The sequence below is a fragment of the Lolium perenne genome, chromosome 6 (assembly GCF_019359855.2).
Source record: "Lolium perenne isolate Kyuss_39 chromosome 6, Kyuss_2.0, whole genome shotgun sequence".
In the NCBI taxonomy this organism is placed as follows: Eukaryota; Viridiplantae; Streptophyta; class Magnoliopsida; order Poales; family Poaceae; genus Lolium; species Lolium perenne.
The window spans coordinates 171,335,083-171,407,171 of record NC_067249.2 but is presented as its reverse complement, the minus strand read 5'-3'; the positions used below and the strand labels follow the sequence as shown (position 1 = coordinate 171,407,171).

The following is a 72,089-nucleotide window of genomic DNA, read 5'->3' as shown; positions in this document are numbered from 1 at the left end:
TCCTGCAATATTCATAATGTAAAACTTGCATGTTACGAAACTACATATTAAGATTAAAATCTACTGATATTAATCTGGTATTATGTATAAAGTTAGTCAAACTTAATAATATTTGAGTACAAAGGCTAATATTCAAATGGATGGCGTATGAAACAAGGATAATGTGATTGACATCAGCACGAAGTGCAAACAAAAAAACTAATACGAAAAGTACTTAATTATATTGAACGGAGGATAATGTGATACATCATGGTCTTTAGTTAAGGCTTAACTATCTAGCACAACCATAACGGTATCTCGGTTCAGCTTCAGATCTTCGAGCGAGGCACCGTCGTCGTGCAGTTCCTCAAATGTCCGGCCAGCCATCCTCATGATTCGGAAGGTTTGCTCCGTCCCTGCCTGGTCACGGACAACTGATCTGCAGTACGAGAAGAGCACGGCGACCGCCCGTGTACTCCCAAATTCCTTGGTGACGATGTTGCCTGTATGAAAGCGTACCCTGAGCTTGCAGACTGTCTCTCCATCCCTAGGCTGCCCATCATCAATCGGAGCCTCGATCTTGTCAGCCTTGGGCAATGATGCCACCGGAGCCTCCTCGATCTTGCCGACGACATTGGGAAACGGCGCCGGTGCCTCGATCTTGTCAACCTTGGGTGCCGGTGCAGGTACAGATTTAGCAACCGGTTCCTGATGCGCTGCTGCTGTTGTTATGGGTCGGACGATCCTGGGCTTCGGCATGGTGCTAGGCTTGGACTCGGTGTACTTACCGATGCTGGTGAGGAAGTCGTTGGGTTGCTGGACGATGCCGCACCACTTGGCCAGCAGCATCCCGGTGATTGGGTCCAGGACAAGCACGGCCGGGAGCTGATCATCTTGGAGCTTGTAGAAGCAGCACACTTTGCCGGCCTCGTCGCCGGGCGTCCCGGTCTTCTGCAGCAACGAGAAGACGAAGCTGTCCTTGATAACCTGGGCGACCACCTCGTTGGACCACAGGTCCCGGTTGTGCAGGTGCGAGGCGAACACATCCCTCAGCTGAATGTTGATCAGCAGCCACTGGTCCTTCCTCGCCGCGTGCACCTTGGCGTCGTGGAAGCTCCCCTGGAACATTATCTCGTACGGAGGCCGGAACAGATCGTCCAGGGTCTTGTCGGCCCGAGCTCTACGCTGCGGCTGCCCATCCAGCGCCTCCATGTGGTCAGTCTCCGCCGCGTCTAAGTAGTCGCCGTCGTCTTGGTCATCGTCGCTGTACTCGTAATCCGCCTCCGTGTCGTCGTACTCGTACTCGTACCCGTCATCTTCATCCTCCATCTCCATGCTTTCGGTGTCGTCGCATTCTTCCATCGCATCCTCTTTATCGTCGTTTCTGAGGTAATCTTCTTCGGCTTCCTTCGCTGGTTCGTCTTCCTCGGCGATGTTGTTGGTTTCTTCTTTCTCATCTGCACAGATGTCACCATCGGATTCCCACCCGGTCGCGTTCCTTTCCGGCATAGACGCGTCCTCCACGACCACGGGCACCGGATAAACGGGGAGTCGAGACAACGCCTCCGTGTTGACGCTCCATATGGATGGGGCGGCGCGGGCGGTACTGGAACCAGGACCGTAGAAGTCGTCGTGCTGGTACAGCCTGTCGGAGCGGGCGGGGATGGGATCGCGCACCTTGTCGTCGTGCGTCGTCTCGGAGCGGACCGGGATCGAATCCACCACTGGATGATCGGGGGCTGCATCGGCGGCGCCGACGGTGAAGAAGCGGTTGATGGCGGCCTCGAGGCTACGGCCGCAGGAAGCGAGGTAGCGCTCGGCGGTCGACTGGGACTCGCACGACGTGATCTCCATGAAAGTGTCGACCATGGCTTCTCTCGCGGCGCTCTCCATCTTCACGGCCGGTTTCTAGGGCTAGAGCTCCCGGGGCTTGCTCGTAAGGTATACCGTGCGAGATTATGCGGCGGCCTACGCGCGCGCTTATATTGCTCGCGATTGACCTTCCGAAACGGAGTAGGAGAAGTGACACCGGCGATATTATGCGGCGGCCTAGGCTTTTCTGGCTGGGTGGGAATCAGAATCAGATAGTGACACCGGCGCCTTGTCGGTCCGTCCGTGATTCTGTCGCGTGGGCTCTGTGTGGTGGGCAGCATACGGGAGGTTTGGTTGCAACTAGTCCGTAGACTTACTAGAGTTAAGCTTTTTCGATAAAGGGAATATATTAATATCAAAAGATACCAATTACACCCAGTCTCTGCAACAACGCCCCACCCTAATAGCAGTGCGGATGCACACAGCCAAAAAAGAGAAAAGAAAACTAAGAAATAAAAGTTCCGCTACAGCCTTCTAGACCTAGCAACAGCAATACAACCACCACCGTGACAACACCTGAAGTACAGACTCTCCAAAAACGACGCCTCCAAGAAGGAAACAGTGCACCAGCGCCGTCGTCGCCCGACCAAAGGTCTTAGGATTTCTCCCTGAAGATAGTCCCCACTCTCAAAACAATGCCTCCAACAAGAACATTGCCAGGCACAACCAGTTAAGGTCAGACCTTGGGTTTTCACCCTGAGAGGTAAGACTCCGGACTTCCCCTGTGCTGCCGCCCCCACATCCATACCACTGCTGCAAGCCCGGAACGCCAAGCAGATCCCTCAGCATCACGTTGACTCGAACCTCCTTTAGTCAGTCCACCAATCCTAAGCTATGGAACGAAGATGATAAATTTGTGTGGAACCTTAGAACCTCATGGCTTTTTTTTTTGAGTAATGCTACACATACAGACTGTTTTCCTACGGATTAGGTTTACGGACTGAGTTGGCAAGCAGGGGTGCATCCGCCTCCGGAATCAGAGAAACAACCGCATCAGAATATCCAACCGCAACCAGCCACGTATCGTCCGTAGCAGCAGTCCGTAGAAGCAGTCCGTAGATGTAGGATTATTCACGGTAAAATCTGTGTATGTTGATATGATGAACGGGCACACTTTTTTTGAGAAATATATCTAGAAATTAAAAATAGCATTAAAAATAAAGATCTTTATCTTCTTTCTTCATCACAAATTAATGCTTAAAAAATAACCTCGGAAAATGTAATTGGAATGGTTGTAAAAAGTGTGTCTTTTGTGACTTAGAGGAGTCTATTAACCGTTATTTTCGCTCGCTCGTCTAGTCTGGAGAGTAGTCCATATTTTACCATTGATATTCCTCCACCTGCTAATGTTGCTAATATGTTCGAAAATTGGATAAATTGAATTGAAAAACACACTAAAGCTCGAGTTCGTCTATGCATGTGTGCTTTAGTTTGGGCCCTTTGGAACCGTAGAAATGATATGATCTTTAGTAAAACTGAAACATGTTATCTTTATGGCTACCCAAGGGACTCGAGAGTGATCTTATCTTCTTTCGAAGATGTAGCGAGCGTCTATGGATTCTGGATGCAGCTGGCTGGAGATAGTTACTCGGGCTATATAGGACCAGGGTGGCTGGTGTCCATGACGTGTTGATCTAGTAGTGTCTGGTGGTACGTAATATAAGGTGGTGTCATGCATAAGTTACTAGTTCATGCTACTACCTTCATAGTGGAAAGTAACATAGGGGTGGTATTATTCAAAGTCTCATTTAGTAGTTTATAGACTCATTTTGTCTTTGGGTGTGTGATGTTATTGTAACATAGCTAGTTACCACCTCACTCTTTTTTCACTTATGTCATGCCATGTCACCAAAATTAATTAAGTATTATTTTTAGTATGCTTAAGTTGTGTGGGTATCTACAATCTATCTTGATTTTCATTTTCGAGCAACATGCATAATTAAGTTGGTTACTGGTCTAATTAAATTGCCTTGTCAACATGCTTAAGGTGTTTATCTGTGATATTGCTAAGTTGTACCAGGAAGCGGTGGATCCTGGACGGCGTACCTAGTACCATCTCGAGCGCGGTAGTGGAGGAGGCCATGGCGCCTAGATTGAGGAGGTGGCGACGCCCACGATGCCTAGCGCGAGCGCAATCCCTCCGTGGTTGCTGGCCAAGGTAAGTTGATTATCCATTTTATTAACTTACTTCTCCCTTATAAGTTGATTTCTAATAATGTTTAACTTTTCTAAACATTGATGCTAAGTTTCTTTCTAGGTAATATTGAAGTTGCCTTATCATTGATGCTAAGTTATTTTCTTGCGGGAGGAGATCATGTGTTGGTTTGTGATCCACTCGCAATTTTGAGCCAAATCGAGATATCCATGGAGTTCTGGAGGAAGAAGAAGACCTAGAATAGAAGTTTGTCTTGCAGAAAAGAAGAAGAGATGGAGTCGTTTGACAAGCACATCTCACGTCCTGCACTGTGTTGTTTTGTATCTTACTTGTAACCTCTCTTTTCTTGGTTAGGTGCTGAGTCGGTCAAACTAGCACCCGGATGCTGGGTTAGACAAACAAGCATCCGGATGTTGGGATGGACAAACCAGTACCGGATGCTGGCTATCCGGATCCATTTCTTTCTCTTTATTTTATCGGTGTGCACATAGCTAGCTAGCTAGCTACTTAAACCGTTACTAAAAAGAAGATGTGATAGATTGATTGCCGGCTGTAGCAATGGTAGCATGCATTGGATATGCATGACATATGTTTGGACATTTCATGCATACGGGAGGTTTGGCTGCAAACTATAGTTGTTAAAAAACTCGCCTAGTAGCTAGTAAAACAATTTCTGCCCCTAACTGTACAGTATACCTGGTAGTTGTTGTCTTTGGATCCACGGAGACATAGACCTCTTGACACAAAAAAAATCCTTACAACAATTCAGTGTGTGGTTTTTATATAAACTACCATGTTTATTGAAAAATTGTTTGTTAGAGTTCCAATGTGACTACGGGTGAAAATGGAGCTTAATTGGCTGGAAATGACCCCTAAAACTTTTTAATCTTGTATAGGAGCCACACATGGTGCAAAAATTCCAGATATGTATATAAATACGAATATTATTGGATGCGAAAGTATAGTATTCCTAAAAAGGATGGACTAAAGGATGTCTTTGCTACCTCAATTGCTAGTTTAGGGCTTCTCGAAGGATGAAAACATTCTCTCATGAGATGTATAACTTCTGGAAAATGGCTCGGTCATGTGATGATATTTTCGCACTAAACCAGCTTGTGTTATTTTTACTACTGACAAGTTCCATGCCGCATAAGGCAGTTGTGAGTGATTCTACGAGTGGTCAAACAGATAGTTTTACTAAATACATATGTTCCCTTAAAAATGTATCGAAGCTCTTGAAATGATGGTCCTGAATAACATAAACTTGTCGTTAGAGGGTGACCAAGGAAATTATTTTAGAGATGAAAAATTGGCCAATGGTTGTCGTTCCTGCGCTATTATTAAAAATCACTCACCAATCTGTCGTTAGAGAGATAACGATCGAAAACGTACGCAATCGTTAAACTTTTAACGATAGAGCAAATAACAATGACTAACGACCATAACTTTTAATGACCACCGGATTGTTAAAAACCTTTCCCTAGTAGTATCACTACTCAGATCCAACAAGAAACTTGATCTGAACACGCATCTCCAAAGCATGACAAACTCCCTAGCATTTGGAAAGAGACTAGATGAATGTCATTAATTAGTGATGCTAACAAATGAGTTAGAAAATAAGTTCATTTTCATGAATAAGTTTTGTAAATGATGTTTTTTTCTAAAGTTATAAGAACCCAAACTATATACTTTAAAATTTTGAAGGTATGGTAGAATTTAAAAACAAATAATAAGTTAAAATAAATATAGATTATACATTGCTGAAACAAAAGAACTGAATAAACAATTAGTGATGCTTCATAAAAGCCGAAATAACGGGAAAACATAAATATATGGTGCATCGGCTTGTAGACACTATGCCAATATTATTTTGAAAATATGTTTTTACACCAATTTAATACACATTTATGAGAAAGTTATCAAAATCTAAGAACCGTGCGTAGCTTACTTTGCTTATAAGAGTGGATGTTCAACCCTTTATGTCTTTAGATTTTATTGTTACAAGTATCACTTTGGGGGCTTACCAGCCTTTTTCCTTTTGTGAAAACAAGAACATAGATTGGAAAAAGATACAATCGTGCTAATTAATATCCAATCATAAAATAAAAATAAAAATAAGTAGAGCTATTGTCACCTAGTTACTGATACTTTGCTATAGGAGTAGCCACTAACTCATTTCTAATGTTTTCTCAATCTCGGGCGATGTAAGGTCTCGCACAACCACAATGTAGTGATGTGCATAAAGATCACCCTATTAGGATCTGCGACATACCCAAGCAATAGTACAAACTGCTATCTGTCCGCTAAAAGTATAAGTTTGAAAAACTCACCAAACCGCACCATGTACAAGTCCATCTTTTTTCTTCATAAATTTTATTTATTACTTAAAAGGTTTAAGCATTACAGTTCTCTGCATCATTAGAATGCACACAACCGCTCAAATCAAGGCGAAGAAAATAAAATAAAAAATGTAATACAAGTAATTCTTATAGAACCTGGATAGACGCCTAACGCGATTGATGGTCAATCCAAAGATTACGTTGCCATCAACGGGATAAAAATATCAATCGTCGTATCCTATTAACGTGTAGATACATTCATAAATAGGTCGGTTTTTCTCACACACTGTACAAATGACATGAACATATACACTTTTTCAAGAAACACTGCGTATTATGTATATGCACGCACAATCAGTACAAGATTATACATGTCTCGCTATCAGTAAAAATTCGTCTCTCATACCTTCGTTTCAAAAATAAAATAAAATAAAATACAAAAAGCATTCCACCTGCTGAAAGTATTGGTTTGACCTGTTGGATATGTGCCTAGAGGCAAATAAATAAAGATGTTTTTATTATGATAGTCGTAATTGTTCATAATAACTTTTACGCCATGCTATAACTGTATTAAGCAGAATCATTAATATACACTAGATGATACCCCGCGCGTTGCTGTGGGATTTCTAATCTTACCAAAAAAATAGCATCAAGATGAAATGGCTATTCACAGTAGCCACTTTGCTTAACACTTTGTAGGATTAAAGTGACTTAGTATGGGATATTTGTTCACTTACCCAAACATCCCATCTCTTGTGAAATTGAGTTTTATAAACATCCCATAAAAAAGTTTTATACGCATCACAGAAAGTATAAAATAGGGACACGTGATAGTAGAGTCGGATGATACATAACTACTTGGGAGGCAAGACTGTTGTTCATATTTAAAACTTGATAGTGGTCACGACATGGAAACAACGATAACAACGGTTATGCTTAATTGCTAGTAGTTTTTTTTTTTACATTAAAAAAAGCTAGAGGTGATATTGTTGCATGGTGAGCCGACCAGGACGCAGCCATGGCAAAGGTTGGGAAAATATAAAAATCCTCCAGAGGACTTCAAGGCAGCTACACCTGCAGCTTAACAATCCACTGTCATAGCTTTGTTTACAGATTTGAAGATAGCTTGATGTCTTCACCGATCAGCCAGAGAAGTTGTCTTCGCATGAGTCTGTTAAAGCCAATTGCTGATTCTTTTACCCCCAGTGCTAGATCTACTGATCACACTACCAAGTGTATACGATTTCCTTCCTGTAAATATATATTTTGTACAATTCATATTCTGTCCATTTAACAGTAACATAGTTGATCCTCAGATTGTTGCAAACAAAAAAGGATGCATACGGAGGTATCTCCCAAGTATGCAGTATTATTTATGCCTTCCAGACCAACAAAAAGTCAAATGGTTCTATTTATTTTATAAGTCGTATACCTTTGGACTTTTAGACCATATCTGACGGCCCCTATGTCTTGCTTGGTGGCTTCATTGAATGTAGATTTGCTTCTCCTAGCAATTTCCACTTTTATATAATTTACTATAATCCTCCTTCTGACTGAAAATAAACCATGTTCATGTCTCTTTTACTAGTGGCAATTACTTGGTCGATATGCCTCGCTGCAGGCATGCTGAACCTCTGGATGATGAGAAATTACCAAATTTTCAATGATTAAAATGCTAACCATAGGCGTGAAATGCAAGGAACATCTGAAGAAATGCAAGAGGGCCAACAATGATGTGATAAATAAAATATTCCTTGCAGATGCAATTTAGGAATTTACCTCAATAACTCTTGCTCTTCGCCATGAAAGGGAAAACTATAGCTGGAGAAATCTTACTTCTTGTAGTCATTGTCAACCTCACAAATCCTGTAATACTTTGGCTATTCCCTGCACATGCAACATTGGAGTCTATCTAAATAGTGCTCAGTTTTCATAGAGAAAAATAGAAGAGTAAAATATGGGGAATCATAATTCTTGTACTCGTTTCCAAACCTGGTAAATCCCCAATCTTCAAAAACGATTGGGAAATAGCCACTCCATCAAGGCCACGTAAGATTGGGTAGACATGAGTGGAAAGAGCGCCCGCTGGAGTTGAGGCAGCGATGGCGACACAGCTGCAGGTTCTGCCGGATTAGAGTGGATGGGGAAGAGGTAGCGGGAGAAGAAAATGAAGGGCCGGGGAAGAGACCGTGTGATACGTCTCAAACGTATCTATAATTTCTTATGTTCCATCCTACTTTTATGATGATACTCACATGTTTTATACACACTTTATGTCATTATTATGCATTTTCCGGCACTAACCTATTAACGAGATGCCGAAGCGCCAGTTCCTGTTTTCTGCTGTTTTTGGTTTCAGAAATCCTACAAAGGAAATATTCTCGGAATTGGACGAAATCAACGCCCAGGGTCTTATTTTTCCACGGAGCTTCCAGAAAACCGAAGAGCATACGAAGTGGGGCCACGAGGGGCCGTAACCATAGGGCGGCGCGGCCTGTATGGGGCCCGCGCCAGCCTATAGTGTGGGGCCCCTGCGCCGCCTCCAACTCTGCCCTTCCGCCTACTTAAACTCTCCGTCGCGAAAATCCTATTACCGAGAACCACGATACGGAAATAGTTCCAGAGACGCCGCCGCCGCCAATCCCATCTCGGGGGATTCAGGAGATCGCCTCCGACACCCTGCCGGAGAGGGGAATCATCTCCCGGAGGACTCTTCATCACCATGATCGCCTCCGGACTGATGTGTGAGTAGTTCATCCTTGGACTATGGGTCCATAGCAGTAGCTAGATGGTTGTCTTCTCCTCATTGTGTTATCATGTTAGATCTTGTGAGCTGCCTATCATGATCAAGATCATCTATTTGTAATGCTACATGTTGTGTTTGTTGGGATCCGATGAATATGGAATACTATGTCAAGTTGATTATCAATCTATCATATATGTGTTGTTTATGATCTTGCATGCTCTCCGTTGCTAGTAGAGGCTCTGGCCAAGTTGATACTTGTAACTCCAAGAGGGAGTATTTATGCTCGATAGTGGGTTCATGCCTCCATTGAATCTGGGACAGTGACAGAAAGTTCTAAGGTTGTGGATGTGCTGTTGCCACTAGGGATAAAACATCGATGCTTTATCTAAGGATATTTGTGTTGATTACATTACGCACCATACTTAATGCAATTATCTGTTGTTTGCAACTTAATACTGGAAGGGGTGCGGATGCTAACCCGAAGGTGGACTTTTTAGGCATAGATGCATGCTGGATAGCGGTCTATGTACTTTGTCGTAATGCCCAATTAAATCTCATAGTAGTCATCATGATATGTATGTGCATTGTTATGCCCTCTCTATTTGTCAATTGCCCAACTGTAATTTGTTCACCCAACATGCTATTTCTTATTAGAGAGACACCACTAGTAAACTGTGGACCCCGGTCCATTCTTTTACATCTGAATACAATCTACTGCAATCATTGTTCTCTACTGTTCTTCGCAAACAAACATCATTTTCCACACCATACGATTAATCTTTGTTTACAGCAAGCCGGTGAGATTGACAACCTCACTGTTATGTTGGGGCAAAGTATTTTGATTGTGTTGTGCAGGTTCCACGTTGGCACCGGAATCCCTGGTGTTGCGCTGCACTACACTCGTCCGCCAACAACCTTCACGTGGCCCTTGACTCCTACTGGTTCGATAAACCTTGGTTTCTTACTGAGGGAAACTTGCTGCTGTACGCATCACACCTTCCACTTGGGGTTCCCAACGGGCGTGTGCTTTACGTGTCATCAAGCTAAATTTCTGGCGCCGTTGCCGGGGAGATCAAGACACGCTGCAAGGGGAGTCTCCCACATCCAATCTCTTTACTTTGTTTTTGTCTTGCTTTACTTTATTTTATTTACTGCTTTGTTTGTTTTCTTTATATCAAAAACACAAAAAAATTAGTTACTTGCTTTACTTTATTTACTGTCTTGTTTGCGTTCTCTACATTAAAAACACAAAAAAATTAGTTACTTGCATTTACTTTATTTAGTTTGCTTTATTTTCTATTGCTAAAATGGGTACTCCTGAGAATACTAAGTTGTGTGACTTCACAAGCACAAATAATAATGATTTCTTATGCACACCTATTGCTCCACCTGCTACTACAGCAGAATTTTATGAAATTAAACCTGCTTTACTAAATCTTGTTATGAGAGAGCAATTTTCTGGTGTTAGTTCTGATGATGCTGTTGCCCATCTTAATAATTTTGTTGAACTTTGTGAAATGCAAAAGTATAAGGATGTAGATGGTGACATTATAAAATTGAAATTGTTTCCTTTCTCCTTAAGAGGAAGAGCTAAACATTGGTTGCTATCTTTGCCTAAGAATAGTATTGATTCATGGACTAAATGTAAGGATGCTTTCATTGGTAGATATTATCCTCCTGCTAAAATTATATCTTTGAGAAGTAGCATAATGAATTTTAAGCAATTGGATAATGAGCATGTTGCCCAAGCATGGGAAAGAATGAAATCTTTGGTAAAGAATTGCCCTACCCATGGACTAACTACTTGGATGATCATCCAAACCTTTTATGCAGGATTGAATTTTTCTTCGTAGAACCTATTGGATTTAGCTGCTGGAGGTACTTTTATGTCCATCACCTTAGGCGCCGTAACAAAGCTTCTTGATGATATGATGATAAATTACTCTGAATGCCACACTGAAAGGGCTCCACAAGGTAAGAAGGTAAATTCTGTTGAAGAAACCTCCTCCTTAAGTGATAAGATTGATGCTATTATGTCTATGCTTGTTAATGGTAGATCTAATGTTGATCCTAATAATGTTCCTTTAGCTTCATTGGTTGCTCAAGAAGAGCATGTTGATGTGAACTTCATTAAAAATAATAATTTCAACAACAATGCTTATAGGAATAATTCTGGTAACAACTATAGGCCATATCCTTCTAATAATAGCAATGGTTATGGTAATTCTTATGGGAATTATTACAACAATAATAGGAGTGTACCCCCTGCTCTTGAAGCCATGCTTAAAGAATTTATTAGTACACAAACTGCTTTTAACAAATCTGTTGAAGAAAAGCTTGGTAAAATTGATATTCTTGCTTCTAAGGTTGATAGTCTTGTTGCTGATGTTGATCTTTTAAAATTGAAAGTTATGCCTAATGAAACTAAAGATATTAAGTCATTTGCTACAGCAAACGCTATCCAAGTTCGAATTGATGAGAATATTAGATTGATGGCTGAATTGCATGCTAGGTGGGAAAAAGAAGAAAAATTTGCTAAAGAGAATAATGTAGCTAAAGTTTGGACTATTACCACCACTATTAATGTTAATGCTTCACATATTGCTAAACCTCCTACTATCAATGGTAAAATAATTGGTGTTAGGAATGTTTCTACTCCTAATGCAAAGCGTGCAAAACTGCCTGAAACTGCTAAAACTGCTGAAACTGCTTGTGATAAAACTGCTGAAATTTTTCAAAATATTGGGGACAATGATCCCATTGCTGTAGATCATAATGGTTTAGATTTTGATGATTTCCACATCTCTGAAGTTATAAAGTTCTTTCAAAAACTTTCTAGAAGTCCCAATGCTAGTGCTATAAATTTGGCCTTTACAAAACATATTACAAATGCTCTCATAAAAGCTAGAGAAGAGAAATTAAAACTTGAAACTTCTATTCCTAGGAAGTTAGAAGATTGTTGGGAGCCCATCATTAAGATGAAGGTCAATGATTTTGATTTTAATGCTTTATGTGATCTTGGTGCAAGTATTTCTGTTATGCCTAAGAAAATCTATAATATGCTTGACTTGCCACCATTGAAAAACTGTTATTTGGATGTTAATCTCGCTGATAATTCTACAAAGAAACCTTTGGGGAGGATTGATAATGTTCGCATTACGGTTAACAATAACCTTGTCCCCGTTGATTTTGTTGTCTTGGATATTGAATGCAATGCATCTTGTCCCATTATTTTGGGAAGACCTTTTCTTCGAACTGTTGGTGCTATTATTGATATGAAGGAAGGTAATATTAAGTATCAATTTCCTCTAAAGAAAGGTATGGAACATTTCCCTAGAAAGAGAATGAAGTTACCTTTTGATTCTATTATTAGAACAAATTATGATGTTGATGCTTCATCTCTTGATGTTACTTGATTCACACTTTCTGCGCCTAGCTGAAAGGCGTTAAAGAAAAGCGCTTATGGGAGACAACCCATTATTTTACTTCTGCACTTTTGTTTTATATTTGAGTCTTGGAAGTTGTTACTACTATAGCAACCTCTCCTTATCTTTATTTTATTGCATTGTTGTGCCAAGTAAAAGTCTTTGATAGTAGGGTTGATACTAGATTTGGATTACTGCGCAGAAACAGATTTCTTTCTGTCACGAAATTGAGTAGCCCCGTCTGTAGGTAACTCAGAAAAATCTGCCAATTTACGTGCGTGATCCTCAGATATGTAAGCAACTTTTATTAAATTTGAGCTTTTTCATCTGAGCAAGTTAAGTGCCCCAGAAAAATTCGTCTTTACGGACTGTTCTGTTTTGACAGATTCTGCCTTTTATTTCACATTGCCTGTTTTGCTATGTTTGATGGATTTCTTTGTTCCATTAACTTTCAGTAGCTTTGTGCAATGTCCAGAAGTGTTAAGAATGATTATGTCACCTCTGAATATGTGAGTTTTTGATTATGCACTAACCCTCTAATGAGTTTGTTTTGAGTTTGGTGTGGAGGAAGTTTTCAAGGATCAAGAGAGGAGGATGATACAATATGATCAAGAAGAGTGAAAAGTCTAAGCTTGGGGATGCCCCCGTGGTTCATCCCTGCATATTGCAAGAAGACTCAAGCATCTAATCTTGGGTATGCCCAAGGCATCCCTTCTTCATCGACAACTTATCAGGTCACCTCTAGTGAAACTATATTTTTATTCCGTCACATCTTATGTGCTTTACTTGGAGCGTCTGTATGTTTTTATTTTTGTTTTTGTTTGAATAAAATTGGATCCTAGCATTCCTTGTTTGGGAGAGAGACACGCTCCGCTGTTTCATATGAACAGTGGTGTTCTTGGCTTTACTTTTAATGTTCATGGCGAAGGTTGAAACTGCTTCGTTCATTGTTATATGGTTGGAAACAGAAAATGCTTCATGTGGTAATTGGTATATTGTCTTGAATAATTTGATACTTGGCAATTGTTGTGCTCAAATAGATCATGTTTAAGCTCTTGCATCATGTACTTTGCACCTATTAATGAAGAACTACCATAGAGCTTGTTGACATTTGGTTTGCATGATTGGTCTCTCTAAAGTCTAGATATTTTCTGGTGAGGTGTTTGAACAACAAGGAAGACAGTGTAGAGTCTTATAATGCTTGCAATATGTTCTTATGTAAGTTTTGCTGTACCGGTTCATACTTGTGTTTGCTTCAAACAACCTTGCTAGCCAAAGCCTTGTATTGAGAGGGAATACTTCTCGTGCATCCAAATCCATGAGCCAAAACCTATGCCATTTGTGTCCACCATACCTACCTACTACATGGTATTTTTCTGCCATTCCAAGTAAATACTTCATGTGCTACCTTTAAACAATTAAAAAGTTTATTATCTCTTATTTGTGTCAATGTTTTATAGCTCATGAGGAAGTATGTGGTGTTTTATCTTTCAATCTTGTTGGGCAGACTTTCACCAATGGACTAGTGGCTTCATCCGCTTATCCAATAATTTTGCAAAAAGAGCTGGCAATGGGGTTCTCAGCCCCAATTAATTAACTTTCATTAATAATTCTCTTCACATGTTTTGCTCTGATTCATCAGTAAGCAACTTAATTTTGCAAATAGACACTCCTTCATGGTATGAGAATGATTGGAAGGCACCCGAGGATTCGGTTAGCCATGGCTTGTGAAAGCAAAAGGTTGGGAGGAGTGTCATCTCTAAATAAAACTAAAATACATGTGTAAACAAATAGACACTCCTTCATGGTATGTGAATGTTCGAAGGCACCCGAGGATTCGGTTAGCCATGGCTTGTGAAAGCAAAAGGTTGGGAGGAGTGTCATCCATAAATAAAAAAAAACTAAAGTACATGTGTAAATAAAAGAGAAGAGGGATGATCTACCTTGCTAGTAGAGATAACGTCCTTCATGGGAGCCGATCTTTGAAAGTCTATTTTGAGGGGGTTAGAGTGCCCACTACCATTCGTTGACAACAACAAACACCTCTCAAAACTTTACTTTTATGCTCTCTATATGATTTCAAAACTTGAAAAGCTCTAGCACATGATTTTATCCCTGCTTCCCTCTGCGAAGGGCCTTTCTTCTACTTTTATGTTGAGTCAGTTTACCTACTTCTTTCTATCTTAGAAGCAAACACTTGTGTCAACTGTGTGCATTGATTCCTACATACTTCCTTATTTGCATTCATCATATTACTTTGTGTTGACAATTATCCATGAGATAAACATGTTGAAGTTGAAAGCAACCGCTGAAACTTATATCTTCCTTTGTGTTGCTTCAAAGCTTTCTACTAAGAATCTATTGCTTTATGAGTTAACTCCTATGCAAGTCTTATTGATGCTTGTCTTGAAAGTACTATTCATGAAAAGTCTTTGCTATATGATTCAGCTGTTTAATCATTGTCTTTACCATTGCTTCGAATCACTTCATTCATCTCATATGCTTTACAATAGTATTGATCAAGATTATGATAGCATGTCACTTCAGAAATTATCCTTGTTATCATTTACCTACTCGAGGGCGAGTAGAAACTAAGCTTGGGGATGCTTGATACGTCTCAAACGTATCTATAATTTCTAATTTTCCATGTACTTTTATGATGATACTCACATGTTTTATACACACTTTATGTCATTATTATGCATTTTCCGGCACTAACCTATTAACGAGATGCCGAAGCGCCAGTTCCTGTTTTCTGCTGTTTTTGGTTTCAGAAATCCTACAAAGGAAATAAACTCGGAATTGGAAGAAATCAACGCCCAGGGTCTTATTTTTCCACGGAGCTTCCAGAAAACCAAAGAGCATACGAAGTGGGGCCACGAGGGGCCGTAACCATAGGGCGGCGCGGCCTGCATGGGGCCCGCGCCGGCCTATGGTGTGGGGCCCGTGCGCCGCCTCCAACTCTGCCCTTCCGCCTACTTAAACTCTCCGTCGCGAAAACCCTATTACCGAGAACCACGATACGGAAATAGTTCTAGAGACGCCGCCGTCACCAATGCCATCTCGGGGGATTCAGGAGATCGCCTCCGGCACCCTGCCGGAGAGGGGAATCATCTCCCGGAGGACTCTTCATCACCATGATCGCCTCCGGACTGATGTGTGAGTAGTTCATCCTTGGACTATGGGTCCATAGCAGTAGCTAGATGGTTGTCTTCTCCTCATTGTGCTATCATGTTAGATCTTGTGAGCTGCCTATCATGATCAAGATCATCTATTTGTAATGCTACATGTTGTGTTTGTTGGGATCCAATGAATATGGAATACTATGTCAAGTTGATTATCAATCTATCATATATGTGTTGTTTATGATCTTGCATGCTCTCCGTTGCTAGTAGAGGCTCTGGCCAAGTTGATACTTGTAACTCCAAGAGGGAGTATTTATGCTCGATAGTGGGTTCATGCCTCCATTGAATCTGGGACAGTGACATAATGTTCTAAGGTTGTGGATTTGCTATTGCCACTAGGGATAAAACATCGATGCTTTGTCTAAGGATATTTGTGTTGATTACATTACGCACCATACTTAATGCAATTGTCTGTTGTTTGCAACTTAATACTGGAAGGGGTGCGGATGCTAACCCGAAGGTGGAGTTTTTAGGCATAGATGCATGCTGGATAGCGGTCTATGTATGACAAGGTATTAACTTGTCAATGCCTACGGGTTGTAGACTAGGGTTTAGTTGGAAGTAGAGGGCAAGTAGATCTCGAAGGTTTCAGCCGAAAAGTACTCGACGATTATGAAACTAGGGTTTGAGGAAACAATGATTCGATCATCTCTGCGTCCCTCGACTCCCCCTTATATAGGAGGCGGAGCCGAGGGATTCGTGTCGTACAAGTTACAGAGTCCGGGAAGGTTTCTAACTCATCCCACAAGATTACAAATAATACTTCCTATTACAACTCTAGCTTTCCTTAATAATATCTTGGGCTTCCGGATCTTCTTATTCTTCGGGTAGTGGGCCTTCAGTAAACCCCGGGTACTATCTTCGGCAGGCCCATTTGGGATGCCTATGTCAGTAGCCCCCGAGATTTTGCTTGAATCGTAGAGTCAGGGAAAATCTCCACTGTTTATTTTTATTCGACAAGTTTAACTTTTCTATATTTCTTCTCATAAACTTCTATATTGTACATGGATGATGGTAGTTGGGGCTAGTTCATCTGACGGATCAGGTACTAGTTAACTGCTCTAGTGGCAATCCGCGAAAACCTACTTCAAGATCACGTCCCTGGACATGATCTCGGGATACTGGTGTAAACTTCGACAGGTGCCGCTTAAGGTCTTACCATTCTGTCGAGTCCCAGTAAAATTTATCGGGTACCTAACGCGTCCGTTAGGATTTTTCTTCGTATCTGTTGATACGGATAAAAGTAGCAAACCGACGTCAGAGACGGCGCCACGCCACACAGAACGGATCTGGGGTCTTACCTTCGCAAATTTGCGGCATTCAGAAATTGATCGCAACTTTGGCGTTCTGAGAATATATTGCCGAGTGCTTATTCGGCTGTTGGAATGGCACATTTTATTGAGTCAAAGATGACTTATATTGCTCTCCCGATGGGAGTATATGCAGAGTTATTTTTAACTCGAAAAATACTCTTTTGCTCTACTATCTTTCTTTTTCTCTTTCTTTCTTTCTCTCTCTTTTTTTTATGATTTCATCGGGCACGCGAGCAGCGTTTCCGATGGGAGTAGCCCCCGAGGCTACAGCCAAGGACTTGTACTTGGTTGTAGGCTCCACGCCTTATGCCGCTATATTTTCTTTTATCTCCCGAAGTTTTATAATTTCTCGGGTGCGCGAACAGCGCTCCCGATGGGAGTAGCCCCCGAGGCTATGAACAAATATTTGTATTTGGTCATAGGCTCACGCCATTTCTATCTTGTCTTTCTTGATTTTTCTTTTATTTTTTCAAAGTAGCCCCCGAGCATTTGATCAAAAACTTGTATTTGATCAAAAGCTCAGCATTACTTTTCCATGTCGCCTTTTATGAAGCTGTTGAGTCGAATTTTTCCTTCTGTCAAGGTGACTTTATTGCTGACGATAGCCATGATTGCGAGTTAAAAAATCGCGAGAAGTCTCCTCCCGCTGCCTTGCGGGCCCAATTGATCCACTATCTTGACACGTCGTGTAAGTGGGGGACACACGTCCTCCGCTTTTTCTGGCGCACGTACCGTAACTTCTCCAATGTTAAAATACTTTTTTACCCCTACTTCCACGTAGTTATCATCTTCCACACATTTTTTCCATCCAACGGTCTGCCGTTTCGCCGCACCTCTATATAAGATCTCCTTCTTCCTCCTCGAGCACTTCCGCTTGCGCCGCACCTCTGCTCTCCTCTACAAAACCTCCTCCTGCGCTCCTCAATCCCCTAAGCTCATCTTCTCGAAGCTGCATTCCTGCGCCATTGTTGATGCCACCGCGTCGTTTGACCAGGCACAGCACGCCGGAATCATCAATGGCCGCCGTGGATCTAGGAACCGCGGAGTGGGAAAGGTCCAAGATTTCCACCCAGGACATCAATCTGCTGAAGAAGCTGGGAATCAGCAAGAAGCCCAAGGCGCTGAGCTTCCCTAGTGAGGAAAGCTACCCAACCCCACCAATGGGGTATCGGGTAAGTTTTGTCGACCACCTCATCTGCGGTCTTTCCGCCCCCATTCATCCTTTTCTCCGCGGACTGCTCTTTATTTACGGTCTGCAACTTCACCACCTGACGCCCAATTCCATCCTCCATATTTCTATTTTCATCACCCTCTGCGAAGCCTTCCTTGGCGTCCAGCCTAACTGGGCGCTGTGGAAGCGCATTTTCTTTTGTCGCCGCAATGGCTCTCCCAATGTCGCCTATAATATAGGCGGCGTTGTAATTTCTGTTCGCCCCACCGTCGATTACTTCGACGTTAAACTCCCTGACTCAGTTCAAGGGTGGCGCAAGAAGTGGTTGTACATTCAGGAGGAGAACCATGGATGTGCTGAAGACAACATCCCTCCTTTTGATGGCGCCGAAAAAATCCTTCGCCGCCGCTCCTGGGACGCAGAGGCTACCGAAGAAGAAAAGACGTCGACAGAAGCCTTTATGACTCGCATCCATGAGTTGCAAAATACTCGAGGCAAAGAGTTGTCGGGTATCCAAATCACGGCATATTTTCTCAGGACTAGAGTGCAGCCGCTTCACGCTCGCAAATACCCTCTCTGGAAATATGCTGGCGATAAGGACGCAGATCGGTTGTCAGCGGATTTAGAGGTCAAGGACTTAGAAAAGCTTGTCCGAAAAATCTCGTCTCTCAGCAAAAAAGATCCTGTCCCTTCTTCTTGCCGTGTAAAACCATTCAACGCCTCCAATCCACTTCCCAAGGTAACCTTTGTCGATTGATTTGTTATTGCTTTGCTATCTTTTTTGTAACTCCTTTTCTGATATCTTCCCCTGTTTTTTTTTGTACAGAACCATCCAAATCTTGTCTCGCTTCCTCCTCTTCCTGAAGGTGGAGAAGTCGAGGAAAGGGCCGTTGTCACTGATGACAACCAAGAGGCCCCCTCTTTTGTGAATGAACCCGTGGATTCTCTAAAATCTGCGGGATATTCTGAAAAGGAGGCTGCCTCCGAAGGCACTGCATCGGCACTATCTCCTCCGCCTGCTGTTTCTCCAAGGAACAAAAGGAAGAGGAATGATGCCGAAGATTCCGGCACCTCCAAAGCTGAAGAAGATGGTCCTTCACGTCAGAAGGCAACTTATGATCCATATCTTGAATCCCTCATCAGCTCGTAAGTCACTTTTATTTCCCCTTATTTCTGTACTCGAAGATTTTTGTCTTATCTTGCTTTTTATGCTGTCGATTTTTAATCGCAGTGATGATGAGGAAGAAGTACCAACTCTTGATGTGGCTGCTCGAACGAGCACGTCACATACTTTAATTGTTTCGGAGACGCCAGTTGAGGGAGAAGAATCCTCGCCTCCTCAACAAAACGTTGGCGCCATCACTCCTCCTTCAAGCCCTCTTGTCCCTTCACCAAAAAGGACAAGGGTTGAAACAATCCCGGAGCCTACCCTCCAATTGGGTAGCTCCTCCAATTCTCTCTTGGATGACGTAAGTTCTTGGTTTTCTTGTCATTATCTATATTTCCTCTGTTTGCTTTTTCATGCCTTCATATTTTTCCCATACCGACGTTTTCTCTCTTTGTTCTTCTTTGATAGCCTATGATCAAAGAGCTTGTTCGCATCGGTGCCCAATTCATTGGGTACCGTGAGTATGCCATCAAGACTGAAGGTAATAACTTTTTTGCTGCCCCTTGTTTATAGCTTCTTGCTCCTATCTTGTCGCCATTTTGATGATTCTTTATTATTTTGGCAGAGAAACTTGCAGAGGCCAACAAGCTTGTCGACACGCTTGCTCAAAAACTAGAGCAAAGCGAAAAGGCTCGCAAGAAAGCTGAACTTGACGCTAGCCAAGCTAAAGAGAGGCTGAGAAGGCCAAGGCAAAAGCTGCTGTTGTCGACGATCTGCAAAAGAGACTTGATGATGCTGAAACTGCTTTGAACGAGCACAAGGCCGCACAGGCTACTCGTGAAAAGGGGATCATCAAGCGCTTGAACACGTAGAATCGGCGCTTCCTCGGTAATTTTGTCGATCCCTTCTATCTTTCTTAGACTTGCTTTTTCTTACTTGCTGTCGACCAACATATATTTTCTGTGGCAGGTCAAACAAACCAAGAATTTGATCTTGAGAATCCCAACAATGATCCTCTCCTTGACGCACTCTCTTATCTGGAGTTTCATGGAACCGAAGTTCGCGAAGGAATGGAGCATGCTAACGCAGGATTATCAAAGCTGTTCCCCTACTTCTTCCCGAAGAAAGAGGAGCCCAAGACTTTCCTTGCCCTTGCCAAGGATTTCAATCCACCGGAGGATCTTGGACTGAAGATGCGCCAGGAGAACATGAAGATTGCTGTCGAGAGCACTGTTGCCTTGGTCGCTGACAGCCAACAAACTGTTGACTGGATAAAGGTTGGCGACACCGAACAGATAGAGCAAACAAAATGGCGATCTTTGATCAAGGCAGCCAAGCCCAACACGAAGAAAATCCTGGCCTATCTCGGGATCAAGCCATCTGCAACTCCTAGCTCATCAAGGCCAGAGGTCTAGTTGAATGCCTCTTCTTTTTTCTTTCTTTGTTTTTTCTTTTTCTTTTGCTATTGTCGCCATACTAGCTTTGGCGACAATTAGTTCAGTAGTCCTTTTGGAGAACTCCTTCTGTAATATCCATGTAATTTTCCTGGAAATCAATGAAATTCTCCCTTGCACTATTATTGATCCTGAGACTTTCTTTTCCAGTTAATATTTGATAACTACTTGACCAATCCTTGCTCTGCTGATACTTCGCCTGCTTCTTCATTCTCGACGAAAGCCCTTACCGGAGATTTTTCAAGTGAACACTTGTCGCAAGATTTGCAAGAACTTCGCCAACAACTCCAATCCATGAAGAAACAAACTCTTGCGATGATGGAACAATCTCGACAAGCGTCCGAGAGAGAGAAAATTGCTCTTCAACATGCAAGAGAAGCCATTGCTGCAAAGGATGCTGCTGTTGCTGAGGCTACCGAAACTTATTCTCGCGAAAATTATATGCTTCAACTGATGACTGACGCCAGCTTGGACATGATAGGTATGTTTCATGTTCATAACCATGTTGGATGTTGTTCTTGTTGCTTTTTCTTTCCTTGATAATTTGTTTGCTGTGCCAGGCTCATTTTTGGATACTGCTGCCGAAGACCAACGTGTTGAAGCTCGAGCCAATGTTTTGCTTAGACTGGCTGCACAACATGGGTCTAACTTTTGGGTTACTCCTGAGCGCACCCGCCAAATTGTCAGATTCCAAGATCGCGCGGCTCAGGTCCGTGACTTCCTCGACTTCTGTACGAAGACTTTATTTTTAGTTTATAGAACCATGTTCCCTCGGAACAAGATGCCAGAGACCCTTCCAGTTTCTTGTGTCGCCGTATTTGGTGTTGTTCGGATGCTCCACAAAACACTTGGCAATTCCTCTGGCCAGGTATGTCGAGCTTTTTCAAGCGGTCCTAGCAGGCACTTTTTGATGCCGTTGCAGATGATACCATTGGCTTTCTCGACTTGGCCATTGGTTTGCGGGTGCCCAACTGACGCAAAGTGCAATTTAATGCCTACTTCTGTGCAGTACTCCTTGAATTCCTTGGACGTAAAGTTTGTACCGTTATCTGTGATAATACTATGAGGCACTCCAAACCGAAAGACGAGGCCTTTCACAAACTTTATTGCCGACGCTGCATCTGGTGAATTTATTGGCTTCGCTTCTACCCACTTGGTGAATTTGTCGACAGCGACCAGCAGGTACTCATATCCTCCTGGCGAAGCTTTGTGCAACTTGCCCACCATATCAAGTCCCCATTGGGCAAAGGGCCACGACAATGGTATTGGCATAAATTCTGCTGCCGGAGAGTGAGGTTTTGCGGCAAATCTTTGGCACGCGTCGCAGGTTCGTACTATTTCCTTGGCATCCTCAATTGCTGTCAACCAATAGAATCCTGCCCGAAAAACCTTGGCTGCAATAGCTCGACTACTCGCGTGGTGGCCACATATTCCTTCGTGTACATCCTTCAGAATTATTCTTCCTTCTTCGGGTGTGACGCACCTTTGCAAGACGCCTGAAATACTTCGCTTGTATAACGCCCCTTTGACCACTGTGAAAGCTTTGGAACGTCGAATAACTCATCTTGCCTCAACTGGATCGTCGGGTATTTCTTTCCTGAGGATATACGATATGTACGCTTGCATCCAAGGAACTTCTACCATCATCACAAGCTCTTGGTCCTCTTCGTCCTCCACGGCTTCCTTGAGGGGCGCCGAAGTTTTTCCTTCCTTTGCTTTTTTCTGCACCTTTTTCGGCTTCGTGGATCTCTCCGCTATTTCTTCCCAAAATACACCTGGCGGGATTGGAAGGCACTGCGATCCGATGTTTGCGAGAACGTCGGCTTCATCATTGCTCAACCTACTGAAGTGATTTACCTCGCATCCATCAAACAGCTTCTCGAGCTCATTGTACACCTCCTTATATGCTATCATGCTATCATTGACTGCATCACATTGGTTCATAACCTGCTGAGCCACCAATTGTGAGTCGCCAAAGATTTTTAATCGAGTTGCACCGCAAGCTTTCGCCATCTTCATCCCGTGTATGAGGGCTTCGTATTCTGCTTCATTGTTGGATGCGTTAGGGAACGTCATCCGTAGGACGTACTTTAACTTGTCGCCTTCAGGTGATATAAGTATTACTCCTGCGCCAGCTCCTTCTACTCTCTTGGATCCATCAAAGTTCATGGTCCAAGTTCTCGACAAATCTGGAGGTCCCGTGTTTTGCAGCTCCATCCACTCTGCTATGAAATCTGGCAAAACCTGCGATTTGATTGCCTTTCTTTTTTCATACGTGATGTCCCGAGGGGAAAGTTCTATTCCCCAAAGGGAGACACGCCCTGTAGCTTCTGGATTGTTCAGTATATTTGAAATAGGTGCTTCATTGACTACTATTATCGGGTGTGCCGAAAAATAGTGGCGCAACTTTCTTGCCATTGCAATTACTCCATATGCTAGTTTCTGGTACTGCGGGTACCGCTGTTTAGAAGGCGATAAAACTTCACTGATGAAATATACCGGCCTTTGCACTCCATGGAGTTTTCCTTCTTCTTCTCTTTCGACAACTAGCACCGTGCTAACCACTTGGGGTGTGGCTGCAATGTACAGCAGGAGAGGTTCCTTTTCCTTCGGCGCCACCAAGATTGGTGGTGTTGAGATTGTGCGTTTCAGATCCTCAAAAGCTCTATCGGCTTCTTCGTTCCACTGGAATTTCTCCCCTTGCTTTATCAAAGCGTAGAACGGTAACGCTTTTTCTCCCAGCCTGGCAACGAATCTGCTCAAAGCTACGACTCGCCCAGTTAGTTGCTGTATTTCTTTCAACTTTGTTGGCTTCCTCATTGTTACGATAGCTTGTATTTTGTCGGGATTTGCTTCAATCCCTCTTGCTGAAACTAGAAAACCAAGAAGTTCTCCTGCTGGGACGCCGAAGGAGCACTTCGTCGGGTTCAGCTTGAGGCAGAATTTGTCGAGGTTGTCAAAGGTTTCCTTGAGATCCTCGATCAATGTCGCCCCCTTTTTTGACGTTATGACGACATCATCTATGTATACTTGCACGTTTTTTCCAATCTGTGTCGCCAAACACTTATGCATCATCCTCTGATATGTTGCTCCCGCGTTTTTCAGACCAAAGGGCATTGTTCTGTAGCAAAACACGCCGTAAGGTGTGATGAACGCTGTTTTTTACTTCGTCTTCTTCTTTTAATCTGATCTGGTTATAACCAGAATATGCGTCCAGGAAGGAAAGACGTTCACATCCTGCCATGGAGTCGATAATTTGGTCGATCCTCGGGAGGGGAAAGTGATCCTTTGGACAATGTTTATTGAGACACGTAAAGTCGATGCACATGCGAAGGACCTTAGTGTTTTTCTTCGGCACCAACACTGGATTAGCTACCCATGTGGCCTCTGTATGCAGCTCCTTGATAAAACCAGCTTCTCTTAGTCGATCAATTTCTGACAGCATAGCCGTGCGGTTTGGTTCCGAAAAACGTCGCAAGGGTTGTTTGATTGGTCTCGCTAGTGGATCCAAGTTTAGGTGGTGCTCGGCAAGTTCCCTGGGTACTCCTGGCATGTCAGCTGGACACCATGCGAAGATTCCAGTTCTCACGGAGGAACTCGACGAGCGCGCTTTCCTATGCGAGGTCCATGTCATTTGCGATGGACGTCGTCTTTTTCGGGTCTGTCGGGTGAATCTGCACCTCCTTAGAATTTTTCTCAGTATTGAAAGTTGATTCTTTATTTGGCCTTCCAACGTCTGGCAGCACGTCGTAGTCAGTCATACTCCTTGACGCCAAATACTCAGCTTGCATCCCGAAAGTTTCTGATATCCGATGAAAATCCTTGTCACATTTATCGGCTAAAGCAAAGCTTCCTTTGACTGTGATTGGTCCCTTAGGTCCAGGCATCCTCCACAGCAGGTACGTGTAATGTGGTACCGCCATAAATCTAGCATATGCTGGTCGTCCCAACAGAGCGTGGTACTGTGACGGGAAATCTACGACTTCAAACTCCAACTTCTCGATTCTGTAATTTTCTCGAGTCCCAAACTGAACGTCGAGATTAATCTACCCCAGCGGATAACTTGGCTTCTCTGGTGTGATACCATGGAACCTCGTGTCCGTTGGTTTCAGGTTTGCTAGGGGTATATTCATCTTCCTTAGTGTATCTGCATACATAAGGTTTAAACTGCTGCCACCATCTATGAACACGCGAGAGACGTCGAACCCTGCGATGACTGCTGGTAGGATAAGTGCTGACTGCCCTGGTCAAGGAACTTGCTGTGGATGATCTGCTATGGTGAAGCCAATATCTTGCCCTGACCAATTAAGGTACTCAACTGTTGGTGGAGGCATTTTTTCTGCCATGAACACTTGCCGTGAAATTACTTTCTGAGTTCTATTGGATGGCCTTCCCTTCTGAATCATTGAGACCGCTCCGTTAGAGTTAGGATCAACGTAGGACGGTGGTGGAGGTGCTGCCGCTATTCTGAGCTGATGTCGATTGTCGTCCGTAGTCGCGGGAGGAGGTGGCAAGTGAATCTCACTCCTGGGTTCTCGAGGATTTCTCTGTGCTGCCTGAGCATTAGCATGCCCTGCCCACCTTAACATTGCCTGGAAATTGCGACAATCTTTCTGCAGATGTCCTGACTGTCTTTTTCCGTTGCTGTCGAGGAAAAAGTGCATCTGACACGGCCCGTTCATCATCTCTTCGGGAGACACGAAAGGCCTCTGGAACCTTGGCCCACTATTTTGCCTATTGTTTCGAGAGTCATCTCTATTGTCGCCTCGTTGCTCATTGCTTCTCTGGTAATCATCTCTATTGTTTCCTCCGGTGTTTGCTCGGAAGCCTGCCGAAATTTGGCCTGGAGCATCATAGCTCGGGTACTGCCGAGGAAATCGTCGCCTTGGTTGATAGTTTCGACCGCGGTCTTCCTCTGGCGACCTATGCCGTTTGTTGTGAACAGCATCTTCTTCATCTGCCCATCTGTTTGCTATTTCCATTAAAGCAGATACTGTCTTTGGATTAGTCCTCCCCAAATCCTCGACAAAATCTCCACGCCTAATTCCTGCAACAAACGCATCTATCGCTCTCTCGTCAGATATATTTTCTGCCGAGTTTTTGATGATGTTCCACCTTTGGATATATTTTCTCATTGGCTCGTCTGGCTTTTGCCGGCACGCTCTCAACTCCTCTAATGATGCAGGTTTCTTGCATGTGGACCGGAAGTTCTTGACGAACACGTCCTCTAAGCTTTCCCAGCTGTCGATGGATCCTGGAGATAGTTTCTTTATCCAAGATCGTGCGGCTCCACTCAAATGCACCTGGATGCTTTGCATAGCTGTTGCTCTGGTTCCTCCTATGAGCTTCACCGTCTCGAGATAATCAACTAGCCTATCCTCTGGATCTTGAAGGCCGTCGAATTTTTTGAAGTTATCGGGTAACTTGAATCCCGAAGGGACTCGAGTTTTTCGCACTCTCCTCGTGAAGCATGGCAAGCCGCACATATCCTCGTCGTTTAATTCTGGGGACTGCCGATGTTCCCTCCTGCTTTGTCGCGCTCTGTCGACCCTTGCTTGTGCTGCCGTGTCCCTTGCTCCACTTGGTCCTTCGGGAGCTGCCGCTGCTGCTGCCGCAGGTCGTGGACTATTCTGCCTTGCTGTTCCTTCGGGAGGTGTTGTCACAAACGCCGTTCCCATGGCTCCAACTCCTGCCATTGCCATGTTGTACAGTGCCTCCCTTGGATCTCCTGGGGGTGGTTTGGATGCAAGGATGAAAGCTTGTGTCGCCATATACCCAGCTTCTGGCGTCTTGGGTATGATGTTCCCTCTCGTGTCTATCTACATAAAAGACATGTCGAGGTTTTGCACCAAGTGCTCTCTTTCTCCTTCAGGTACGTTTTGTAACCTTGATCTTGCTCTGTTCCGAGCTTCTCTGTGGCTATCTCCCGAAGTTCTAGATTGTCGACTCAGCTCTGCCCTTCGCCTACTTGATGCAGAGGCTGCCTCCTTTCTTCTGTTTAGCTCGGCTGCCTGTTTTTCCAATTCCCTTGCAGCTCGTGCAAGCCTATATTGATATGCTTGTAATTCTTCCGGAGTGGCTGTGGTAGCCATTGGTTCTGAGCCATCCATAGCTCTTGCGGCTCTGTCCCATGCTGCTTGCGGAAGTCGTACTCTGTCTCGCGGCTGTGGCCCGATATATTTATTGCCTAGGCCTCGTCGCAAATCAGAGGGATCGACGTATGGATTTCCCAAATCGTCGAAAGCCTCAGATGTTTCTTCCTGATCATGACTTGGCTCTCCGATGACATAAATCTGATGATACTTTGTATTCAGATCTATGTTGGGTTTGGTGACACCATCATGAAGATTGGTGAAGACCTTGCCCACTGTAGTAGATTTGTCGATGAAGTCGTAGCTGTCGACACTGCTTGAGCCATCGCTTATATAGGAGTCCGCAGATGACTCAAACGACATGTCACTGAAGATCTTGGCAAGTTTTTCTCTCGCCCTGGCGCTGATGAAGCGTGACGACGAAGTTTCTTCCTCTCCTGATTCGGTTGACGATGTATAGCTTGAAAAATCGGAATCGACCGCCGACGATCCCGACGAAATCGGAATTTCGACACGATACGATCCCTCTTTCTCGACGCGAAAGTGAAATCTTCCGAACGTCATCTCCATAGGTTCCTCCAGCTACGCATATGCATCCAAACGGGAGGGCGGGTGAGGAACAAAATCGACAAGACCAGTTGCGATCTGTTTACCTCGATCCATTGCGTTGCTTGCGGTTGATGAAGTCGACGATCTTGAACGTGCCATCGAAATCGTATCCTTGATGCCTCTAGTTCCCACAGACGGCGCCAATTGACAAGGTATTAACTTGTCAATGCCTACGGGTTGTAGACTAGGGTTTAGTTGGAAGTAGAGGGCAAGTAGATCTCGAAGGTTTCAGCCGAAAAGTACTCGACGATTATGAAACTAGGGTTTGAGGAAACAATGATTCGATCATCTCTGCGTCCCTCGACTCCCCCTTATATAGGAGGCGGAGCCGAGGGATTCGTGTCGTACAAGTTACAGAGTCCGGGAAGGTTTCTAACTCATCCCACAAGATTACAAATAATACTTCCAATTACAACTCTAGCTTTCCTTAATAATATCTTGGGCTTCCGAATCTTCTTATTCTTCGGGTAGTGGGCCTTCAGTTAACCCCGGGTACTATCTTCGGCAGGCCCATTTGGGATGCCTATGTCAATGTACTTTGTCGTAATGCCCAATTAAATCTTATAGTAGTCATCATGATATGTATGTGCATTGTTATGCCCTCTCTATTTGTCAATTGCCCAACTGTAATTTGTTCACCCAACATGCTATTTCTTATTGGAGAGACGCCACTAGTGAACTGTGGACCCCGGTCCATTCTTTTACATCTGAATACAATCTACTGCAATCATTGTTCTCTACTGTTCTTCGCAAACAAACATCATTTCCACACCATACGATTAATCCTTTGTTTACAGCAAGCTGGTGAGATTGACAACCTCACTGTTACGTTGGGGCAAAGTATTTTGATTGTGTTGTGCAGGTTCCACGTTGGCGCCGGAATCCCTGGTGTTGCGCCGCACTACACTCCTCCGCCAACAACCTTCACGTGGCCCTTGACTCCTACTGGTTCGATAAACCTTGGTTTCTTACTGAGGGAAACTTGCTGCTGTACACATCACACCTTCCACTTGGGGTTCCCAACGGGTGTGTGCTTTACGCGTCATCACCGTGCTTGGACATAAGAATGTGGGGAGAGAACCTGATGGGGCGCGAGTATGAGGCCGACGATGCATCGATGCGAATGGCTGAGCCACATCACAGAGTTTATAGTGGGAGATCAGCACAAATCTCTCGTATGCCTTCATCAATTTCCTGTTGTTTCTCGCGAGAATCACGAAGAATATGAAGAGAGAGCGCTGCCATGGAATTGATTGAGAGAAGCAGGCGTTGATCAGTCGATCCAGATTCTTTCGGTAGAAGAAGAGAAACAGTTCTGGGCTGGTTGTTTCTATTGCAAATAGGCCATACACGGAAATAACATGTTCTCCATGCCATATCGGACCGATCCAAATCGAGGCGAAGCGAAGCAATGCAAGCCCATGTCGGTACATAGCTAGGTGAAGGAACACATGACGATGCTGTGCGTGAGAGTAGGCGTGGGAGAAAAGGAGGTGACGTGCCTTCACCACAGGTTAGGAAAATCATGTAGTGGGGAGTTCCTATTTAGAGATAAAAGATGTGGTATGTAAACAAAACCTTGTCCATGGTAAAAAAATTCCATTGATTAATATGACGATCAATGTTTCCTAGTCATGGACAACAACATCATTAATAATGGATTAATGTTGTACAACGTGATGAACACACACCCTAAGATATTGTAATGTGATCAAGTCACAAAGTTCAGCATTGCGAGACCAACATGAAATATTGTAACCTAATCATTAGACCCTGAGATCATATTTAATCACTGTCACCGGCAGCTGCTTTGACATCATCAATCGCTACACCGTAACATATCAACAGAGTAGATCTTGGCTATGAACACCGAATCCCTCTGTTACTTTGCATATCAATAGAGTATATCTTGGCTATGTTATTCTGTCATAGGAACATTATAGCTGGACATGAATCCAAACCGAAGCAGGTGGCACTTAATGTCTCTTGAGCAAGATAATCCTTCTCGTTCTTACATTTCAGACATGGACAACACATAAAACCTTGCTTCAACTTGTTGGCCTCAGGCACAAGCAGGAATGAATTCACGCCCTCTCTGAAAGCGGGAGCACATCGGTTACCGTACATCCATGGATGACTCATCTGCATCATAAGTACAATTATGTATCAGATGCAATCACCTTGCTAAAATTAGTATTGTACGAATTATGTATACGAGAAAATAGTTGCTAACCTTTTAGGATCAAAAGGAGGAGAAATCTTATCAAATGAAATCAAGTGATATCCCTCACAAACATTTCATCAAACACCTCTTGTGCACATGAAGAAAAAAAGAGGTAGCATAACCCCCACCTTTCACCACCAAGGAAAAAATATAGGGAGGTTGGGGGGGCTGGCTGTGTGTATATATAGGCATGGCCCTTTTGTCGTGGGTCGTATAACCACCCGCGTCAAAAGGGGTGCCAGCAGGATGCACCAACCCTCAGACCCCTTTTGTCGTGGATCGTAATACGGCCCGCGACAAAAGGGCGCGACAAAAGGCCCCGACCACTCCAAAGGGTTTCGGGGCGACGTGGCCAGGTCATTTGTCGCGGGTGCAGATGCGCCCGCGACAAAAGGCTTCCACGAAAGCCCTGTTCTCTACTAGTGTGTAACTCCATCACTTCAATTTAAGTTCTTCACAACTTCCTTAGGTGATACAGTATATATTATCTAACTGCCAATCTATCTGTCCTGCTATGAATTAGAAAATTATAATGAAGTTAAGACAACTCTCATCTTAAATTGGAGACATTACCATTCTTTTTTTAAGATAAAAAGAGGCATTTATTTTGTTAAGAAGCTGTGTTGGCCTATTTTTTTTTAGATAGAAGGCACTGCGTGCCCGACTTTAAATTAATAAAGCCCTCAGGTTCGATAACAACGGGTTATTACATGCTACGGCATACAGCTTCGCCAAAAAGAAACATGCTGCGACATACAGCTTAGCCAACAAGGAAACTAAACAGCCGATAGCGAAGACCTTCCCCCTTGAGGTGTTCCTGGTGATGCCTCGTCAGTCCTTCTTGACGGTGCACTTGGTGCGTGGGCGGCGTGTAGAAGTCTGAGCTGGGTGGCCACCGTCCTGAGCCCCGATCTGTCCGGAGGTTTGGCGAGCGGCGTCCAGAGCTGCAGGAATAGCATAGATTTGAAAATAATGTTAGCTGGATGTTTCATCAGCTTGGATTCAATGGTTAACTTATTTCTAAAGTGCCATAATTCCCAAGACTGGGCCAAGAACAACGACCAAACCAAGCGTCTAAAGCTACCCGAAAGACTAGACACAATGGCATAGAGCTGGTGAAAGTTTGCCCGGTACCAACTACACCCGAGTAGTTGGTGAAAGACACTCCAAGCAAACTTGGCAGGGGAGCAAGCAAAGAATATGTGGGTGGCGTCTTCCTCCGTGCCGCACAGAGAGCAACGGCCGTTCCCTGGCCCATGCCTCGCCGCAATATTGAGACTAGAGGGGAGTCTGTCCAAATTAATTGCCAGGAAAAGATCCTAATTTGAGCGGGATTTTCGCCGCCCAAACATCCTTGAAATGAGCAATGGAGGCCCCGGCCGAGAGCGTCCTATACATTGAGTTAACCGAGAACTTCCCAGATCGTTCCAACTTCCAGCTGATCATATCCTGCCCCTCGGATAGAACAGCATTCTCAATAATATCACGAAGTCGGTGCCATTCCTGCAGGGCTTCCACATCCAAGGCCCTACGAAACCCCATTTGGGTGGAGCCATCGCAAACCTGAAACACAGAGCAACCTTGATGCATGGCGATGCTGAACAGCCTAGGGAACTGATCTTTGAGGGCTCTGTCTCCGTGCCAAGTATCCAACCAGAAGAGGGTTCTCTGACCATCCTTGACTTTGTATGTCGCTCCGAGTTTAAAGAAGTGTTTGATCTTGTGTATGCTATGCCAGAACTGCAAGCCGCCCTGGCCCGAGCCCGCAAAAATGTTGTCAGCAGAGGTGTATTTTGCTCGCAAGATCTGGGCCCAGATGGGGTTGTCTTCTTGAAACAGCTTCCACACCCACTTGAGCATAAGGGCGATGTTCATCTTCATGGAGTTAATAATCCCTAAGCCTCCGCAGGCTTTTGGTCGACAGACCGCCGGCCAGTTGACCAAGTGATATTTTCTTTTGGGCCCCGCACCCTCCCAGTAGAATTTGGGTCTGTGGGTGTCAAATTTGGTGTAGACGCCATCCTGAAGCAGGAACATGCCCATTGCAAACATGGGAAGGCTAGCCAGGCAGGAATTTGAAAGGATAAGCCGTCCCCCTGATGACATGAACTTTCCCCACCACGGTTCCACCCTACCAGCAAGCTTTTGCACCAGAAACATCCACTGTTCTCTGGTGAGTTTACGATCAGAAATAGGAAGTCCGAGATAGGTGAAAGGGAAAGCGCCTAGCTTGCAATTCAAGGCATCGGCCACCCTCTACTTTCTAGAGTTGCTCGCACCCATCATGATGACTTCCGACTTGTGGTAATTAATTTTCAGCCTAGACATGTCTTCGAAACACATGAGGAGGAACTTGAGATTTAAGATTTGCTCGTCATTGTCTTGGATCATAATCAGAGTGTCATCGGCATACTGTAAGTGTGAAATCCCCCCGGGATAAGATGCGGAATGACCCCAACCAGGTGGCCCGCTGCACACGCTCTGGTGAGGATTAAAGAGAGAGCTTCAGCCATGAAATTGAACAGCAGCGGCGAAAGAGGGTCCCCTTGACGCACTCCCCGCTTGTTTCTGAAGAAGGGCCCAATCTCCCCGTTGATTGAGATCGTGGTTTGGCCACCAGTGACCAGTTGACTAATGCGGTGGACCACCCCTGGGTCAAAACCTTTACACCTTAGAACCTCAAAGAGGAAATCCCAGTTGACCCCGTCGTAGGCTTTCTCGAAGTCGAGCTTGAGCAGGATTCCACCTAGCTTCTTGGTTTTTTAATTCATGGACTATCTCATGGAGAGCCAGGATGCCGTCAAGGATGAACCTGCCCTTGATGAACGCGGTCTGGTTTGGGCTGATGATCCTGTTGGTGATGGGGTCCAGCTTCGAGGCAAAGGCTTTGGAAATAATCTTAAAGATAACATTGATAAGCGCAATGGGCCTGAACTGGGTGATCTTATCCGCGCCAGGGATCTTTGGGATGAGCGAGAGAACCCCAAAGTTGAGTCTCGCAACATCAATCCTCCGTAGGATGAAGTCGTTCAGAATATGGAGCACCCCGTGTTTGACAATGTGCCAGAACTTCTTGAAGAATCGAACTCAGGGAGGAAGAGGTCAAAGATATCCCTCTCAAGCAACCCTGCAATCACGATGCAAGAAGTCTCTTGTGTCCCCAACACACCTAATACACTTGTCAAATGTATAGGTGCACTAGTTCGGCGAAGAGATAGTGAAATACAATTAATATGGATGATTATGAGTAGTAATAGCAATCTGAAATAAATATGGCAGCGAGTAAACATGCAGTAGAACAGTAAATAAACGGAGACTCGATGTGTGGAAACAAGGCCTAGGGATCATACTTTCACTAGTGGACACTCTCAACATTGATCACATAACTGAAACTACTCTATACTCTCTTGTTGGATAACAAATACCATTCATTGTGTAGGGCTACAAGAGCACCTCAATGCCGGAGTTAACAAGCTCCACAACATTTGATGTTCATAATTAAGTAACCTTAGAGTGCATGACAGACCAACGCAATTATACCGAGTACTAACATAGCAAGCACACCATCACCGTCAGGCTATGAAAGGGGGAATAGATCACATCAATACTATCATAGTAATAGTTAACTTCATAATCTACAAGAGATCACAATCATAGCTTATACCAAGTACTACATGATGCACACACTATCAACATTACATCATGGAGGAGGAATAGACTACTTTAATAACATCACTAGAGTAGCACATAGATGATATTCAACTAGATCACAAAGAGAGAGATGAACCACATAGCTACGGTAGAGCCCTCAGCCTCGGGGGAGAACTACTCCCTCCTCATCATGGGAAGCAGCGATGGCGATGAAGATGGCGGTGATGTCGATGGAGATGACTCCGGGGGCAATTCCCTGTCCCGGCAGGGTGCCGGAACAGAGACTTCTGTCCCCCGAATTGGAGTTTCGCGATGGCGGCGGCTCTGGAAGGTTTTCTGGAGTTTCGTCAATCCGTGTCGAAGATTTAGGTCACGAAGGCTTATATGGGCGAAGAGGCGGAGTCGGAGGGGGTCTGGGGGACCCACACACCAGGGGGCGCGCCCCCCCTTGGCCGCGCCGCCATACTGTGTGGGGGCCCTGGGCCTCCCCTCTGGTCCCTCTTCGGTGTTCTGGAAGCTTCGTGGAAATATAAGATCGTGGGCCTTGATTTCGTCCAATTCCAAGAATATTTCCTTACTAGGATTTCTGAAACCAAAAATAGCAGAAAATAGGAACTGGCACTTCGGCATCTCATCAATAGGTTAGTTCCGGAAAACGCATAAAAACATTACAAAGTGCGAGCAAAACATGTAGGTATTGGCATAAAACAAGCATGGAACATCAGAAATTATAGATATGTTGGAGACGTATCAGCATCCCAAAGCTTAGTTCCTACTCGCCCTCGAGTAGGTAAACGATAAAAGAATAATTTCTGTAGTGACATGCTACTTACATAATCTTGATCATACTATTGTAAAGCATATGAGATGAATGAAGTGACTCGAGGCAATGATCTATAGTTGCTAACAAATAGATAACATATAATAAAACTTTTCATGAATAGTACTTTCAAGACAAGCATCAAAAGTCTTGCATAAGAGTGAAATCATAAAGCAATAAATTCAAAGTAAAGGTATCGAAGCAACACAAAGGAAGATACAAGTTTCAGCAGTTGCTTTCAACTTTCAACATACATATCTCATGGATAATTGTCAACACAAAGTAATATGATGAATGCAAATAAGCAAATATGTAAGAATCAATGCACAGTTGACACAAGTGTTTGCTTCTAAGATGGAAGGAAGTAGGTAAACTAACTCAACATAAAGTAAAAGAAAGGCCCTTCGCAGAGGAAACCTGATAAGTTGATGAAGAAGGGGATGCCTTGGGCATCCCCAACCTTAGACGCTTGAGTCTTCTTGAAATATGCAGGGATGAACCACGGGGGCATCCCCAAGCTTAGACTTTTCACTCTTCTTAATCATATATCATCCTCCTCTCTTGACCCTTGAAAACTTCCTCCACACCAAACTCAAAACAAACTCATTAGAGGGTTAGTGCATAGTCAAAAATTCACATGTTCAGAGGTGACACAATCATTCTTAAAACTTCTGGACATTGCCCAAAGCTACTGAAAGTTAATGGAACAAACAAATCCATCCAACACAGCAAAAGAGGCAATGCGAAATAAAAGACAGAATCTGTCAAAACAGAACAGTCCGTAAAGACGAATTTTTCTGGGGTACTAAACTTGCTCAGATGAGAAAACTCAAAACTAATGAAAGTTGCATACATATCTGAGGATCACTCACCTAAATTGGCAGATTTTTCTGAGTTACCTACAGAGAACCCTGCCCAAATTCGTGACAGCAAGAAATCTGTTTCTGCGCAGAAATCCAAATCTAGTATCAACCTTCTATTAGAGACTTCACTTGGCACAACAATGCAATAAAATAAATATAAGGAGAGGTTGCTACAGTAGTAACAACTTCCAAGACACAACAAAACAGTAGCAAAATAAAAACGTGGGTTATCTCCCAAGAAGTGCTTTCTTTATAGCCATTAAGATGGGCTCAGTAATTTTAATGATGCACTCGCAAGAAATAAGAGTTGAAGCAAAAGAGAGCATCAAAAAGCAAATTCAAAACAAATTTAAGCCTAACCCACTTCCTATGAAAAGGAATCTTGTTCACAAATAAATTCATGAAGAACAAAGTGACAAGCATAGGAAGATAAAACACGAGTAACTTCAAGATTCTCAACATAAAGAGGGGAAACTTAATATTATTAAGATGCAAATAACCATGTTTCCCTCTCTCATAATAACTTTTAGTAGCATCATTGATGAAATCCACAATATACCCATCACTTAAAACATTCTTATCATGGTTCATATGCATAAAAGTATCATTAATTTTGGCATAAGAAGAGTTCTTCTCACTAATAGTAATTGGAGCAAGATTATTATCAAGAATTTGAACATGGTAAACAAGTTGCATACTAAGGGAATTGTTTTTGGCAATCTAATCATAACTATGACAAGTTTCATAAGGATAGTTATAACCTATATCATAGCATTATTTATAATAATCATCAAAGGTCGGAGGCATAGTGTCATCATAAGAAATAGAATAGTTATCTTTCACAGTATGTTCATCTGTGACCATACCATCATTGTTACTAGAAGGAGGTGTATCAAACATATAATGATCAGTAGCAAAAGGATTTTCAAACACCTCATCCCCAAGCTTAGAGCTTTCTATATCTGTTATCGCCGGATTTTAGCCAAATCAGAAGATGGGCCGTGATTGAGATGGGATTAGAGGATATGTACATAAAGTGTCTCTGAATCGGCCTCGTACGAGAGTTTGGGCTAGGTTGCCCGTGTATCTGTACATTGTGGTAGATTACGTTTCAGTTTAGAATTAAGAGATAGAGTTTAGTCGTACACAGTTAGGTTTATTCCAAAGATAGAAAGTCCACGGACTATAAATATGTACCTAGGGTTATTGAGAAAGGAGGACGATCACGTTCACAACAAACACAATCTAGGCGCATCGCCACCCCTTGTTTCGAGGGTTTCTTCCGGATAAGTGCCATGCTGCCCAGATCGCATCTCGCGATCTAGGCAGTATCAGTTTATTCGTTGTTTTGTATTGCTCGTGCTGAAGCCTTTTTGATGGCGAGTAATACTGTTATCATGGATGTTTTGGGGCTAATATTGCTACTTGTTTGATATGTATGCTTAGTTATGCTGCCCCTAGATATCTAGCTGCCTTTGCACCTATCTTAGGTGTAAGGGCAGCATCTTGCTTAGTCTTTATTTAGTAGATTCGATCTATTATGGTTGTTCCTTGTTCTCCAAGGATTAGTTTGATATCCGCATGGTTAGGCCTTGCAAACGGGTTGAATGATCCAGTAGTGCGTGAGGTATGGTTTGCCGATCCTAGAGGAGTTGTTCCGGGAATCAACTTTATGTTGGTTTTTAGGCCTTTTCTAGGGTTAGTTTTCTGTTATCTTTCGTATCTGCTAGGCTCAACTACGTGTAGGACGTTCCAGTTATGCGGTGAAAACCCTAGACTGTCGTAGATTGATTTAACTTAGTATTGATCAAGCAGGACCCCCATGTTATCGTAGATCCAATACGAACCATGAGTCGATCGGCTCCTTGGGCCGATTCACAGGGTAACCTGAGAGCCGATCGAGGCTCGGATTTAATGTTTACATGTCTGCCACGCAGGAAACCAATTGAAGCAATCCGTCACCTTCCTGACCAGGTATAGGTCAGGTGGCACGCCCTCGCAACAGCCAGGACGTGTGCCGGAGTTTTGCGGGCCATTGCCCGAGGGACCAGGGCCCACCAGCAGTTCTGGGAGCCTCCCGGCTCGCCGGCGGGTTTTGGCAGGCAACAGATTCTGGCACGCCCGGTGGGACATTCTACAGCAACTGCATCAACATCTACAGCAACTGCGTCAACATCTGCAGCTGAGATGGCGGAAGCACCAATCACATACGAAGAGCTGCCTGAGGAGCACAAGAAGAAGTATGATGAGCTTAAAGCTCTCTTCGAAGCCGATCTCATAGGCTCTTTCGAGAGGACCCGTAAACATGGCATTAGGTGGAAAGGGTTCTCACCCGAAGGCGCTCTCGATGAAGTAGACCTGTCTATCCCTTCAGAGGAACGCACCAGAGCTCTGCGCCAGGAAGTTAATTACATGGTGGCTCATTCGCTACACCGTCATTCTGAGAGCCTGGTGAACGCTTTTGAGCGCATTGCGGTTTGCGTGGTTCAGGAAATCATGAAGCATCAGTACTCTCCGTCGGGGCCTGCCCTAGGGACTCACCAAGGAGAAATACCGTTCCAGACCAGACCGCAGCTGCCATTCACACTTGCAGCTCCAGAGCCGCCGGGCTCACCGGCGTACGTCGTCTACAAGATTGGAGGCGATCCTGGCGATTACCAGTTCCTGCATGAGCCGCCTAAAGAAATCCCACATGGATATGTGTGCACATACGTGCCGGACTGCAATAACTTGGCGCGCACGAACCAGATTGCAGCCGGAGGGGTTTCTGGAGCGGATGCCGATAAACAGGCGTGGCTAGCTAAATATGCCACTGGGACGAGTCATGAAAGCTCGCCCCCTGCAGCTCATACCATGGAACAAATCAGTACAATCTTGAGAGACCAGTTCGGCATCGTGCCAAAGAGGAGAACAATCGGCTATTCCAAGCCGTACCCCAACGAATATGATTTGATTCCGCTGCCGCCCAAGTATCGGCTCCCTGAGTTCTCAAAGTTCATTGGATCAGAAGGGTCTAGCTCAATTGAGCATGTGAGCCGATATTTGGCACAGTTGGGCATGATTTCAGCATCAGACCCGTTGCGTGTGAGGTTTTTCGCGCAATCTCTCACAGGACCAGCTTTTGGGTGGTACACCTCGTTGCCACCAGATTCAGTCCGGATGTGGAAGCAACTGGAAGAGCAATTTCATACTCAATATCACTCAGAAGCTACTGAGGCTGGCATTGCCGATCTGGCGCAGGTGCGGCAGGAGCGAGGAGAAACGGTGTCGGAGTACATTCAGCGTTTCAGGACTGTCAAGAACCGGTGTTATTTGGCTCGTTTAACTGAGAAAGAAGCAGTCGATCTGGCAGTGTTGGGCCTCGCAGCGCCGATCATGGATCTGGCTTTCCAAGTAGAATACAATTCACTGGCGCACATGGCCCAGAAAACATTGTATGAGCAGTGCCACCCAGAATTGTACCAAGACAAGTTCAAACGTCCGATAGGCCTGGTCGAGACAGAAGAAGTTGGGGACTCTGCAGAAGACCAGGAAGTAGCCGTGGCTGAATGGGCTCGGGGGGCAGATCCCGTGTCCTGCAAATGGGTGAAAGAACAAGGGCCTGCAAAAGGGTTTGACTTCGATGTAAGCAAAGCTGAGCAGATATTCGATTTGTTGCTTAAGGAAAAACAGCTGAAGTTACCCGAAGGCCATAAAATCCCTACGGCGCAAGAAATGAACGGGAGACCATACTGCAAGTGGCATCACTCGTTCACCCATGTCACCAATGACTGCAAAGAGTTGCGTCGGCAGATCCAAATGGCGATAGAACAAGGCCGTTTGATCTTTGGTCAGTTTGCCATGAAAGTGGACACGCACCCATTTCCTGGTGTCAACATGGTGGAATACAATCACTCCGCGAGGCGTCAGCCAGATTTCTCATTCGGTGTTAACATGGAAGGGCCTGTATACCACCATGCCAGGGATAATGAAGAAACCGGTCACTCCCGTGGGAAGGAAAAAGAAGAGGCAGGCCCACGCGACCGGCCCCGATATGATGATAGACGGTACATCACCGAGGAACAAGTGAGAAACGTGCGGTATCAACGACCACTCTCCGCGCATCTCCTTAACAAATATGAGCGTCAGTACGACCGACGCCGGCGATACGACATAGATGACCAAAGATATCGTCGGTCTGACGTGGACAACAGAAAATATCGTCGGTATAATAGAGACGACGAAGGATATGAGCGCCGTGCTAAAGGGAAGTCAAGGGAGCAGGAAGATATGGACAGACACTGGGATTGTCCTTTCTTTAAGCACTGCTGGGATTCAGGAATGAGCCGATTGCCTACAATCGACAACTGCCCGGAATGTAGACAGCAGAAGGAGGACGCAGGTGAGGTTTCAGTGTTCAAACGTCTAGGGCCTCTCCCATCTCAGAACAGACGAGTTGAGTCATCTCGAGAGGAAGATTTCGAGGAGTCAGAAGATGAAGAAGAAGATAGATACCACCGGCCAAGGTGGTGCCCTGATGGACTCAGTCACTCCCAAAAGCGTAGGGTTCAGCGGCTACGCAGCTTGGAGGAAGCCGAGGTGCAATACCTGCACACGTTAGGAAAAGCGCGGCCAGATTTGGCCGTGAAAATTCAGCAAACTTTGGAGGCGGAGACTCGTCCACAGAAGAAAGAATGGCGCCCCAAACAAGTAAAAGCCGATCCAAAGGCATCGGCTGGCACAAATATGGTGTTCATACTTCCGTCAGAGTTTTGTGCTCCAAGAGCCGAAGAAGTGCCGGTAGCACAGTTTGACTGCGGCCCACGAACAGTTATCTTTGAAAAGCCACGAGAGAAGAGCTACAAACATTTGAAGGCTCTGTACCTAAAAGGTTATATCAACGGGCAGCCCGTCAACCCATACCATACGTTTTGCCTATGTTCAGCATCGATCTAGCAGGCGACGGAAAGCTAGGATATGGGTTTACATCGGCTGATGAGCTAGAAGAGATTGACATTGGTCCTGGGGATAAGCCACGACCAACATTTATCAGCAAAAAGTTAGATCCGCATCTGAGGGGCCTGATGATAGCTTTGTTGAAAGAATACCCGGATTGTTTTGCCTAGGATTACACAGAGATGCCCGGGTTAGACAGGAGCATCATTGAGCATCGGCTCCCTCTCAAGAAAGGATTTCGGCCGTTCCAGCAGCGAGCACGACAGATGAAGGCCGAAATTTTAGAAGAATTCAAGAAAGAGATCGAGAAAATGTTGAGCGCCGGGTTCATCAGGCCATGCAGGTATGCTGAGTGGATTTCTAGTATCGTACCTGTACAGAAAAAGGATGGCCGATGGCGCGTCGCCATAGATTTTCGGGATCTCAATAGAGACACTCCAAAGGATGAATATCCCATGCCGGTAGCAGAGACATTGATCAATGCGGCTGCTGGTCATAAGGTTCTAAGTTTCATGGATGGCAATGCCGGCTACAACCAAATTTTTATGGCTCCAGAAGATATACACAAGACTGCATTCAGAGTACCAGGTTCGGTGGGTCTGTTTGAATATGTAGTCATGACATTTGGACTGAAAAATGCCGGCGCAACATACCAAAGAGCCATGAATTACATCTTTCATGATCTGATCGGCAAGTTGGTGGAGATTTACATTGATGACGTGGTAGTCAAGTCTGTTTCACTAGAAGGACTCTTGGAGGATTTGCGACGCATCCTGGACCGAACTAGAAAATTTGGGCTAAGAATGAATCCAAAGAAGTGTGCTTTTGGTGTAACGGCCGGTCAATTCTTGGGTTTCTTGGTTCATGAACGTGGAATTGAGATCGGCTTGAAAAGTCAGGAGGCAGTGCAAACGATGCAGCCACCCACCACAAAAAAAGAACTCCAGTCTCTCATCGGCAAAATCAACTTCGTCAGAAGGTTCATCTCCAACCTGTCAGGGCGAATCAAGCCGTTCATGGGATTGGTAAAAATTAAATCTGATGAGGAGTTTCGCTGGGGGGCAGAGCAACAGCAAGCGTTTGACGAGATTAAAGAGTATCTAACGAAGCCACCTGTGTTGGTTCCACCCCAGCAAGACAGATCATTCTATATTTACTTGTCAGTAGCTAGCACTTCCATCGCCTCAGTGGTGGTGCAAGTTTATGATGGTCTGGAGAGAGTCGTTTTCTACCTCAGCAGAAGGATGTTGGATGCAGAGACTAGGTACCCTGAGATTGAGAAGTTGTGCCTCTGCCTATTTTTTACCTGCACCAAGCTTCATCACGTCTTGCTGTCAGCGGAAATTGTCATCATATGCAAATCAGATGTCATCAAACATATGCTGTCGGCTCCTGTGTTGAAAGGCCGACTCGGTAAGTGGATGTTTGCATTATTGGAATTTGATCTCCGGTATCAGCCTGCGAAAGCAGTCAAGGGACAGGCGTTGGCCGATCTTATTGCTGAACGAATCAACACTAACATAGCAGCACTGTCTGTGCGTGCATGGGCCATGTTTTTCGATGGATCGGCTTGTGACGATGGTTGCGGCATTGGCATTCTACTCGTGTCGCCTCGGGGGGCAACATATTCGTTCTCCATCGGGCTACCTACCCCTTGCACCAACAATGTTGCTGAGTATGAAGCAGTACGCAAGGGAATGGAGTTGCTATTGGAAGCCGGGGCAGAAGCAGTGGAACTTTTTGGAGACTCAAAATTGATGATTTCCCAACTCACGGAGGAATACAAATGTGAGAGCGAGTCGCTCTTCCCATTATGGATGCAATGCCGTGAGCTGATGGCACAATTTAGGTACATAAACTTCAATTGGATCCCGAGGTCGCAAAATACCGAGGCAAACGATCTCGCACAGATGGCGTCAGGCTACAAGGATGTAGCAGGAGGAGCCGATGTTCAGGTACAGTTCCTGGAACCGGATGACTGGAGAGCCGATATCTTCAATTACTTGAAAGATCCGGCTCGGGGGGCACCTAAACGGATAAGATACAAGGCCATGAAGTATGTCCTTATTGGGGATGACATGTTCTACAGGACTTTGGAAGGGTTACTTCTCAAATGTCTGGGACCAACCGAGTCAAATCGGCTCTTACACGAGGTACACGAAGGCGCCTGTGGAACTCACCAATCGGCTCATAAGATGAAATGGTTGATCAGGCGATCGGGGTTTTATTGGCCTACCATGCTTGAGGATTGTTTTAAGTACTATAAAGGGTGTCAAGCATGTCAGAGGTTTGGGAAAATTCAGACGGTACCCGCATCAGCAATGAACCCCATCATCAAGCCTTGGCCATTTCGAGGTTGGGGCATGGATATGATCGGCAAAATCAATCCTCCATCGAGCAAAGGCCATGTGTGGATTTTGGCCATTACAGATTATTTCACTAAATGGGTGGAAGCCGTCCCTATGAAGTAAGTGAAATCGGAAGATGTTATCAATTTTGTGAAAGAACATGTCATTCATAGATTCGGGATTCCCCAGACTATCACGACCGATGGAGGTTCGGTCTTCATTTCTAAACAGTTTAGAAAGTTCTGCGAGGACATGGGAATTAAGTTGATCCGATCGTCTCCATACTATGCTCAAGCAAATGGGCAAGCTGAAGTGTCCAACCAGAGCCTTATCAAGCTGATTAAGAGGAAAGTCGACGAGCACCCTAGACGTTGGCACGAGGTTTTGTCAGAGGCTTTGTGGGCTTATAGCATGTCATGTCATGGAGCGATAAAAACCTCGCCATACCATCTGGTCTATGGACAAGAAGCCGTACTGCCCTGGGAAATTACGGCCGGGTCGAGACGTATTACGTTTCAGAATGATTTAACAGCTGAAGAATATGCAGCCCTGATGAGTGATAGCATTGAGGATCTAACGGAACTTAGACTTTCGTCGCTTGAGAAAATTAAAGAGAACAAAGCCAAGGTAGCTCGTGCATATAATAAGAAGGTGAGACCAAAGGAGTTCCACGTTGGTGATCTGGTATGGGAAGCTTTATTGCCATTGGGGACTAAGGATGCAGCGTATGGTAAATGGTCTCCAAATTGGCACGGGCCGTACAGGGTCGACCAGGTTTTGAAGGGTAACGCATACATGCTCGAGGAGCTGAGCGGTGTGAAGTTCCTAGTGGCTGTCAATGGCCAGCATCCCAAGAAATATTTCTCAAGTATGTGGGATGATGGACAGTGAAATATGGGGGCCGATGCATGAAATCGGCCAGTAAAAAAAATTTATGCAAAGCAACAGGACACAAAGTACAGCCGATGCACAGACATCGACTTTAGACTAAAAAAGCCGATGCGCAGCCATCGATTCTAGAGGTACAAACTGTTACATAGAAGGGCTCTACTGTAGGAATGCCTCGAAGGCACGGAGAGCGTCAGCACGGACACGATCCACCTCGGCGATCTTGGCCTCATCATCTTCGTCCTTTCCCGTCACTAGCTGTTTGTTCAGGTCACGTATTTCTGCCAGATCAGTCTTCAGTTGAGCTTTGAGGCCTTCTGCTTCCTCTTGAGAGCGGGCAATGAGAGCTTCCTTATCGCAAATAAGCTGTTTGGTTGCCCGAACCCTCTCTTCAAGGTCCTCCAATTCCTTTCGCAAGGTCTCAAGTTCGGCGATGCTGACAGAGGTGTCAGTTTTGGCATCTAAGGCCGCCTTTTTCTCATTGAGCCGCTGACATTTGTCTGCAATATCGGCTTTCAACGGAAGTTGGGCGTGGCGTAGATCGATTCTCTGACGAGCTAACTTCACCCTTGACCTGTAGGCAGACGGAGTCACGACTGGCCAGAGTTTCACCTGCAACGCTACCGGTAGGTGGTGCTGGATTTCTTCAAGAACGCTCTTCACTTCCTCGGGGTCTTCGACCAACTTCTCGATCGGGGAGGAAAGCAAGGCTTTGAGATGCTGGAATTGACCAAGGACAGTGCTGGGTCGTGGTTCATCGCATGCCGTAGAAGGAGCTGGCTCGATGGATCCAGGGTCGAACGTTAGCAAGCCCAAGAGGCCACAACCCTGACAAACAGAAACAGCGTCAGTATGCAGCAGAAAGTAAGGGCAAGCCAAACGAAAGGAGTTTACCTCTCCTGAGACCAGGGGGGCAGCCGATGACGAGGTAATCGGCTCTTGTGTTTCTGCTGGGGGCTTGGCCAAATTGGCGACCTTCTCAACGGCACCTTCTGGGATTATTGGATCCAGGTTTGCGAAGGGCATCAGTACTTCCTCGACTCCCCCACTAGAAGTGTCATCAGTCTGCAAAGGAGGCGGTTAGCCGATGCGAGCAGCAATGTGTTAGCATGAAAGATGAGCCGGGGAGAGTATGGAGAGTAATTACATTTGAAGCCTCTTGGTTTGATGAAAGGGCTCGCGGTGCCTTTCGAATCCTCTTGGTGCATCGGCTCTTTGTACGTTGACCGCCCTGCCCCGCTTTTATTGGAGCTTGGGGGGCAATAGGTTTAGGAACTGGCCTTTTCCTGGAAGCCGATGGTGGCAAGTCTGGCTGGCTCTGCGTTGTGATTTTCATAGAGTTGCCCGAGCTCGAATCCTTTCGACTGGATTATGTCTCCTCGCTGGAGTTGTCTTCGGTGGAGGCCTGTAAAAGAAGAGTTGGTAAGCACAAGCATGTTTGCAGAAGCCCATAAGGATAGATGAAAACAATCAAGGCATGGATCAACGTACGTGCAAGCTCTCTTGATCTGGAGAAGGACTCTGGCGCTTCAAAGTTTTCCTGGCAGCTACTTTCCTCACCGCCGTTCTCGCCTTGGTTGGGGCTCGGGGGCAGCTAGCCCGGGAGATGTTTTGCTCTTGGAAGCCGATTTTGCTGAAATCGGCTGGCTCTGCATCATGGCCTTTTTCAAGGGTGGCGAGTTTTTGCAGAAGAGGACCACAGGAGCCGCTGGGAGGAATTCAAAGGTGGAGCCGTCATCATGTGTAGGTTCTGGACCATCTTGTTGCTGCAAGGAGACAGAGCAAGGTTATAAAAAATCATTGTAAGCCACTTCAAAGGAAATTTGTGAGTGGTAGTACCTGTTTTGCAGGGATATCATATTCAGCATCGAGTTGTTTCAGCAACGGTCCCAGAGCTCTCCTGAAGGCATGAGTTTTCCACATTGACCACCAGGTCTCGAAACCATCGGTTGACGAGGTGAAAGAGAGGTTGTTCGGGACTGGGATGGCTAGAGCATCAAAGAAAGAGTAACACCTCTGACCGGTGAGGACATCGGGCAAGTCAGCTCTGCTCTCTGTTAAGTGGTGGAGGAAGAAGTGGGGAGACACCTGCCCAAGACCAAACTGCCGGGCTGCTACGACCGGCTGATAGGACTAATAACCAGGTTTGATTATTCTGTTTGATGTGCTCATGCCAACTGGAAGAAAGCAGGGACAGATCATGATGGAGTACAAGTGCCGGGTGCTGGGGTCATCGGCAAAGCTGTCTAGCCTGAAGGAGACTGGATTTTCAAAATTTTCAGATTCACTGTAAGGAAAGAGCAGAGAATTGTCAAGCCCTTGGAAGAAAATGCTGAACCACTTCGATGCTTCCTTGGGGATCAGTTTACTACCTGGAAGGCTATACAAGGCTTGGCCGTAGCTAGTGCATCGGATCTGCTTCCCGTTAGCATCTGGAAGGTGCAAGTGGCCAAAAGTGGGAAGCGTGGGATATGGTTCTGGAAATACAGCTGAGCCCATAGCTGAATAAACCACCAGGGACCTCCTGTTTTGACTGTTTGTTGGGAAGATAATCTGACAGACATTAGTTGGAGATATCGATAGACCTCTCCAAGGAACAGTTTGCCAATGCCAAGCTGGGTGCCTCTGGCAAGTTCATAGGCCAAGGGAAGATAATTCTTGGTTGGAGCAAGTGAAGGGCCACAGAATATGAAGTGTTCCAACCAGAAGTTTAGGAAGGCCGTGTGTTCTTTCTCTGTTACAGGGCCTTTGTTTTTCATGTGGCGTCGAAGATAAGCACCCCAGTTTGTGCACTCTGTTTTGGAAGAGAGCTTGAAAGGGACCCTTGGCAGCATAAAAGCAGAAGGGCTGGGGTGTGTAATGTCTAGGCCAGTGATCATTGCCACATCTAGCAGAGTTGGTGTCATGGGGCCATGGCCAAACATGAAACAGTTCCGTGCATCAGACCAGAAGTAGCCGATGTTTTTTAGAAGGTTTTCATGCTTCTCAAGGGGAGACAATGATAAGTACAGAGCATCGGCTATTCCTGTGGTTTCCCATTTGGATTGGTGAGTTTTGGATACTCTACTGTACCAGGAAACCCAATCTTCAGGAGGGTTAGGCCAGGCTCGTAAGCAGTCGGTCCAAGAAGTTAGATCTAAATTCTGGCTCACGAAGGGGATCCTATTGGCCTCGCAAGAAATCAGATGAGCAGGACTCTCAACAGTATGGGGGCCAAGGCAGAGAGAGTTTGGAAGAGAAGGATGCGGCAATAGAATGTCTGATGCCTAAAATTAATTGTGAAATAAGGCATTAATTCAGATGCTGCTATTAGTTCTAACACTATGCTCGGATGGTGAAGGGCAGTTAAAGATTACCTCCAGGACAGAGACCGTTGCGTTGGCGTTGGATGATTCCGCCATCTGATTCGCTGGGGAGATGAATCTGCACGGTTGGGGATCTGGGATTCGCGTGGCTGTGAGTTGGATCTGTTCGATGGGCAATTTGGGGATCTGAGTTTGGTCCTTCAGACAAGGGTCGCAGATTACCGTTTGAAGTCTGGCCTTGCTGGCGTTTTATGGTAAAAGGCCGATGCGTTACTATCGGCTCTTGGTGCATTGACCTACTTTGACAATCGGCAAAATCATGCATAGAGGCGTTCTTCATTGATTAAAAGAGGGTTTTTACAATAAGATCTGATTGCTCACAAAAGGAGGATTTGCTACCTAATATACTACTACTAGCCCTATTCTAGTAGTCCCTAGTCTAGGGGCCGACGCCGTCGCTATCGTTGCTGCCCTCGTCGTCGCCGTCCTCGCTGCCATTGGTGCTGCTGCCGGCGAGGTACTCGTCGCTGCTGCCGAAGCCGTCGGCAGGGGCTTCTTCTTCCTCCTCGTCGTCGTCATCGTCGTCCTCCGACCCGGCGCGGAAGCGCTTTGCCGGCGGGTACTCGTCGGAGGAGGTGTCATCCTCCGCTTCATCTTCCTCGCCGGAGGAGAGGTCCTCGCCCCAGGAGAAGGCATCGTCGTCGCTCTCTTCCTCCAGCTCCCCGTCAGCGAGGAACTGGAGGTTATCCTCCCCGTCGGTCAAGGATTCGTCATCCTCTGACTCGACGGCAAAGTTCCAATCCGCCTCGTCCCAATGCGGAGGGGCGAGGGCCTCGTAGGCCGCTATCGGGTCGTACTCCGGCGTCGGCTCGCGGGAGGACGAGGATTGGAAGGAAAGACCCGAAGAGGCAGAGGAGGAGGAGGCCATGGTTGCAGAGGAGGGGGTTTCGATTGCTAATGTGGAGCAAGAGGATGAAGAGGCGAACTGCTCGGATGCGGTTAAATAAAGGGGATATAGTGGAGATGATTCAATGTTGTGGCAGTTTTCGAGGATGCGGTGCCAAAACTGTCGAATCGTGCAGTGCGGAGAAGTTGAGAAGGCAAGGCATCATGATGGAAGGGCACTGTAGCGGTTCTGCTCTGCAACGCGTAACCCGATGAAGAAAAACAGAGTGGTTTTGGAATTATTATTGCCAAAACCAGGGGGCATGTGTTATCGCCGGATTTTAGGCAAATCAGAAGATGGGCCGTGATTGAGATGGGCTTAGAGGATATGTACATAAAGTGTCTCTGAATCGGCCTCGTACGAGAGTTTGGGCTAGGTTGCGCGTGTATCTGTACATTATGGTAGATTACGTTTCAGTTTAGAATTAAGAGATAGAGTTTAGTCGTACACAGTTAGGTTTATTCCAAAGATAGAAAGTCCACACACTATAAATATGTACCTAGGGTTATTGAGAAAGGAGGACGATCACGTTCACAACAAACACAATCTAGGCGCATCGCCACCCATTGTTTCGAGGGTTTCTTCCAGGTAAGCGCCATGCTGTCCAGATCGCATCTCGCGATTTAGGCAGTATCAGTTTATTTGTTGTTTTGTATTGCTCGTGCTGAAGCCTTTTTGATGGCGAGTAATACTGTTATCATGGATGTTTTGGGGCTAATATTGCTACTTGTTTGATATGTATGCTTAGTTATGCTGCCCCTAGATATCTAGCTGCCTTTGCACCTATCTTAGGTGTAAGGGCAGCATCTTGCTTAGTCTTTATTTAGTAGATTCGATCTATTATGGTTGTTCCTTGTTCTCCAAGGATTATTTTTATATCCGCATGGTTAGGCCTTGCAAACGGGTTGAATGATCCAGTAGTGCGTGAGGTATGGTTTGCCGATCCTAGAGGAGTTGTTCCGGGAATCAACTCTATGTTGGTTTTTAGGCCTTTTCTAGGGTTAGTTTTCTGTTATCTTTCGTATCTGCCAGGCTCAACTACATGTAGGACGTTCCAGTTATGCGGTGAAAACCCTAGACTGTCGTAGATTGATTTAACTTAGTATTGATCAAGCAGGACCCCCATGTTATCGTAGATCCAATACGAACCATGAGTCGATCGGCTCCTTGGGCCGATTCACAGGGTAACCTGAGAGCCGATCGAGGCTCGGATTTAATGTTTACGTGTCTGCCACGCAGGAAACCAATTGAAGCAATCCGTCACCTTCCTGACCAGGTATAGGTCAGGTGGCACGCCCTCGCAACAGCCAGGACGTGTGCCGGAGTTTTGCGGGCCGTTGCCCGAGGGACCAGGGCCCACCAGTAGTTCTGGGAGCCTCCCGGCGCTTCGTGTTGCTCGTCGCTGCTCGCCGGCGGGTTTTGGCAGGCAACAATATCATTATGGGAGGAAGCATGGATAGTACTGATACTATGACAATTATTATCATCATCATTTTCAGTATTAGTTTCCCAGAGATTTTCAATATCAAAAGTAGTGTGCTCTTTCAAATCATGACCACTAATGTAGGTAAAGGGCATAGGAAGGTCATTGTACTCAGATTCATTATCATAATAATCATTAGGAGCAACATACTTACGGTTACCTATCATTATCTCATTCACGCGGGGATATGCCGTTATCTCTTTCTCTTTATTCCCCTTCTTCTTCTTCTTCTTCGTTCCCTTCTTCTTCTTCTTCTTCTTCTTCTTCTTCTTCTTCTCTTCCTTCTCCTCGTTCCCTTCTTTAGAAGGAAGAGGATTGAAGGGAGGCTTCTCCACATAACCTGATTTATTTCCCGAAACAATAGAATAAACTTGGGAGGATTCCTCCTTTTCATTAATAAGTTCAAAGCACACATCGGTCCTATCATATTTTGGCAAGGTGTCATCTTCTAAAATATTTTGTATGTAAGTATTTGTATGGCAATTATCAATGCAATAAGAAAAACACCTATGCAGGACATCATCAATATCAAGATCACTCATATGTAGCAAAGAGATTTTTCTTGATAACTCTTCACACCACAAAAATAAAGTAAGTTCATCATGCTGATTAGTAGTAATTTCATCATCACAATACAAATTTGCAGCACTCACGGGGTTCGAATTATCATTGGAGGAGCATTGAAAATTAAAATGACCCGCTCTATGGCAAAGTTCACAAATAAAAGGATAGAGGGCACAAACTTTTTTACCAAGATCATCTAGAGCCCTAGACCACTTTCTAGTTTTTTCATTCATATGATGGATACAATATTCATCTTCGATTTGATTAATTCCACAGGGTCTATGCATTCCACAAAAATTAACATGCTTATAAGAAATAGCATTTCCAGAAGTTTGGGCATGTTTATTGCAATCATTAATAACAGTTTCATCCTTCATGCAAGTGTCTTTAAAAGGTTCATGATACTTATCAAAATTCTTCTTAGGAAATTCAAAATGAGAGGCAAAAGCTTTATAACGATTTGCAACAACTTGAGAGTCAAGACCATAAGTAGCACTCATATTTCGAATTTTATCAGTATCCATAAAAGTTTCAATGCATTCGTAATCATAATTTATACCTGACTCTTTACCTTTGTCATTCTCCCAATCTTCAGCGTTCTCCTCAATCCGATCAAGAAGATCCCACCTAGCTTCAACCTCCTTGCTTGTGAAAGATCCCTCCAAACAGGCATCTAGATAGTCCTTGTGGTGTCCTGAAAGCCTTGCATAAAAATTATTAACAATAACATTACGGGGGAGCTCTTGAATGGGACATTTGAGCATTAGTGATTTCAATCTCCCCCATGCTTGGGAAATACTCTCTCCATCACGAGGATAAAAGTTATAAATGTAATTTCTATCAGTATGCACTTCATGAGGAGGATAAAATTTAGAATAAAAGAGAGGTGCAATTTCCTCCCAACCAAGAGAATGACTATTCTTCAGCAATTTATACCAATGCGCCGCTTTACCAGACAGCGAAATAGAGAATAGTTTCTTCGTCACTTCATCCATAGAGATACCTGCACACTTGAATAACCCACATAATTCATGCAAAAACAGTAAATGATCTCCAGGATGGACAGTTCCATCCCCTTCATAGAGGTTATCCATAACACGTTCAATAATTTTCATGGGTATCTTGAAAGCAGTAATTGCAGTAGGTGGATTTAAAATATCACAAACATCATTAGAGTTATCGCATATGGGAGATAAAGCATTATTAGAGCAAATTTTCTCCCCTAAAGATGGGAAGCTAAAAAGATCATAAAAGCTAGCTTCCCCAAGCTTAGACTTTTTCATAACATTAGCAGTAATTGCGTTCATGCTAATAACATTGCTACTAGCATGCAAATAAGGTTCGGTAAGTTTTTTAATTTTCGCATCACACAATTCATGTCTTAACTTAGGAAATAAATTAAAAAGCTCATTGTTGTTTTCCATTATTCCTAACTAGTGAAAAATAAAAAAAGAAACAAAAAGATGCAATTGCAGGATCTAAAGGAAATAGCTTCGAGCACTCACACACCGGCAACAGTGCTAGGAAATAGCTTAGTAGTCGGAGGATGTGAATACCTTTTACCTTACCTCCCCGGCAACGGCGCCAGAAAATAGCTTGATGTCTATGCACGCCTCCAAGAGCAGAGGTTTGTAGAACAGCAGCAAGTTTCCCTTAAGTGAATCACCCAAGGTTTATCGAACTCAGGGAGGAAGAGGTCAAAGATATCCCTCTCAAGCAACCCTGCAATCACGATACAAGAAGTCTCTTGTGTCCCCAACACACCTAATACACTTGTCAAATGTATAGGTGCACTAGTTCGGTGAAAAGATAGTGAAATACAAGTAATATGGATGATTATGAGTAGTAATAGCAATCTGAAATAAATATGGCAGCGAGTAAACATGCAGTAGAACAGTAAATAAATGGAGATTCGATGTGTGGAAACGTAGGGATCATACTTTCACTAGTGGACACTCTCAACATTGATCACATAACTGAAACTACTCTACACTCTCTTGTTGGATAACAAACACCATTCATTGTGTAGGGCTACAAGAGCACCTCAATGCCGGAGTTAACAAGCTCCACAACATTCGATGTTCATAATTACGTAACCTTAGAGTGCATGATAGACCAACGCAATTATACCAAGTACTAACATAGCATGCACACCATCACCGTCAGGCTATGAAAGGGGGAATAGATCACATCAATACTATCATAGTAATAGTTAACTTCATAATCTACAAGAGATCACCATCATAGCTTATACCAAGTACTACATGATGCACACACTGTCAATATTACATCATGGAGGAGGAATAGACTACTTTAATAGCATCACTAGAGTAGCACATAGATGATATTCAACTAGATCACAAAGAGAGAGATGAACCACATAGCTACGGTAGAGCCCTCAGCCTCGGGGGAGAACTACTCCCTCCTCATCATGGGAAGCAGCGATGGCGATGAAGATGGCGGTGATGTCGATGGAGATGACTCCGGGGGCAATTCCCCATCCCGACAGGGTGCCGGAAGAGAGACTTATGTCCCCCGAATTGGAGTTTCGCGATGGCGGCGACTCTGGAAGGTTTTCTGGAGTTTCGTCAATCCGTGTCGAAGATTTAGGTCACGAAGGCTTATATGGGCGAAGAGGCGGAGTCGGAGGGGGTCTGGGGGACCCACACACCACGGGGGCGCGCCCCCCCTTGGTCGCGCCGCCATACTGTGTGGGGGCCCTGGGCCTCCCCTCTGGTCCCTCTTCGGTGTTCTGGAAGCTTCGTGGAAATATAAGATCGTGGGCCTTGATTTCGTCCAATTCCGAGAATATTTCCTTACTAGGATTTCTGAAACCAAAAATAGCAGAAAACAGGAACTGGCACTTCGGCATCTCGTCAATAGGTTAGTTCCGGAAAACGCATAAAAACATTACAACGTGCGAGCAAAACATGTAGGTATTGGCATAAAACTAGCATGGAACATCAGAAATTATAGATATGTTGGAGACGTATCAGGGTGCAGCCCACACACCCTCTGGGCCTCCGAGCAGAGAAGATCCTGGTAAAAATCGTAAATGTGCTTTTGAATGAGGTGCTTGTCTGAAATCTCCCCTTGAGGCGTAATCAGGGAGTTGATGAAGCATTTCCGGCGGCGCCCATTAGCCACCGCGTGAAAGTAAGTCGTGTTGGCATCCCCTTGGAGGGACCATCTGACCCTGCCTCTTTGCTGCCAATATTCTTCCTCCCTACAGAATACCGCCAGAAGTTGCTCTTCCAAGTGGTAGCGGAAGGCCCATTCCTCTTCCGAGATTCCCACCGCATCTGCTTTTTCATCTAGAGTCTTGATCCTCTCGACGAGCAGCTGTTTGTGATCTCTGTTCTCCCTTCCTTTATTCGCGTTCCAACCCTTGAGCTTTTGTCTGAGCCCCGTGCTCATAAATTTCCACCAATCGACAATGTCTCTCCCTTGCACCCTAGACAGGAGGTTGTCCCAGCAATCTTACAACAGCTCTTGGAAGCCCTCAACTTCCAACCAACCCGATTTGAAAAAGAATCTATTGCTCTTTGGCGGCACCCCTTCGCCCGAGTCAAAGATGAGAGGAGTGTGATCAGAGCCAAGACTCGTTTCAGCAGTAAGTGTGCAGAGGGGGAAATGAGGTTCCAGCGTTGGTGAGAAGAACACCCTGTCCAAGACGCATCTGACCGGATTCAATTGTTTGTTCGTCCAGGTGAAGCGCACCCCTGTGCGCGGGATTTCTCGCAGCCCCCATTCCGCGATATGGTTATTGAAAAGTTCCAGTCTTGGCCAGTTAATCCTGTCATTGTTCTTGTCCTGTTCAATTATGTGGAGATTGAAGTCCCCACCCATGATTATGGGCATAGTGGTGTTCTCTACTTTGATAGAGAGCTCCTGGAGGAAAGAAGCCGAGAGCGCGTGGTAAGTCGGGCCATAGATTCCGAAGATCCTGAGCGTGAGCCTGGCTGTTCTGAGGATGACGTCCATGGAGACGAAGTGATGACCAGTGTCAATCGCTTCGATCTCAAACATGCTTTCCCTAAAGCCCATGAGCATACCGCCCGATCTCCCCGATGCAGGCAACCAGCACCAGACAAAGGTCTCTCCCACTTCAAGGCTTCTGAGCTCTTCATCCGTAAAGTCTTGTTTTATAGTTTCTTGAAGGCACACGATGTCAATCCGGTGTTTGCGGAGGTAATCTTTGAGCATGGTCCGGCGCCCCCTAACGCCGAAACCACGGATGTTCCAGAACATGGCTCTCATTGGATAACCACCTTACGACCCCGTGCTTGGCGGGTTAGGACACGTTTCCCCAGGGTAGGTTGCTTCTTCTGAATCTTCCTTGTCTTGACTTGTCGCACCTGCTTCACTGGCGAACCTTCTCCAACAGCCCCCCTGTTGGAGAGGCAGAGGAAGGTTGTCCCACCTCCCGTTCATGGAGCAGCTTGAGTTCTTTAGCTATGCGCTGCTCCTCTTCGATTCTGTCTCTAGCCAAGGCCAGATCTGCCTGAACGAGTTCTTTTGCGCGAATCATAGAGAGAAGAGGGGCGGGATTGCCAGAAGCAGAAGGAAACAGAACACAACTATCGTGCGCCACCGCCAAAAGCTTGTCATCAGGGACAGATTGTAAAACGGCAAAGTCTGAGATAGACTTGGAGGACGTACCTGGTACTTTGTCTTTCGCACGCTGCATGGCCTTCTCCAAGATCGGGATGGACGAGGACCCTGCTCCTCGCGCGCTGGTTCTGGCCGACACCGGTGGGTTGGACTTGCTTCGAGGAGCTCTTGTCACTGAGGCCGCCAGCTCCGCGATCACCATGCCTTCACGCAGTGGCACCTCCTCCGCCATCCCCTTGTCTTTGGGCAGCACATCAGAGAAATCCAGTTGGACGGCGACTTCTTTGCGCGCCGGGCTCAGCCTGAGAGAGGGACGGTCGGCATTGGACTTGCTGCGGCGTTCCCTAGCACGCATCGCCTCCGGGTCCGTCTCCCAGGAGATAGGGCTCTCAATACCAGCTTCTTCGCGATCCTCAGTAGAAAGAGTTTGCGCTTTCTACAAGGAAGGGCGGAAGATAGGTGATGCATCATCTTCCTGGAGAGAGGGTGAGTCCATCAGGTTCGACGGGGAGGGCGGGCTCTGTGCACCCCCAGAACCAGCCGATTCCTCTGCCAGCTTCTCCGTGGATGCCACCCGATGCACGATCTTTGCCAACGTCGGGAAGATGTCTCCTTTACCGGCCAGGTTGGAGCCATACTGACTCGGCGCCGAAGCAGGAAGCGTAGGGTCCAACGCGAGGGAGCTCCCGCCAGCAGTTTTTCGATTGGGAGAGGCAGACGCGCTAGCTCCAATCACGGCAGCCTCCTTGGTCTTTTGGATGTGCTTCCCTCTGCACCCATCCCAACCATCACCCTACGATTCCTCTGGGTCTTCCTCCTTGTCATCTGCGAGGTGCGGCGGTGGTGGGGGTAGACCAGCTCCCACAGAACTGGTTGGCGCAGCCTCTGGCACCACGCGGACCTTGAAACCTTGGGAATTGACGAACAGAATGACGAAAGATGGAAGCCTCGTTGACGGTTTGTATCCTAGCAGCAGGCAAATCGGCTCCGAAGATGAACTCAAAGAGCTTTCGTCCACCGCAATAGGTTTGCCTAGCTCGCGGGTGGCCAGGAGGATGCGGATTGCCTGCCGGTATGCTGGCGGAACATCGTAAAGCTTGACCCATACTTCCACAAGTTGTTCAGCCGCCGAAGGGTCCCCATCGTTGTTTGTCACGATGACATGCAGCTTGTTGGACGGGAGGGTGAGCCCGCCACCCCTAATGGCCATGTGCAGACTTTCCTTGGAGGGGAAGAACATCGCAAAGTCAGAATCGTTGATCTTCTGCACATGCCACTCCCAGCCTTCATCCACCAGATCCTTGAGCTCTGCCTCCATCTGCTCCGCTGATACGTCTCCGACGTATCGATAATTTATTATGTTCCATGCCACATTATTGATGATATCTACATGTTTTATGCATACTTTATGTCACATTTATGCATTTTCCGGCACTAACCTATTAACGAGATACCGAAGAGCCAGTTGTTGTTTTCTGCTGTTTTTGGTTTCAGAAATCCTAGTAAGGAAATATTCTCGGAATTGGACGAAATCAACGCCCAGGGGCCTATTTTCACACAAAGCTTCCAGAAGACCGAAGATGATACGAAGTGGGGCCACGAGGTGGCTAGCCACCAGGGCGGCGCGGCCTAGGCCTTGGCCGCGTCGGCCTGTTGTGTGGGGCCCTCGTGTGGCCCCCTGACCTATCTCCTCCGCCTACTTAAAGCCTTCGTCGCGAAACCCCCAGTACTGAGAGCCACGATACGGAAAACCTTCCAGAGACGCCGCCGCCGCTAATCCCATCTCGGGGGATTCAGGAGATCGCCTCCGGCACCCTGCCGGAGAGGGGAATCATCTCCCGGAGGACTCTTCACCGCCATGGTCGCCTCCGGAGTGATGAGTGAGTAGTTCACCCCTGGACTATGGGTCCATAGCAGTAGCTAGATGGTCGTCTTCTCCTAATTGTGCTTCATTGTTGGATCTTGTGAGCTGCCTAACATGATCAAGATCATCTATTTGTAATGCTATATGTTGTGTTTGTTGGGATCCGATGGATAGAGAATACTATGCTATGTTGATTATCAATCTATTACCTATGTGTTGTTTATGATCTTGCATGCTCTCCGTTATTAGTAGAGGCTCTGGCCAAGTTTTTACTCTTAACTCCAAGAGGGAGTATTTATGCTCGATAGTGGGTTCATACCTCCATTAAATCTGGGACAGTGACAGAAAGTTCTAAGGTTGTGGATGTGCTGTTGCCACTAGGGATAAAACATCGATGCTATGTCCGAGGATGTAGTTATTTATTACATTACGCACCATACTTAATGCAATTGTCTGTTGTTTGCAACTTAATACTGGAAGGGGTTCGGATGATAACCTGAAGGTGGACTTTTTAGGCATAGATGCATGCTGGATAGCGGTCTATGTACTTTGTCGTAATGCCCAATTAAATCTCACAATATTCATCATATCATGTATGTGCATTGTCATGCCCTCTCTATTTGTCAATTGCCCAACTGTAATTTGTTCACCCAACATGCTATTTATCTTATGGGAGAGACACCTCTAGTGAACTATGGATCCCGGTCCATTCTTAACATCGAATACAATCTACTGTAATACTCGTTGTCGAGGGTACTCCTCGCCAATGCCCTCCGATAGGGGCTTAGGGTTGATGGAATCCTGTAGGCTGACAAGAGACATCGGTTCACAGACAAGCGGGGAGAGCAATTTACCCAGGTTCGGGGCCCTCGATGAGGTAAAACCCTTACGTCCTGCCTGTCTGTTCTTTGATTATGAAGATAATGAGTTACAATGGGGTGCCGAATAGTTCGGCTGAGATCTAGTCGAGATTGCTATTGCTAGGGTTACCTAGCTCTAAGCTTTTCCTGACTAAGATTGCTAAGATTGATCGTGTCCCTCGGCAGCCCCTCTCCTGGCCTTTATATAGGAGGCCAGGTCTCAAGAGGTCTAACCGAATACGACTAGATTTACAGTAGTTTAGATCCAATCTTTCCTTGTTTGTTTGCTTCTTTGTCTTGCCCGTCAAGGAATCTTCTGGTACGCCGACCTAGCGGCCCATCAGGCCTTCAGGTATCTTCATGGGCCTCCAATTAGTCAATACCGGATAGGGCAACGCTGGTTACTCGAAGGGTAATGCCCACGTCAGTAGCCCCCGAGTGTCTAGCCGAAGATAATTCGGGTAGAGACTTAAGGCATGTCTTCTCCTGATATTCTTCTCCTTCATTGTCCTTGTTCATCTTGAATCTGCTTCACCTTCTTTTATCGGGTGCGCGTCAGCGCTCCCGATGGGAGTAGCCCCCGAGTCTAGGTACGGATGCTTGCAATCCGTGCGTAGACTCAAGTTGTTCTTACTCGAATACTCTCCTCTGCCGAATTGTTCGCAGATCTTCATAGGTCATCCAATATACTTTCTTTACGCAAAGGATAATGAGTAACGTGCCCAACTTTTGTTGGTTAACTACCGATGGTGAAACAACGTTACCCTACACAAAATCAAGTCCCCGGGCATGATCCTAGAGTGCAAAAAACTTTTAACGGGTGTGCACCTCGTCCTCCCGATGGGAGTAATTATCGAGTCTGGGTACATACTCAAACCTTCGACTGCTTATTCTGTCAAGTCTTCTTTTATCGGGTACGCGTCAGTACTCCCGATGGGAGTAGCCCCCGAGTCTAGGTTCAGATGCTTGTAATCCGTGCGTAGACTCAAGCCCTTTATCCGATGACTTTTCATGTTTCCTTTGAGTGCTTCTAGTTTTTTTATGACGTCATTGTTGACGTGTAACTGCCGTGGGCTGATTTGACGGGTCCTGACCTGACGGGCTTGCCCTAGCTCTGTGCAATCAGTTTTTTAGGGCTTGACCACTACACGCGTAACGATCGAGGTGGCTCCTCGATTTTCGCACAATCGTGGACGTAGTGGGCCGCCGGTTCCTCCCCTTCCTCAAGCGCCACGTGCTTACTTAACTCTTAATTTCTCCTCAAAATCTCCAAAGGGCGAAAAATTCCTATTCTTCTCCACGGTTCCTGCAGTATCTCCTCATTCTTCCCCTTCTTCCTTCCTTCGCCATTGTCGCGCCGCCACCACAGCTTTTCCGATCTTCCTCAGATCCTAAAATGGTGAAGAAGAAGAATCCTGCCGCCGCCGCTAGTTCCACCAGCGGAGGTGCCGCCGCCAAGTCCTCCTCTTCTCTTTCGAAGGGGAGCGCTCCGAGCGCCCCTCCTCCAGCTCCGGCGCCGCCAGCGCCGCCAAGCTCAAAGGTCCAACCTGGGGACTGGGTAGCATCAACCGTCACCAAGCGTGACGAGAAGAGGTCCCGAAGCCTAGGATTGATATCCTCCGATGTGGGAGATGTGATCCTTCCAGGTGCGATTTCTCGGCCTGATCCTTCTGCTGGATTTACTGTGATGTTCTTATCTTTCCTTCACCGAGGCCTTTCGCTCCCCACTCATGGATTCCTCCTCCATCTCTTGCGGACGTACGAAATCCAATTATGGCAACTTACCCCCAATTCAATCCTCCATGTTGCTGTGTTCATCACCCTTTGCGAGGCGTTTCTGGGTATTGAACCTCACTTCGGGCTGTGGAAGAAGATCTTCTATGTGAAGAGATACAACAGTAGTAATGGGTACTTTGTTACCGGAGGAGTAGGTTTTGTTGCTCGCTCAGAGGTCAATTACTTTAATTTCCCAATGAGAGAGTCTGTGCAAGGATGGAGGCTGAAGTGGTTTTACGTCAAGGACTCCTCGTCACCCGAGTGTCGGCTCCCTTGCTATGCCGATGTTTCTGAAGCCAAGCCCAAGAAATCTTGGAAGAATATTCTCTCAGCCGACGAAAGGGCTTCAACCGAAGAATTATTTGCCAAATTCCTTCGAATCAAAGAGGCCGATGGCCAAACTATGATTGGTACAGAGGTGGCAGCAGTATTCCTGAGGCGCCGAGTCCAGCCAGTCATGGCCAGAGTTCACCCGATGTGGTTGTACTCAGGTCCAAAGGATGAAACCAGAATTAATGCTGCCGATCTATCAGAAAAGGAGTTGCTTGATGAAGTCCGTCGCCTTACTTCCTTTAACCAGGAAGATTCGATTCCGCTGATCTCTTCTTATGCTCCCCTTGACGTTGATCATCCACCAACAGGGGTATTTTTATTTCTTCATATCTCTATTATGCCTTTTTTTCTTAGCCGACATAATTACCTTTGTTCTTACTTGTCATTTTTCTTCGCCAGATCCCCATGGCTTCTGAAAATACACGTGATTCACTGGATGATACTTCTGAGGGGAGAGGCTCCTCAATCCCCGTAGATTTTCACACCACCGAGAAAACAGGTCTAGAGGACGAATATAATAGTCTGATGGATCTCGACGTTGCCCACACTGACCTTCCCTCCTCAGCCGATAACACTTGTGTCGCAAATGGATCAGTGCGTAATGACGACACTGATCGTGATACTTTTGTTGATGCAGCTGCGGAAGGGGCCAAAGCTTCGCCTGCGAAGAGATCAATCGGCGGCTTTGCCGATGAAGATGATCTCTTCGACATGTGAGTAGTTCCTTTCCAAAAGTTATACTTTGCATTTTTAGTTTTCATATCCCTTCTATAATCATAGTCAACCATTCTCCTTGGCAGCGATGAGGGCTTTATCGAGCCTCCACCTAAAAAAGCCAAATCTGATGCTGCCTCGCCAGTCGTGGTGGCTTCCGAAGCTTCGGCTCCTAAGGCTGCCCCCATGGCCCAAGCATCGACTGCTTCTTCCCTTTCCAAAGGAAAGGATATTTCTCCAACTGCTGCCACTGCGACTCCTTTTTCTGTAAGTCCTCTTCTGATTGCAATACAGATTTCTTGGAGCATGCCTTGTTTAATTGTTTTTCTTTCTCTCTTAAGGACCTGCGAGGCGTTATTTCTTCTCTGGAAGCTTTCGCCTCCCGATTCACTTCTCTAGAAGCTGACAAGGCTCGGCTACAAGAGGAAGTCGAATCCTCTTCCTCGAAATTGGATGGCGCAGTCAAGATAGCTGCTGCGGCTCGCCAAGAGATCGATTCTCTGAAGGAGGAACTAGCCAGGCTGAAAGAGAAGCTAAAGGAGGAAGAAGCATCCAGGCTGACGGCTGAAGCTCGGGCAGGCGAAAAGGATGAAGTCCTTCGTCAGTCTTCTTTGGCTTTGCTTGGTAATTTCTGACATACTTCCGTCGGATGACGTACTTATGGATTCGAACTTTTTGTCAATGACTGAATTTTTCCCTCCTTTCTACTGCAGAGGCAGCGAACATCCCTGTCGATGCCCTGGAAAGAGTTCCAAATAACTCCCCAGCGAATGCTGTATCAACGATTCTTGCTTCTCACCAGCTTACACAAGAGCTTCTTGTGAAGGGGAAGGGTGCCTTGACGCGGATGCACTCGATGATCTTCCCCAAGATCAAGCAAGAGAAGACCCTGGGACAACTGATCGATACCTTCGCGGTTGATACCAAGGAGGTTATCGAGGTATTCAAGCGTACATCGCGCACTTTTGGTGCTGTCCTTGCCTTCCAGCTTATGATGGGTTACGGCTTTAAGGGTGACATCGAGGAAATGACTAAGGGGCTTCCGAAAGAGCGAGACGGGCAGCTTGTTGATTTGAGCACCTTTAAGGCGTCCGCTCTTACTTGTGCCCGTCAGCTCCTTGAACTAGTTTCATCAAGGAAGTCGTCGGCTGGACCCAGTTTATCGACTCAGACCCAACTCCCTTGATTCTTGTAACAAACTTGTGCCTTGAGCTGATGCGAAACATTGTTCTGCCGCAAAACTTATGCTTGTAATAAACTTCGTGCTAGCAGTGTTGTTGGCACACTTTTGTTTATGATATCACTTTCTTGCACTTCTCCCGATGGGAGTTACTTTGGATGTTCGGCTGTACCATATCCATCATCCCTTTATAACGGTATTTTCTGCAGGTCTTCCCAGTGCCCTCGTTTGTTGACGACTCGTCGGGTGCCCTTCCTGAAAGTGATCGGATCCAGCGTATGAAGGACCGGGTCACGCAGATGGAAAAGGACTTACGCAGCACTTATGCCTTAGCTGCCATTGTCAATAAAAAGAGCGAGATTGCAGCCGACGTGGAGCGGTACATTCTTAGCGAGCTGCATAAGGCTACCGAAAGTTTAAACTGTAAGTTTCCTGATCCTTTTGCCTGTTTGCTAGTAACTTCTTGTCTGAGTCTTTACTGATTGTTTTTCCAGTCATAGCTCTGAACCATGCGGAAGAGAACAAGCGGATACACGAGCGAGTGCATGCTTTGACTCAGCTTTCCTCATCCGAAGAAATTTTCTGGCGGGAACACTCGAAGGCCTCAGCTGTCGTCAAATTTCAGGATCGAGTGCAACAGGTCCACCAGTTCTTCGACAAGTGCTACAAAGCTATGAGGGTAGTTTGGAAGACGATGTTTCCTTTGAATGCAGTTCCCCCTACTCTTTTGACTTTGATGTCTGAGTTTGGAAATGCCAAGAAGGTTCGGGAGCTAGTAAGAGCTCAAGTTTTTGCAGGGGCCAAGTGTACGCTTGCCCTTGTGCTTGCCCATTATCCTTCGGCCTGCTTGTTATCTATCGCCAATGCAACCGGTGATTTTGAAGAGTTGTACCCGAAGGTTTTAGCACCCGCCCATATAATTGTCGACAGACTTGAGGAGGAGTCAAAGGTACCTGAGGAAAGGGAAACTCCGCAAGGGTGATGTGAAGGTGTAAAGTTACTTTTGTAAATTGTATTGGCTAGTCCATCCGAGTGTTAGGATTGTTGAGCCGAAACTTTTTTTATCTGGTTAATACATGAATATGTACTTTTACCATGCCGTTGGCAAATATTCAAAGGAGCAAAGCTTAATTGCCCGTTGGGTGTATGTGTATTAGTTGGTCAGCAAATCATTATGAGTGATCAGCTCGTGTTGCAGGTTTTGCTAAACCTGTTGTATGCGCAACTTTGCTTTCAACCGATTGTAAACTTCGACAGTCATTCCCAAATATTTCAGGTGTAATGATTCTGCCGATGAGCCCGTTGCTCTCTGATATTTCCATAAGTGAAATATCGAGCGTGGGTTGTGTATTTGTTTTCCATACTCTTGCTTTGTACGGCACTCGTAGAGGCATCTGAAGCAGAGGGAAGGATTAATGTCCTCATTCTTCTTTGCAGTGCTCGTAGAGGCTTTTGCCCTGGGTGCTATCTTCTGCCGCACGTTACGTTATGCCGTTACTTGGCAGCGGCACGGTCATAGATGCTTTAGATTACTGCAATACTTTAACAAGAATCGAAACTTAAGTGCTTATTGATAGGGTAAATACGAAACTAGAGGGCGAAAACAAGAGGCCCTGTGTAAAGTAAAGGGAAAAAATTTAAAAACTAAGGGAGTGTTTTATCAAGGAAGGGGTTCTTCTCTTCTTCAGAAGCATCTTCCGATTTCTTCGTCATGCTGGTGGTTGCTGCAGTGCTATTGATTTCGCCAGGTGCCTGGGCAGCGATTATTAGCATCTTGCCGCCCCTACATCTTCTGCTTTGGCCACTGCCGAAACTTTTTCCGCCGATGCTTTTGCTGCTGGGGCTTCAGGAGTTGGCTTCTTCTTGGTTTCCCTGTCGAGTTTTTCCTCCTTGATTTCTTGTATCGTCAATCTAGGCGGGGGGTTGACAGTCTCTCGCCGTGGCCCAAACTTTGCAGCAATCCTTTGAAAGTCACGATCACAATTGTCCGAACGCGAGAAGCTTCCGTAGACTATGATGTTTGTCCCGTTGTTCCCTGGCATCTTCAGCTTGAGGTATGCATAGTGTGGTACAACCATGAACTTGGCATAAGCAGGTCTCCCGAGTATGGAGTGATATTGTGATTCCCAGTTCACGACTTCAAACTCGATCTTCTCCTTCCTGAAGTTGTCGGGTTTGCCGAAGACGACGTTCAGGTATGCTTTGCCAAGAGAGTGCGCTGGTGAAGTAGGGAGTATCCCATGGAAACGGGTGTCTGAGTCTTCCAACATTCTCATGGTGATCCCCATACTTTGAATTGTGTTAAGGAATATCAAGTTGAGTCCACTTCCTCCATCCATAAAGACTTTGCTCATCTTGAACCCTCCTATCTGTGCTTCGACCACTAGGGCGGCGTGCCCTGGTTTTGGTATAGTCATCGGATGGTCCATTCGACTAAACGTGATTTCCTGAGATGACCACTCGACATATTCAGGAATGTTTGCCATAACACTTTCTGCCAGGTTGATTTCTCGGGTGAGCTTCTTCATCTCTCTCCTTGAAACACCTGTCCTATGGATCATACTCATTTGCCCACGTGGTGGTGGAAACGCCTCGTTGGGTTGATGGGGTTGAGCTTGCTGGACTTGATGTTGCGACGGGGGTGGCGGTGGTGGTGGTGGTAGCTGTTGCTGGCCTGCCTGCTGGATGAGTTTATGCATATCGAGGAACTGCCGACAGTCCCTGAGCAGGTGGCTAGACTTTACTTTACCATCCTTGGAATCGGTATATGAATGCAGGTAGCAAGGGGCGTTGATCTGTTCAGCGTAAGGCAATTCGGGAGTTCTCTGTTGTCGTGGTTTATAGTTGCCACGGTTCCCAGAGTTGTTCCGATTACCGTCCTGTCGATCGTCTCGCCTGTCGTCATACCGATCATCCTGCCGATCGGAGTAACCTGCGGCCACCAAGTTATTGTCATCGTAACTGCGGTTCTTCCTTCTCTTGTTCCAATCCCTTCGACCACCCGAATCATGCTTCGGCTGGTCATCTTCTTCGTCGTCACTGCGTTGTCGTGGCTTTCGGACGTTGTCTTCGCCATCGGCCCAGCTATTGGCGATTTCCATTAACTTGGTTATGGTTTTCGGCTTCTTGCGCCCAAGTTCTTCTATATAGCTTTCACGTCGGATGCCATCACTGAAAGCATCGATTGCTCTGTCGACAGATACGTCTTCCGCAGCATTCAGGAGTTTGGTGAACCTCCCGATATATGCGCGCATCGACTCCTTCTGCTTTTGCTGACAGTGCCGTAACTCCTCGATCCCGACGGGCCTTTTGTAGGTTGCTTGAAAGTTAGCGACGAAGGCTTCTACTAGGTCGTCCCATGACTTGATGGAACCCTTTGGCAGTCCTCTGAGCCAGGCTCGTGCTGAGTCCTTTAGGTAAAGCTGCAGGCATTGCATTGCTGCTATCTGATTCCCTTTTTGCAGAATTACCGTCTGCAGATAGTCCTCTATCCAGGATCTTGGCTCCTGCTGCCCATCATATTTGGCGGCGTCGGTAGGTGTGGGTTTGAATTTCTTGGGTGGCATCGCCTCCCGAATTTTGTAACTCAAACAATCGGCTCCTCTAAGCTTGTCGTCGTTCTCCTGGGTCTCATCCGAAGAGTCACTGTCAAATTCTTCCCTGGTGGCGCGTCATCGCCTCGCCTTGTCGATCCTGCTCTGTGTAATTTCATCCCGAGCATCTCTCGCGCGATGTTTCGAACCGCTGTCCTGCAGGGTCTTTTCTTTTGGTGGAACTAGATTATGTCCCAATATCGCAAGACTTTCCAAAGCGCCACGGTGGGCCTGAGCCATGGATCCTTCGGGACGCTGGTTGATGAGATATGCTGCAAGATTGGTTGTTGCTCCCGCGACGGTTTTTGGCCGTGGCATGCCCGCGGTGTCCGTGGTCATAAAAGACTTGGTCAGGTTTGATGTTATCTCCCTTGCGTCATCTTCCGAAAGCCTGGACATCCTCGATCGATGTTTGCCTCCTCCGTGGGTACTTCGAGAAGCGCTCCCCTGCGAGCCCCTTCTTCGCTCGCTGGACCGGTCTGCTGCAGATAGGCGTTTCTCGAGGGTGGCTTGCTCCTTAGACAGGCGCTCCCGATTTTTCTCCAATATGGAGCGGTAAGCATTGAGTGTGCCAAACGTGGTTCCCGCCGAAAGCGGTGTGTTGTTGAGTACGGCTGCCTTGGCTGCTGCCCACTCCTCTTCTGTAATGGTGTGGTCGCTATTGTCATTGCTGGCGCTATTCTCGAAACTAGCCCGCCTGCTGGAGCGGGGGGTGCGATCTCCGTCTCCCCTATTAGCGACGTAAACTTGGAGGGGCGCCACTCTTCGGGTGTCTCCTCGGGCGATGCTGCCGATGCTGTCCTCTCCCGATGAATAGTAGGCGTTGCAGATGAATGGCGTGTCGCTTGACCCTAGTCCATGCCTGGTGTCGCAGTTCATGCAGTAGTACGAGGTTGGCTCCGAGGGCACGGGGTCATCAGATCCGACCGACATGGGAGATGCCGAACGAGGAGTCGATGGCGCGGACGGACTCGACGGGCTTGTCAGGCCAGCCGAAAGGTCGGGTGTCGACGATGCGCTTGGACTCGTCGATCTGGAGATACGAGATTCCAGCAACCAAAGAATTCCTTCTGAGTTGACGTTGTAGTGGACGCTCCCGAAAGCCATCTCCATGTTGCCTTGTAGGCTAGAGAAGGTCGAGCGAGATGATTCGCTGTGCGGGGTGAATTCGTAGGAGCCAAAACGGATCGGGCTTCCCAGATGAGGCGATGATGGTGCTGATGAAGCTGATGATGACATGACGGGTTCAGCCGATGTCCGATCTGAAGGAGATATGCCCTAGAGGCAATAATAAAGTGGTTATTATTTATATCTTTATGTTTATGATAAATGTTTATATATCATGCTATAATTGTATTAACCGAAACATTAGTACATGTGTGATATGTAGACAAACAAAGAGTCCCTAGTATGCCTCTTAAACTAGCTTGTTGATTAATGGATGATTAGTTTCATAATCATGAACATTGGATGTTATTAATAACAAGGTTATATCATTGTATGAATGATGTAATGGACACACCCAATTAAGCGTAGCATAAGATCTCGTCATTAAGTTATTTGCTATAAGCTTTCGATACATAGTCACCTAGTCCTTATGACCATGAGATCATGTAAATCACTTATACCGGAAAGGTACTTTGATTACACCAAACGCCACTGCGTAAATGGGTGGTTATAAAGGTGGGATTAAGTATCCGGAAAGTATGAGTTGAGGCATATGGATCAACAGTGGGATTTGTCCATCCCGATGACGGATAGATATACTCTGGGCCCTCTCGGTGGAATGTCATCTAATGTCTTGCAAGCATATGAATAAGTTCATAAGAGACCACATACCACGGTACGAGTAAAGAGTACTTGTCAGGAGACGAGGTTGAACAAGGTATAGAGTGATACCGAAGATCAAACCTCGGACAAGTAAAATATCGCGTGACAAAGGGAATTGGTATCGTATGTGAATGGTTCATTCGATCACTAAAGTCATCGTTGAATATGTGGGGGCCATTATGGATCTCCAGATCCCGCCATTGGTTATTGGTCGGAGTGAGTACTCAACCATGTCCACATAGTTCGCGAACCGTAGGGTGACACACTTAAGGTTTGATGTTGAAATGGTAGAACTTGAATATAGAATGGAGTTCGAATATTTGTTCGGAGTCCCGGATGAGATCCCGGACATCACGAGGAATTCCGGAATGGTCCGGAGAATAAGATTCATATATAGGAAGTCATATTCCAAGTTTGGAAATGATCCGGTGCATTTATGGCAGGTTCTAGAAGGTTCTAGAAAAGTCCGGAACAAATCACCATGGAAAGTAGAGTCCCGGAGGGACTCCACCTTGCATGGCCAGCCAACCCTAAAGGGGAGGAGTCCAAGGTGGATTCCCCAAGGGTGGCCGGCCAACCCCCCTCATGGAAGGGGGGAATCCCACCCAAGTGGGATTCCCACCTTGGGTAGGTTTCCCTACACATGGAAGGTTTTTGGTTCGGGTCTTATTCGAAGACTTGTAGTCCAACACTTGGGGCTTCCACCTATATAATGAGGGGCATAGGAGAGGGGGCTGACCACTACAAGCCCATAGCTTGGCCGCACCCCTAGATGGCCGGCCACCCCCTCTCCCAACCCTAGCCGCCCCCTCTCTCCTCCTTTTCTCCCGCACGCTTAGCGAATCTCCGCCGGAGATCTCCACCGCCACCGCCACCACGCCGTTGTGCTGCCCGCTGGAACGGGGAAAAGGACGTCGTCTTCATCAACACCGAACGTGTGACCGAGTACGGAGGTGCTGCCCGATTGTGGCACCGTGATCAAGATCTTCTACGCGCTTTTGCAAGCGGCAAGTGATCGTCTACCGCAGCAATAAGAGCCTACTCTTATAGGCTTTGGAAATCTTCAAGGGTTAGTCTTGATCATCCCCTCGTTGCTCCCGTCTTCTAGATTGCATCTTGGCTTGGATTGCGTTCTTGCGGTAGGAAATTTTTTGTTTTCTATGCAACGTTATCCTTCAGTGGTATCAGAGCCGTGTCTATGCATAGATGGTTGCACGAGTAGAACACAATGGTTTTGTGGGCGTTGATGCTCTTGTTATCTTTAGTTTGAGTACTTTGCATCTTTGTGGCACAGTGGGATGAAGCGGCTCGGACTAACTTTACATGACCGCGTTCATGAGACTTGTTCCTCGTTCGACATGCAACTTGTATTGCATAAGAGGCTTTGTGGGTGTCTGTCTCTCCTACTATAGTGAAGATTCAATTTACTCTTCTATTGACAACATTAGTATCACCGTTGTGGTTCATGTTCGTAGGTAGATTAGATCTCTCTCGAAAACCCTAAACCACGTAAAATATGCAAACCAAATTAGAGACGTCTAACTTGTTTTTGCAGGGTTTGGTGATGTGATATGGCCATAATGTGATGATGAATATGTATGAGATGATCATTATTGTATTGTGGCAACCGGCAGGAGCCTTATGGTTGTCTTTAAATTTCATGTTGAGTAGTATTTCAAAGTAGTTGTAATAGTTGCTACATGAGGTGAACAACCATGAAGACGGCCCCATGAACCTTGACGCTACGCCGACGATGATGGAGATCATGCCCGTTGATGATGGAGATCATGTCCGTGCTTTGGAGATGAAGATCAAAGGCGCAAAGACAAAAGGGCCATATCATATCACATATGAACTGCATGTGATGTTAATCCTTTATGCATCTTATTTTGCTTAGAACGCGATGGTAGCATTATAAGATGATCCCTCACTTTAATATCAAGATAATAAAGTGTTCTCCCCTCGTATGCACCGTTGATATAGTTTGACGTTTTGAAGCATCTCGTGATGATCGGATGTGATAAACTCAACATACAACGGGTGTAAGCCATGTTGCACACGCGGAATACTTGGGTTTGCTTGACGAGCCTAGCATGTACAGACATGGCCTCGGGACAATGGAAACCGAAAGGTTGAACACGAGTCATATGGATGATATGATCAACATGTTGATGTTCACCATTGAAGCTATATCATCTCACGTGATGATCGGTTTTGGTGTAGTGGATTTGGATCGTGTACCACTTAACAACTATGAGGGATGTTGTATTAAGTGGGAGTTCATTAGTAATTAGATTAAAACATGAACTAATTATCATAAACATAGTCTGAGTAGTATTTTGAATTAATTTTGTAGTGTTGGCATCCGTTTACTACTATGCGCTAGTCTTGTAATTGAGATAGAAATACTGTTAAAATCTGACAAGAAACTTTACGGACTGGTACCGTATTGTTAAAGAATCAAGAATTGATTAAGTCCTATTGCAAACTTTTAGTAAACCTCACATTGTTGATTCAAAGAGCTATGGTTTCAATTAGTACCTAAAGTTATCTTGTCTCCGTGAAACTTGAAGTTCAAATCTGTTTGAAAAGTAAGGAGCTGAAAATTTAGTTTTCAGAAATAATCAAGGTATGAGATATATGTGATATCTAAGACCTTATTGCAAGATGATAGAATATAATTTGGTGAGATTACATGAACTCATAAGTTTTATGGGAATGTATGAAGGTTGAAGACGCCAGGCATCACAATCCTCCAACCATTGGGGCACTAACGATATTCGCATATCCATGAAGTAATCATCCTTAGTATGCACTGTTGGTAAGACTCGTCGTTTCGAAGCATCACGTGATGATCGGGTGTGATAGATTCTACGTGTGCATACAACGGATGCAAGTTAGATCTGCACATGCAAATACTAAGGTTAAAACTTTACGAGCCTAGCATGTACAGACATGGTCTCAAAAAGTAGTCATGATATGATGGATAAAATTATGAGTGAAATTGTTCATCATATTACAAAGTTACTAATAGTGAAATCTGAAACACTTGTCATATGATGATCAACTTCAAAGTAATAACCTCAAGGTTATTGGTATTTGACCAACAAACCTAGAAGTTATTGATGTTGAAGTGTTTTTCTGAATAATGAGGAAAGCTAAAAGAGAAACTGCAAAAGATATTTTGGCAAAAAGAAAAGAAAATACTAGAAAGTCTAGCTCAGGTGTATATAAATGATATACATGTTATGGTTGTATTCCTAGTTAAGTCACACTATGAAATTCTTGGGTATTAGTACTATATTGGTTGGTATGAAGTGTCATACAAAACAACGCAATACAAGAATACAATGGCCTAAGTGACTGACAAGGAATATGATAAGGATGCACGTCTGGAACAAAATAAAGTGTTATTATGTTCGTCGTTAGCATTTTATCTAGCCCTTAGAATTTATAATAAAGAACTTAATAATTGTTATTTTGCTCTGGTCAAATGAAAACAATGAGTTGTTCAAATTATGACATTACTCCATGTACGATGGATGAGTTATTATAAATCTTAATGGTGAAACACACATATGTAACACTGACGCTAAAATGCCATAAGGCAAATGATTTGAATTCCACTTATTTGTGGAACCGCCATTTAGGTCATGGTAGAAAGGAACGCATAAAGAAACTCCATGCAAATGGATTATTGGAGTCATTTGATTTATGAATCATTTGGCGCTTGCAAATCTCTTCTAAAAGGAATGACTGAAATACCGTTCATAAGCCAAGTTTTGAACGGGCAACTAACTTAGTGAAAACATACATCATGATATATATGGTTCACTGGGCATAGTTGTGAGCGGGAGATTCTTCTACTTCATGAAAACTTTCAACAATGAATTGAGTATATATGTGGATATATTCAATAAGGAAGAAGTTTGAAACATTTGAATGGATTCAAATAAATTTCAGCATGAAGTGAAAATCATCGTAATTGAAAAGTCAAATATCTATGATTAGATCATGGTGAAAATATTTGAATTACGAGTTTTAGCGAACATCTAAGAGAGTCATGAAATTGTTCTACAACTCACATTTCTTGGAGTATCATAATGATGATATAGTATCCGAGAGATGTATCCAAACCTTGTTGGATTAATGATATTATGATGCCATTATATTTTTGTAGATTATGCTTTAGTGACTACCTCTTTTACACTGAATAGAGCATCATCATGATCCGTTGAAATGACACCATACAAGTTATGGTATGGGTATAAACCCTAATAGTCTTTTCGTTAAATTTTGGTCTAAAAGTTTACAACCAAAATCGGATGAATGTCTTTGTTGGTTATCCCAGAGATTTAATTGGGAATTCTTCCCACGAGACAAAGACAAAAGTGTTTGTCAATGTTTCTTATTTCCGAGAAATTGTTTCCAGCAAAGTATTTGAGTGGGAGGACAATAGAACATGATAAGGTTTATGAACCTGAGCATAATGATCAGAGTAGCGCAGCATCGGAAATTGGTTCCGGAAGCGACCACGACGATCATGGCTCCCATGACTACAAAGTGTTTTAGCCATGGAGATCAAAGTACATATTGAACCTTGTAGGTATGGTTTACTTTGTGATCAAATAAATGATTTGTGGACAAAGGATTGATTGTGAACAATGATAAACCAACTACAAACAAAGAAGTTATGATGGGCCCTGACTCCGTTAAAATGGCTATACGCCATGAAATCCAAGATAGATGAATACTTTTTGAAAGTAAATGGATCTATAAAATAGATGGACTTGGATGAAATATCATTGAAGAAGCTTGACTTGTCGAAAAGTTGTTTACGACAAATTTCAAAGAGTTGACTACGACAAGATTAGATCTTCCGTAGCAATGCTTAAAGTCTATATGGATTATTCTAGTAATCACTACATATTTCCTTTATGAGATATGTTAGTAGGATGGCAAAATACATTACTTATCAAAAGTGTGTATTAAAGGTGTATACAAGATACAACCAAGAAGTTTTGCTGGTCCGTGGAATACTAGATAGGTATACAAACTTCAATTGGATGAAGTAAGTATCGCGGAGTTGGAATCTTCACCAGATGAATAGTCAAAGAGTTTTTGATTTCATCAGAGACGATGAAGAGGCTTGCATTTGCAAGAAATCAAGTGGGAGCGCTAAGACATATTTATAATACTTTATGTAGGTGACATATAGTTGGTTATAAATGATGTAATTATATAATTGATTAAAAAGGTTTCATTGAGAAATTAATTTCAATGAAAGGATATGGACTGAAACATATGTAGTGTCAAGATCTATGAAGATAGATTGAAACACAAAATAAGTTTAAGTCAAAGTACATAGAATGGATATTGAAATAGTTCAATATAGAAATATTAAGAAAATGTTCTTATCATGTGAAGTTTTAACAAGACTTGAGTGTATCTGATACTCAATGAGTAAAAACACATGAGTGATTATGGATCACGAATAATATGTACACAATCAGATGTCCTGTGCTCTAAAATGTTATGAGCATATACCAGAATGATTCATGAGATGATCATTGGATGACAGTAAGAGTATCCTTGAGTACTTTAGAAGAACCAAGGATATATATATAGTTTTGTATGGAGAAATGACAAACAAATCGCTGTAATGTGATTACACCGATATTTGTTTTGTCACATATAAAAATAGAATTTCAATCTCAAATTAGACTAAGTGTTGTTTTAAAGGTAGCACAATAAGCTAGAAGTTGTCTATGTTAGATTTAGAAGAGTTCTAAATATTGTGACGGATTCTACAAAAGAAGGCAGAGTATGTCATTGTTTTGACAAATGACT

General features: G+C 45.1%; 1 protein-coding gene and 1 long non-coding RNA gene across 2 annotated transcripts; one reads left to right on the top strand and one right to left on the bottom strand.

Annotated features, from left to right (window-relative positions):
* Positions 1–3,337: 3,337 nt before the first annotated feature.
* Positions 3,338–4,549, top strand: LOC127309464 (uncharacterized). Its single transcript, XR_007857160.1, has 2 exons — positions 3,338–4,009; positions 4,109–4,549. It is a non-coding gene; the product is annotated as an uncharacterized lncRNA (long non-coding RNA).
* A 25,954-nt stretch (positions 4,550–30,503) lies between these two features.
* On the bottom strand, positions 30,504–53,726 carry LOC139832557 (uncharacterized). Its single transcript, XM_071822342.1, has 8 exons — positions 52,960–53,726; positions 52,488–52,875; positions 44,875–44,943; positions 44,072–44,242; positions 43,790–44,005; positions 32,485–32,744; positions 30,980–31,842; positions 30,504–30,616 (listed from the first exon to the last, which is right to left on the bottom strand). The coding sequence occupies exons 1-8, from the start codon at positions 53,724–53,726 to the stop codon at positions 30,504–30,506; spliced, it is 2,847 nt and encodes a 948-aa protein (XP_071678443.1).
* Between the last annotated feature and the right edge of the window lie 18,363 nt (positions 53,727–72,089).

What these genes read in the sequence shown, in the direction of transcription:
- LOC139832557 (XM_071822342.1), bottom strand. Translation starts at nt 53,726, where the DNA reads ATGTTCTGGAACATCCGTGGTTTCGGCGTTAGGGGGCGCCGGACCATG. An exon ending in ACCTACCGGTAGCGTTGCAG is followed by an intron (nt 32,745 to 43,789) that starts GTGAAACTCTGG and finishes CGATTCTTCAAG; the next exon opens with AAGTTCTGGCACATTGTCAA. An exon ending in CAAATTAGGATCTTTTCCTG is followed by an intron (nt 30,617 to 30,979) that starts GCAATTAATTTG and finishes CTATTCCTGCAG; the next exon opens with CTCTGGACGCCGCTCGCCAA.